The sequence below is a fragment of the Gopherus evgoodei genome, chromosome 12 (genome assembly GCF_007399415.2).
Source record: "Gopherus evgoodei ecotype Sinaloan lineage chromosome 12, rGopEvg1_v1.p, whole genome shotgun sequence".
Taxonomy (NCBI): domain Eukaryota; kingdom Metazoa; phylum Chordata; order Testudines; family Testudinidae; genus Gopherus; species Gopherus evgoodei.
The window spans coordinates 3,915,197-3,985,603 of record NC_044333.1 but is presented as its reverse complement, the minus strand read 5'-3'; the positions used below and the strand labels follow the sequence as shown (position 1 = coordinate 3,985,603).

Here is a 70,407-nt window from a genome sequence, read left to right as displayed (position 1 = left end):
ATGTGCCCTCTCTCCCCCACCATAGCAGCCCCCGAGTTGGGGCTGGGAAGAAGGGGTCTCTCTCTCTCCCCCCCATCGCAGTATCCCCCAAGTTGGGGCTGGGAAGGAGGGGGGTCTCTCCCTCTCTCCCCCGCTGCGGCAGCCCCCGAGCTGGGGCTAGGAAGGAGGGGGTCTCTCCCTCTCTCCCCCGCCATGGCAGCTCCCATGCTGGGGCTGGGAAGGAGGGGGAGGTCTCTCCCTCTCTCCCCCATCACAGTATCCTGTGAGCTGGGGCTGGGAAGGAGGGGAGTCTCTCCTCCATCGCAGTATCCCCCGAGCTGGGCTGGGAAGAGGGGGGGTCTCTCCCTCATCGCAGTATCACCTGAGCTGGAGCTGGGAAGGAGGGGGGTATCTCCCTCTTTCTCCCATTGCAGGATCCCCCGGGCTGGATCTGGGATGGAGGGGGGTCTCTCCCATCGCAGTATCCCCAAGCTGGGGCTGGGAAGGAGGGCCATTTCTCCCTGGCAGCCACAGCTCTGGAGCTGGGGAAAGTCACCGCTTTCTCTGGCCTCTGCAACCCTGCAGGTCCCAAATTCCCCCACCCCCTCTTCTCACCTCACTGCCCCTCCCACCTACCCCCTATTCCCCCCAAGGCCACCACCTCACCTTACATGTGCATCTTCTCCAGGGTCCAGGCACTTAAGTAGTGGAGCCAGGCCTGCGCACCTTAAAGAGAACTACCCGTGGACCAGCTGAATGCAGCCCGCAGCCCACTGGTGGTCTGTGGATCACAGTTTGAGATCCTCTGCACTAACCAGTACTGTACAACATCATGGTACAACATCATGACATTTTGATTATCCAGTAGAGTAAGCTGGCGGCCCTAAGCATTCAAATCAAAGCGTGCAGGGTCCCGGTACTGTGTGTTGACTGTATACAGCCAAGGGTGTGGCCAGTGTTATGCATAGAACTGACCATAGTAGCTTTGAGAATTGGGGAGGCTGGGCAACACATGGGCCTGGTCTACACTGTGCGTTTACACCGATTTTAGCAGCGTTAAGCCGATTTAACCCTGCACCTGTCCACACAACGAGGCCCTTTATATCAATATAAAGGGCTCTTTAAACCGGTTTCTGTACTCCTCCCCAACGAGGGGACTAGCGCTGAAATCGGTATTACCATATTGGATTAGGGTTAGTGTGGCTGCAAATCGATGGTATTGGCCTCCGGGCGGTATCCCACAGTGCACCACTGTGACCGCTCTGGAAAGCGATCTGAACTCAGATGCACTGGCCAGGTAGACAGGAAAAGCCCCGCGAACTTTTGAATTTCATTTCCTGTTTGCCCAGCGTGGAGCTCTGATCAGCACAGGTGACCATGCAGTCCCAAATCCAAAAAGAGCTCCAGCATGGACCGTACGGGACATACTGGATCTGATCGCTGTATGGGGAGACAAATCTGTTCTATCAGAGCTCCGTTACAGAAGACGAAATGCCAAAGCATTTGAAAAAAAATCTCCAGGCTATGATACAGAGTCCACAGCACAATGCTGTGTGACAAGCATAACGGAAAGCCAAAGTATCAAATGGATGCTCATGGAGGAAGGGAGGGGTGGACTGAGGACTCCAGCTATCCCACAGTCCCTGCAGTCTCCGAAAGGTATTTGCATTCTTGGCTGAGCTCCCAATGCCTGTAGGGTCAAACACATTGTCCGGGGTGGTTCCGGGTATATCTCGACAATTTACTCCCCCTCCCCACTCCCTGTGAAAGAAAAGGGAAAAAAAATCATTTCTTGACTTTTTTCAATGTCACCATATGTCTACTGCATGCTGCTGGTAGACACGGTGCTGGGGCACTAAACAGCAGCATCCTCTCCCCTCCCCTCCCGCAGATGGTACAGTGCAGTGGGACTGGTAGCTGTCCTTGTCATCAGCCTGTGAGTGCTCCTGGCTAGCCTCAGGTGAGGTCAGCTGGGGGCACCTGGATCAAAATAGGAATGATTCCTGGCAGATGGTACAGAACGGCTGGTAACCGTCCTCATCATAGCAACTAGGGGTTGAGCTCCATCAGCCCCCCCCTTTCATGTCTAAAGAAAAGATTCTGTACTGCCTGGACTATCATAGCAGCGGGATGCTGGGCTTCTCTCCCCCGCACCGTTTAATGTCCTGTCTGGACTATCATAGCAGCTGGAGGCTGCCTCCCCCTCATTTTATCTCACTAAAAGTCAGTGCTTCTTATTCCTGCATTCTTTATTACTTCATCACACAAATGGGGGGACCCTGCAACAGTAGCCCAGAAGGGTTGAGAGAGGAGGGCAGCAACGGATGGGGTTGTTGCAGGGGCACCCCCATGAATAGCATGCAGCTCATCATTTCTGCGGGATCTGACACAGAGCAGCTGTGCTCTCTGATACACTGGTTCTCTAGTACACTTGCCCCATATTCTAGGCAGGACTGACTCTATTTTTAGATACAACATAAAGGAGGGAATGACCTTTTTGTCTTTGTGCCCCTGGCTGACCTCACCAAAGGTCAGCCAGGAGCACCCATGACAGCAGCAGATGGTACAGAGCAACTGATAACCATCATCTCATTGCAAATTTACAATGGCACAGCTGACAGTACAGAATGACTAGTAACCATCTCTGCTACCTCACAAAGGCAAATGAAGGCTGCTGTGTAGCACTGCAGTACCACCTCTGTCAGCAGCATCCAGTACACATATGGTGACGGTGACAAAAGGCAAAACGGGCTCCATGGTTGCTGTGCTATGGCATCTGCCACTGCAATCCAGGGGAAAAGGGTGCAAAATGATTGTCTGTGATTGCTTTCACGGAGGAAGGATTGAGTGACGACGTTTACCCAGAATCACCTGCGACACTGTTTTTGCACCATCATGCATTGGGATCTCAACCCAGAATTCCAGTGGGCGGGGGCGACTGCGGGAACTATGGGATAGCTACAGGATAACTACCCACAGTGCAACGCTCCAGAAATCGACGCTAGCCTCAGTACATGGACGCACAACACCAAATTATTGTGCTTTGTGTATCCACGTGCACTCGACTTTATACAATCTGTTTTACAAAACCGGTTTATGTAAAATCGGAATAATCCTGTAGTGCAGATGTACCCATGGGTTAGAAAGCAGGGGGAGAGGAAGGAGTAATACAGAAGGCGGCTGACTCTTCACGAATTCTGTTCTGGACTGGTGTTATTCTGAAGTGCTCGTATCTGCCCTGAGTGCTGCGTGACAGAGGGATACCTCAGGAAGCATTACTGTTAACCGTGTAAGCAGAGCAGTGGAATTAATGAGCCACTGATCGGGTGTAGGCCCCAAGTTTGTTCTATTTCAAGATGATCTGCAAAGCAGAACTCTGTTGTTTGTGCCAGTGATGGAGCGCACCTGCCCTTGTGGTCCCGGGCTGGAGGGCTTGCAGTTCCACCATCCCATGCCCCTGGAAAGGAGCAGCAGAGGCAGGTCCTCCAGCCATGCATGGATGCAGCCAATCCGAGCTCAGCAGGCTCAGATAACGGACACTGCAGGGGCCTAGCAGGGTAGACCCTGGCTGGGACCGTAGGGGGAGGAAGGGAGTTCTGTGCAATGGGTTTAGTGGAACTGGGAGGGGGTGGACCTGAGAACTCAACCCTAAGGTAATGGGTGAAGATAAAGGAACCAGGTGGGAACAGGCCCGGGGAAAACAGCAGCAATTAATTAAACTAGGTGGTATGTGGGTGCTGTGTGTAGGGTCCCAGGGCTGGGACCCAGAGCAGGGGGTGGGCCTGGGTTCCCCCACCAGCCATGGGTAAAGTGGCCTAAGCTCCCAGAAGGGGATAAGGCTCCTTTAGAAGCCTGAGCTGGGCTTAAAGGCACTGAGAGAGGGCTGGAGAGCTGGCAGTTTGGTGAACTCTCTGCTACCCTTGAAGGGGACTGCTTTGAATGTGTGACTTGGCCAGAGGGCTGAACCACTGAAGACCTGCCTAGTGAGTTGGCAACCTACAGTGGATGCCAGAAATGGGGAAAAGGTTGCAGTACCACACCCAACCACTGGGAGGCACTCAGGAGGGGAGTGCCCCCCGTCATAGTGCCCTTTACTGGTTTCTGTGATGTACGAAAGCAATTTTTGGAGGGGATTACATTTGTTTTCTGCTTGGCTTTTACACTAGAAGTATCAGAGTTTGATTTAGTGTTGTATCCCAGAGATCTTTGGCAAACTGGGGAACCAGGAATGGGATTGTGATGGGATCTCAGAGTGCAGCCTGGGACTATGGGATTGCTGTGCCCTCTTAACTCTCCAGTCTGGGCTGTCTCTCACAATGCTTTGCTAGTGACAAGCAGCAAACCCCTCCAGGCGCTGTTATCTCTCAGAACAACAGCATTTGGAGCCCCACACCCAGATAGATTGCATGAATGCTCCCAGAGCCACTCATGAATCACACAGAATAAAGCACCAGCCAAATTCCCCCAGCTCCCCACACTGTACCCCAGGAATGTACCCGTCTTGCAATGCTCAAGATGAGCAGTACAAATTTATTAATTGGTTTCACAGTAGCAGCTGTGTTAGTCTGTATCCGCAAAAAGAACAGGAGTACTTGTGGCACCTTAGAGACTAACAAATGTTCCATTCTATGCATCAGATGAAGTGGACTGGAGCCCACAAAAGCTTATGCTCAAATAAATTTGTTAAGTCTCTAAGGTGCCACAAGTACTCCTCTTCAATTTATTAATTGGTTCACAACTTCATCAATGGAAAGTGGATATACACCAGCCTTTGCAAACCTGAGCAGATTTACCACACACTTCAGGCAAACTCACTGATAAAGATAATCAATACTCTTATTTTAATTTTTACAAAAGATGGATTTTAAGTGACTATAAATGATAGACAAAAAGTCAGAAGTTACCAAAATAAAATAAAATATAAGTACTCAGTCTAAACTCTCACCCCTGTTAGATTGGGCAATATTTAGATGAAGCAATTTTTCTAAACTCACTAGATGTTGCAGACCTTAATATACAGGTTTGTCCCTTAAACCTGGGCCAGTCTCCTCTGTTGGAGTCTTCAGTTTTCTTCTCTGAATGTCTTTGTTGTGTGCAAAGGTGGGGGCAGGAGAAAGGCAAAGCATGGGGCTCCTGTGTTCTGTTTTATACCCTCAGTCCCATGTGCTTGGAGAACACAAGTCCAGGCATGTCTGGTGGGCATTGCTGAGTCCCCAGGCAAGGGTGAGCAATTCCCCTGGCCCTGGTGTGGCTTCATGCAGGTGAGTCATTGAGTTGTAGCTCCCTTGCTGGACAATGGCTATTCATGGTTGTGACGGGTTCGGTCACAGAGATCCCTTTGGGACTGTCACCTGATGTGCTGAATTTACCTCTGAGCCTGTTTTCCCTGCCAATATGGGCCTCCAGAACCCTGTCTTGTTGAGCTAGACACACTAGCCTGCTGCAGCACAGATCCAGGGTCTGAACCATGCCCCCAAAGCTGCAGTCTTAACTGAAAACAGCTCAGCAAGTGTTCCTGTCTCCAGCACCTAGACAACTCCCAATGGGATCCAAACCCCAAATAAATCCATTTTACTCTGTATAAAGCTTATAAATTGTCCATCCTCGATAACACTGATAGAGATCTACACAGCTGTTTGCTCCTCCAGGTATTAATCACTTACTCTGGGTTAATTAATAAACACAAGTGAATTTATTAAGTATAAAAAGTAGGATTTAAGTGGTTCCAAGTAATAAAAGACAGAACAAAGTGAGTCACCAACAGGGGCGGCTCTAGATATTTCGCCGCCCCAAGCACGGCGGCATGCCGCAGGGGGCGCTCTGCTGGTCGCCGGTCCCACGGTTCCGTTGGACCTCCCTCAGGCGTGCCTGTGGAGGGTCCGCTGGTCCCGCGGCTTCGGTGGACCTCCCGCAGTCGTGCCTGCGGAGGGTCCGCTGTTTCACCGGAGCCGCGGGACCAGCGGACCCTCCGCAGGCATGCTGCCGAAGGCTGCCTGCCTGCCGCCCTCCCTGCAACTGGCAGAGTGCCCCCCGCGGCATGCCGCCCCAAGCACGCTCTTGGCGTGCCGGGGCCTGGAGCCGCCCCTGGTCACCAAGCAAAATAAAACAAAGCATGCAAGTCTAAGTCTAATACATTAAGAAACTGAATACAAGTAAAACTCACCCTCAGAGATCTTCCAATAAGCTTCTTTCACAGACTAGACTCCTTCCTAGTCTGGCCCAATCCTTTCCCTTAGTACAATCCTTGTTAATTCCAGCTCAAGTGGTAACTAGGGAATTTATCATGACTGGGAGCCCCTTTTGTTATGTTCCACCCCTTTTTATAGCTTTGGCACAAGCTGGGAATCCTTTGTCTCTCTGGGTTCCCATCCTTCCTTCTAAATGAAAAAGCACCAGGTTTAAGATGGATTCCAGTATCATGTGACACATTCACATGTCCTGTGAGACTTCCTTACCCACTCTGGAGCCATCATGCTTCTAAACCACCAGTAATGGCCCACAGTTTGCATAATTACAGTAGGACCTCAGAGTTATGCTACATATTCCTAGTTTCAGATACAAGAATGATACATTCATACAAATAGGATTAACACACTCAGTAGATTATAAGCTTTGCAATGACACCTTACAAGAGACCTTTTGCATAAAGCATATTCCAATTACATCATATTCACACATAAATATATTTCCATAAAACATACGGAGTGCAATGTCACAATGGTTGTTGGACATCCCACTTGAGTGTTGGTTACTTTCCTTGCTGTTGTCTCTGGGAGCTAATATTTGACTGATTCCCCAATTTACAGCATGTTTTAATGACAACCATACAACATAATCTCGTAACTTCATATGCATTAAAAATGTACATATTTAGATAGAACAGTGGGTTTCAGCAGCTCACAACCTTTCCGTTGATACCTCACATGTCATGCTTTATATGCAAGATCACAATGATATATAAATGAGGAATATGGGGGTTACAGGATGCTCTCCCCAAGATATAGAATGTCGCAGGGACATCACAGAAGAAACCTCAACTGCATTTGTCCAAGGTAAGGGAGGACACTGATCCGTTGGATTGTCTACACTACAGATACAACCATGCCAAGGGTTTGCTTCTATTTGTAAAGGCCATGAGCCTTCTTCAACGCCCGTTGGAGTCAACGGATGCTGTGTATTTTAGTGAGCACTTCTTTTCTTAGCGGGGCTGGAATTATCAGTCTCTCCTTGATGCACAAGTGGGCTCCTTATTAATGACATCCCTAGATAGCCAACCTGATTTCAATCTGTCATCTCACTCTGCTCTCTTCGTGGGCAAAACTGGACCTTTCCATTTAGGCAAACTGGGTCTCCATGTCTGTATGAATTTCTGCTAACTAGCCTTCAGATCCCTCTGCAAGACCCACCACTTTCACGAGGTCTACAAGAAATTAGCCAGATAATAAATAGCTGGAGGGGCAGGATACGAGATGTGATTTATTTAGTGATAGTATTTTTTAAAGCACTGTATATAAAAATTGTGTATTTTTGGCCAAATCGTGCAAACACTTACACACATGGCCTAACTTTATGCAGGTGAGCAATCCCAATAAAGTCAATGGCACTACACATCTGAGTAAACGTAAGCACCTGTGTGTTTGCAGCATTGGGCTGTATCTTTTCCCCCACCCATTGTACGGTGCTGTTTTCATAGGTACTGATCCTACAATGGACGAAGTGTGGGCAGACTGTTGTGTCACTGTGCTATCTGTTGTAGGATTGGTGCCTTAGGATGTAAGCTCTATGGATTGGGGAATGTCTCTTCCTCGGGGTGTCTGGCTGGTGTCTAGTACATTGTGGGTGCTGCCAGAATTTATTTGTTACCGTTATCAAGAAATGTCAGCTATGTCACTGTCACTTTGCTGTCATGTTGGTCTGACTGTCACGTCAAGGGCATTGTACTGTACCTACGTATTGAGATGTACTGGCTAAACAGCAAACTGCAGTTCCCATCCAACCCTCTCTCCGCTGTGCTCTAACCCTCCAGGATGGGTATGCTGGCACATCCCCCTTCCCTGACCAATAGGTGAAATGGGTAGAAATTCTATGGAGGACCCAGACTCAGACCCAGGTAATAACTTGGCACTTGGGGAAACCAGGAGCAGCAGAGGAAGCTGAATTCAGGGGAGAGTGTGGGGAGGAAATCTGTTCAGAGCTGGCAGGAGCTGGGGAAACTCATGAGAACAGGCTGTGACTGGGGGACACTGCAACCAGGCTGAAGTCTGGGCAGAATCTGCAGGGAAGCAGAAGAGACTGGGCGGGGAGCCAGTGCAGTGGGACCCAAAGGGGAGACAGCACAAGCCGAGTTTGGCCAAATTCCATTGTTAATCACGAAAAAGGCACTCTTATTCTGGACTAAGGGTTCACATTGAGTTACTCTGGTTATAACTTCACCAGCTTGTAACCCATTCCAGATCTGTGCATCTACTCTTTCAAACACCTCTGGGACAAAGCTAATGCCCAAAGGCCTTTACATCTCGAACAACCCAGTGGTGGTGGTGGTGGTGTAAAAGTCATCAGCTTAGTGCTTGACTCCTCTCATTTAACTTAGTGTCAAAATGCACTAATACCAAAAATGTTTTGCCTCTGAGGGCTGGTCTACACTGGGGGAGGATTGATCTAAGATACGCAACTTCAGCTACGTGAATAGCGTAGCTGAAGTTGAAGTATCTTAGATCGATTTACCTCTCGTCCTCATGGTGCGGGATCGACGGCCACGGCTCCCCCTGTCAACTCCGTTACCGCCATTCGCGCTGGTGGAGTTCCTGAGTCGATGGGAGCACTTTCGGGGATCGATATATCATGTCTAGATGAGATGCGAAATATCGATCTCCGAGAAATCAATGGCTACCCGCTGATATAGTGGGTAGTCTAGAGGTACCCAGAGAATTCAGCTGCCACTTCTAGATAAAGTTCCCATTTGATGGCTTTACTGAAATCACGTGGATCAATGACTATCTATCCTGTATTTGGCCCTTCGGTCACAATCACAGACCTGACCCATTCTACACTGTAGCTTGTTCTGCCCTTTCATTATCTCCGAGTTTTTTCATATTATCAACTCCAGTTTTTCTTTTATCTATTGAACAATAGCATTTTTCCATTAGTGCCTGGGTCACTGGCACTAACTGACACATATTGCTTAACAGGGGTGTTCTCACAGACGTTCAGGGCTTTGGGAATCATCTGAGTATTCTCCTATTCTGCCAGTGTTTCTGTATGTGATTTGTGGCATTCACAGCAAATATCTTGGAAACAAACTTCATGGCTAGAGAGACTTTTAATTCTAACCCAGGTGGTCCATTTCTCTTAGTTTTCACTCCCAGTCATGCTACAAGAGCTTTTCTTGCTGTCTCCTTGTCTTTCTGTTGTTTTCTCCCCTCCAATTTCTGGCTTATTCTGACTCACACAGACATACACAGACAGCTGCAACCAAATCAGTTCTCACCCTGCTTTAGCAGTCAGTCTAGTCTTTGCACAGTGGATTCCATTGTTTCAGCTATCAGTAAACAAAGACACATTTAATTGTTTCCTCTTTTAGCTTGAATGGAAGGTGATCATCACCCCCAACAGCTGCAATGAGTTTTGTGATTACTCACAGATCAAAGACAAGCTTGTTGGGAGCCAATAATCTCCAGCATATTATTAGTTATTATTTATTTATTTATTTATTTATTATTCTTGCAATAGCACCTTGAAACCTCTGCCCTAATGCACTAGGGGCTGTACAAACATAAAAATAATTTTTCTAGCTCAAGCATCAGACAGGTCTGCCAGCCTGGAGCAGTTGGCTCTGATACCATTGCCTGTTCTCCAAGCACATGGCCACTGTGACAGGATCCTGGGGTGCAGCCTGGGACTGTGGGACTGCTGTACCCCTGAACTCTCTCCAGCCTGGGCTGTCTCTCACAATGCCTTGCTAGTGACCAGCAGCAAACCCCTCCAGATGCTGTGATCACTCAGCACAACCACATGTGGAGACCAAATACCCAGCTACATTGCATGAATACTCCCAGATCCACTCATGAGCCACACAGAGAAAGGCATCAGAACCAAATCCCCCCAGCTCCCAGCACTGTACCCCAGGAATATACCATCTTGCATTACTCAAGATGAGCAATGCAAATTTAATAATTGGTTCACCACTTCATCAATGGAAAGTGGACACACACCAGCCTTTGCAAAACATGAGCAGATTTACCAAACACTTCATACAATCTCACTAGTAAAGATAAACAATAAAACCAATGTATTGACTACAAAAGATAGATTTTAAGTGACTATAAGCGATAAGCAAAAAGTTAGAGTTAGTTACCAACAGAAATAAAATATAAGCACTCAGTCTAAAATCTCAACTCTGTTAGACTGGGCAACAACTAGACTTGGCAGTTTTTCTCACCCCACTGGATATTGCAGTTCATAGTACACAGATTTCACCCTTGAGGCCAGTCCCCTCAATTCGGTTTTATATCTTCAGTCCATGTGCTTGGAAAACACAAATCCAGGCAAGTTTGGGGGGCATTGCTGAGTCTCCAGGCAAGGGTGAGCAATTCCCCTGGTGCTGCCTCCTGCAGGTGAGTCATTGAATAATAGCTCCCTTGCTGGATAATGGCTGTTGATGGTTGTTTCACACCACGCCCGGGTGTTGGTTACTTTCCTTGCTGTTGCCTCTGGGGAGCCAATATCTGACTGATCCCCCAGCTTACACCACGCAAAACAATTCTCATAACTTCATATGCATTAATGATACACATCTATGGATAGAGAAATGACTTTCGGCAGATCATAACCTTTCCCTGATAACTTACAAGGCATGATTTATATGTAAGATCATGATTATATGAAAATGAGGAATATGGGGGTTACAGTATGCTCCCTGAAGGTATAGAATGTCACACCTCCCCCCATAGTTTACTGCAAGAGAGTTAGTCACTGACTAACTCAAAGGCAGTCTGTGTAATAGTTCTCTTGGCATCCGGACATGAGGCAATATGCCTCAGTTTCCCCCTTCACACACAGCAAACCAGGTTTGTTATGGTTTCTTTGCTGCGATAAGCTTTAAATCTGGTTACATGTACTAACTGAGAAGTAGCATTATCATAAGGTGTAACATCAGTATCAAGATTCTTATCCCAAGACTTAACATTAATACCAATTTTTTTTCACAGATGGGTGTTTACAAGAATCTTTATGACACCACGCCTTCTGTTCAGATAGTCTAATTTATGGTAGTTTGTTCATTACCCATGGTGTCCTTTGACTCTCTCCCCTGTAATCAGTCACTGGCTTTTCTTTCCCTCCAGTGTTCCCCTCTGTGTGGGCTCTTAATTTAATCATGTTTCTGGGATTTTGGTACCTCAGCATCTGGCAAGATAGGGGTCCAGGGGAATCCTGCACATTGGCTGGTCCTTTGGGAAGCTGTCATCCCACCTCAGGACTGGAGATATGCAAAAAATCCAACTCCCTTTTTGAGGTTACCCTGTGTTTCCTCCTCCCAGCACTGAGTCCTTCCCTGCCTCCTAGAGGGCTGTGATCTGTGCTCTGGAGGCCAGGTGTGTTTACCCTTTGATCAGAGGCACCTTTTCCCAGGAGCTTTCCCATAATTGCTCTCTGTGTCTCACCAGCCTGGGGGAAGACACCCCCTTCTCTGTCAGCTGGGTAATTCACACTCTCACAAACTACCAGCTGGCAATTTTCTGGTCTCAACTCCTCTGCTGTCACAGGCGTTGGAGCTGCATCTTCATTTAAAGAGACACGGTTTCCAAAAACCCTATCAGAAATAGCATCCCAAAAAACTGGGACCTGGATTGGGGTACCCTCTGCCCCCCTTTCTCTGTCCCTGAGAAGTCAGCAGTGTGACTGCCCCCTTGGAGGTCAGGTACACAGATCCTTCTCAAAACCTGGGTCACAGACTGAGTGCCTGGGTGCACAGATGCGGACTCAGCCATTCTGTCCTGGGCACCCTGCTCCAAGTGACTTGTGAGGAGACATTCTGCACCCCCACTATTCCTTCCCCAGCTTCCTCCTCTGGGCCCCCTCCTGAGACACACTTCTCTGTGCTCCCTAGGAAGAGCTCTATCCCTTGCTCAGCTGCAGAGCTCTGCTAGCTAACAACTGGGACAATTTCCTTCATCATGGACAACCCCTCTCCTGCCCCTGCGCCTGAGGGCATGTTGCCTTCTGCGGGAAAATAGCTAGTCTCAGCTCCTCCCATGCTTGGAAGCACCCTGCTTCCCTGTGTGACACAGTCACAGGAATCCTCACCCACCTCAGTGGTTTCTGAGATCCCATCACCCTTCTCTGGGCTCCCCTGTGGGACACATTTCTCTCTGCTCCCTAGTGCCGGGTTTGTCTCTGGTTCGGCTGCGACCTGCTGGCAGCTAACAACCTGGACAGGTCTCTCCCTGGCAGGCATTACACCCCCATCCCTTCCTGATGTGGTGTTTCCTCCAGCTGCAGTGCAGGCGTTGGTCTCAACCACCCTCCTACCTGGAAGCATGTGGCTTCCCCCTGCTGCAGAAGAATCAAGGAGACTCTCACCTCTTCTCTCAGCAGTTCCTGAGACCTTATCCTTTCCCTCAGGGGTCCCAGCATAAAACTCCCTCCTGCCGCAGCAAATACTTTAACCTGAACTACACGGACAAAATCATTACCAAGAAGCAGGTCAGCTAGGAGGTGTTCCATTACCCCCTCAGTCAAAACATTTTCCAACCTTCCCACACCACATGGATCTTAGCTAGAGGTATGAGGAACCTGCTTTCTCCCACCCCCACAATCTCTGCCAGTTGGTCAGGTAACATACTGGCCTTTGGGACCACATGCTGCTTAACCAGAGAGATCTGGGCCCCTGTATCCCTCTGCCCCAAGCATTCCCTGCCATTAATTTTGACAACTTTAACATGTTCCATATCTGGTTCTGCAGAGGCTAATCTCACAAAACCAATATGATAGGTTGCTGGGGCGGGGGGGGGGGTCATTTCTATGCTGAGGACAGCAGAACTGATATGAACTATTGGTTGCCTGCATCCTCCTCGCACAGGGCATTTATTCCTCAGGTGATCAGTGGAATTACACCAATAACACCTTTAGGGCTTTTCTGTTTTTACAGAAGATTTGGGATGAGGGTTAGAGGAATGGTTTTGGAGAGGGGAGTACTTGGCCTCCCAGACGCCCTCCTTCCTGCGAGGGATAAAATGGGATCTTCCCTTCCCACCAGCTTTAAACCACTGTTTTGGCAGTTTGCTTTCAGCAGATGCCTGGGTCCGTTCAAAGGTATCAGCTAGAGACGCCAGCTCATCCCCAGACTTTATACCTTTATCCCATAGACACTGCTTTATGTCAGCCTTACACGTGCCTGGGAAATGCTCTTTACCAACAAGATCCAACGTTCCCTCAAAGCTTGTAACACCTCTGCCCTCACCCATTTTGCCATCAAATCTTTCATTTTGTTCACATATTCCCCATTACTCATATCAATATCCCTTTTAAGATTCCTAAATGTAACTCTATATGTTTCAGGGGTAATCTGAAACCTTTGTAAAACAGTGTTTTTGAATTTATAATAGTCTAAAGCATCCTCAATGGGCATTTCATTGAATACATTCAGAGCTTTACCAGTCAATTTTGCATCAGGGTAGGAACTCTCTTGGCAGCAACTCTTTCAATAGATCATGACCCTTCCCCTATACCTTACAAGGCCTGCTTTATACGTAAGATCACGACTATATGAAAATGAGGAATATGGGGGTTACAGTACGCTCCCTCAAGGTACATAACGTCACAGCCATTCTTGGCTGTAACTGGGCAATGCACCTTCTGCACTCGATCTTTTCTATTGTGTGTATGGCATATTTGACACAATGCTGGGCAATTCCTCATCTTGTGTCCTCAAGTACATTAGGGACTCAGGAGTCTTTGCCTCTCTTTTGTTTCCCCTCATTTCTAGTGTTCTGTCTTTTAAATGGTACCACATGGTCTGGTTGCTCATTCTGTCCTTGGTCACTTGGGGCCCAAATTGTCCTCTCACCAGTTGCACTGGCTCTGGCTCTGGCACGGGTAATGGTTTAAATCAGCTTCCTGCGGCAGGCTATTCCTGGCTTGGGCCCCAAATGATTCTGTTTAAGTTCTTATTCTGGGCACCATGGTAAGTGGGCACCTTCCAGGCGTGCATGAAGCAAACACCTGCCATATATGGTTCTCTCTTTTCTCCCATCCTCTCCCCAGAGGGAAGTTTACCTGATACATATTTTTATGATAGTGGCCACCAGGTGGTGCTGTCTTACAGTTCTTTTCTTTACCTGTGAGATATGAGCAAGTTTCAGTCTTGTAAGAAATGCTGCGCTATTGTTAGGTTGGTGATGGGGGGAGCTGTGGCAAGCAGCAGGGCAACTTGCTCTCTGCCTTAAGTTGACTAGAGCCAATTCTTGAGAAGGGTTGCTCCCTTCTAACTAAGCACGGGTGTTTGGCTTGAAATCCCTTTAAAAGGAGCTTGCCTGCATGCCTTTTGGGATGCCCTCTGTTCCAGAACTGGTGTCTATAATGTAAATAAACGAGATACACTACGAATATATCCAGACATCATGTCACTGATTTCACCTCCAGTGGGAAACTGACCGGTAAGGCCCTGAAATCTACCAGCACTCAGCAGAGAGGCAACATCATAGATCAATAATTTATTTATTGGATGGCTGCTATGCTCTGTTTAGCTCCTGAATCCTCCCCCTCTCACTGGGCTCGCTCAGAGGCTTAGCATGGTGTTAGCACAAGGACATTCAGGCCAGTACTGCATCATCTCATTTGCATAGCCTCTCCCATCCTGTTGGTATGACACCAATTCTTACAAGCAACAGGAGCCGTGGGGGCTATGAGCCATAGACCCGGGGTGGGGAACCCCTCCTGCTCTTGTTTTCCTGACTCAGTAATAAATGTTTCTTGTACAAGGAGCACGTTGATCCCCAGCTGTCTGCCCTGACCTTGGCTTGCTGATTCCCAGGGAACCTGGTGACCCTTACACAGAGAACTGCCTCCAAGTCAGTTGTGTAGAGCCAGGGGATTGGAAGGCAAATGAAACCGTGCTGGGGTGGGGGGGAGGGGGTTCACACTCTGTATAGAAGGCTCAACTGAGCAAGACACAAAAAAAGAAAATTGAAAAGGAAAAAGAAGAATAAATGAAAAGCTACTGGGGCTTTGCGAGGAGGAGGGGGACCATGCATCCATCTTCATCAGGCGCAGCCTGGGTTAATAATGCAGAGAGCTGTCAGCTGGCTTTTCAGGGCTAGCTTTCGGCAGCAGCATTCCTGGCTGGGCGGAAGGGGCAGGGAAGGAACAGAATACTAAATGCAGCCAGAGAACTCTTGCTCAGCTGGGGAACTCTCAGGATCCCTCCCCCCAGATTTTCCAAGTGAAAAGATTACCAAGATTAGAGAACCACAAGAAGAAGGGGGGGGGGCAGAAAGATCAGGGAGACTGTGGGCAGGGACAGGCTGCCATGAAACTGGCCTGGTTTTGTGATCAGAAAAAGAGTGGCTGTAACCCCTGGAAATCCAAAGCCATGAGACAAGCAGCCTGTCAGGGTGCATGAGCGTGTGAAATGCGGCCTGGGTAAGAGGCTGTGTCAGGAGATGGAAACTCCCTGTTCCAAGTCAGCCCACGCCAACCTCCCTGGAAACTACTGGTCATGTGATCACTGCTTAGTGACAAGAAATTGCTGGCCTCAGTGCCGTGTGAGACTGCAGGACAGCGTTGGGACCATGCCTTGTGTGAGTCACAGCTGAGAAAGCCAGATGCAGGAGAGCCTGATATGAAACTGGGCAGTGGCCCCCAAAATGGTGGTGATTCTAACGTTAGTGTTCACTGCGTCAGTAAAAGCAGTGAGTGCCTGTGGCACCACGCTGGTTAACGAGATGCTAAACCATGGTCCTCTGAGGCATTCCAGCCCCTAGCACCACCCGCACAGCTGGTCCTTAGGGTGAGAGGTTGCTGAAAGCCAGATGCATCATACACAAGGCTCTTCTAATCCCAAAGGACCAGCCACTCCCCTAGATCAATATATACTTTACATAAGCAGTTCTCAAACTGGGGGTCGGGACCATAGGTGCTGACTCTGTGGGTGCTCTGGGGATGGAGCACCCACATGGTAAAATTGGCAGCTCCCCTCCTGGCCCCAGTTCACCTCCGCCTCCTGCCCTGAGTGGCTGCTGTGTCCTGCTTCTTCCCCCCCCACTCCCAGTGCTTGCACCACGAAACAGCCATTTTGCACAGCAAGCTGAGGAAGGAGGAGGAATAACGCAGCGTGCTTGGGGAAGAGGTGGGGATTGATCCGGTGGAGTTGGGGGTGTGTGAGCACCCACTGGTTGGGACCTTGTTTTAATGGGGTTGCCAGGGCTGGCTTAGACATGCTGGGGCCAAAGCTGCAGTCCAAGGCTTAGGTTACAGGCTCCCTGTTTGTTTGTTGTTATAGAGAGATATACACCAATCTCCTAGAACTGGAAGGGACCCTGAAGGGTCATTGAGTCCAGCCCCATGCCTTCACTAGCAGGACCAGGTACTGATTTTGTCCCAGGTCCCTAAGTGGCCCCCTCAAGGATTGAACTCACAGCCCTAGGTTTAGCAGGCCAATGCTCAAACCACTGGGCTATCCCCCTGCCTGTGGCTGAAACCTTTGGGCTGTGGCTTTGACCCCCCCCCACACACCTGGGGCGTGGGACTCAGGCAAGCTTGGGTTGCGATCCCCTCTCCTGGGGTCATGCAGTAATTGTTGTGAGTAACAGTAGGGGAAAAATTGGCATATATAGATATATCTTCCTACTGGATTTTCCACTGCATGCATCTGATGAAGTGGGCTCTAGCCCATGAAAGCTTATGCCCAAATAAATTTGTTAGTCTCTAAGATATCACAAGGACTCCCGTTCTTTTTGCTGATACAGACTAACACGGCTGCTACTCTGAAACAAGATAACCAAGACACTCATGTTGCTGCTGTCCTGCGATAGAAACTTTCACTCTTCCTCCTCTTTAGACTCACTCCAAGATGGTTAGAAATCAAATTGCTTGATGATCTGTGACTTCTTCATTACAGCCTAGAGGGGGTTGTGTGGCCTGGGGTTCTGAGTGTGTCTTTCTCCCTGTCTCTGTATTCAGCGCCTCTGCCAGGGAAGTCACTGAGGTGTGCCAGCTCTGATTGCAGCAGATGGAAGCACCTTGTCTGCAGATGTCTCTTCTGCTGGCATGTGAAGCTTCCGAGAAGACAGTCAACTCCAGAAACAAGCTGCAGCCTCTCTCCGAGCTCAGCAATTCGTTATTCCACTCAGGGAAAGTTGCTCAGTCACCTCTGAGGCCAGAGAGAAAACGGAAGCAGAGCAGAATGGAAGCTGTGACTTGCATCACCGTTTTACACAAAAATCCGTTCTCCTAGGCAGCAGGATGCTCCTTCGCCCAAGTCACTGTCACAGGCACTCTGGTGTGTGTGGGTGTGTGTATGCGCGAAAGAGAAATTTGTCTCTATTCCCCTGATAAATAACACCCATATAGAGTGTCACCGGCTGTCCAGCATGTACTACCCCTTGACTGCCCATGGCTGATCTACAACGGGTATGGGTCTGCTAGATTTCCAAAGCACTGCACAACCACTGACTCCTTAGCCCTATCAACCATTCCAGTGAGGTTGGAAAGGATCATTCTCACCATTTTACAGAATGAGGAAACTAAGTCCCGGAGGTGAAATGACTTGCTCCAGGCAGCCAGGAGTGGAACCGGGAGTCCTTGCTGCCAGGCCATGCTGATCTTAGACTGAGGGGTGGGACAGGTCTCACCTTCACTCCAGCCCTACTTGGGGGTCATTAAACCTTCCTGAGTTCATGAAACCTTTCTCATTTTGACAGGGCATCCAAAGACGTGATGGTAAAAGCCACAGGGCCAAATCATGTGGTCTTTGCTCAGGCAGAACCCTCATTCCCTGCCTAGGGATGCCCCCTCCTTATGGAGGAGGGACTGACGGCCAAGGAATCCATCCCTGGTTTTACAGGGAGCCCGGTACCTGCTTGGGCAAGGCTCTGGGGGTCCAGACAGTGCTGTGTGTGGATACCCAGGCTGTGCAGAGATGCTGAAAGCCCACAGCTCGGTGCCCTGCTCCAGAGTCTCACTGCTTGGAATTAAGGAGCTCGCACTAAGTGGATCCCAACGCTGCGAGCTTCTCTCGCAGAGGGGCAGGTGTGTTACAGGGTGAGCCTGTAGCCAGGGGCTATGTCTAGACCAGGGCAGTTTCCCACATCAGTGGAGTTACCCAGCTGTAAATCCCTAATGTAGATGCTCTAAGTGGTCTCAAAGCTTTTTAAGCCCAAGATCACTTCTTGAATTTAAATGCAACCCAGAATCTACCTCAGAGAAAATATAGAAATAACAATTGCTCCACCCCTGCCCTGAGGTCTCACTCTGTCCCACCCCTTCTTCAAGGCCCCGCCCCACTCACTCCATCCCCCATCCCTCTGTCACTTGCTTTCCCCCACCCTCCCTCACTTTCACTGGGCTGGGCTGGGGGTGGGAGTGCTGGCTCTGGGCTGGGGCGAGGGATTTGGAGTGTGGGAGGGGCTCTGGGCTGAGCCTGGGACAGGGGGTTCGGTTGCAGGATGGGGTTCAGGTGAGGGCTCTGAGAGAGAGTTTGGGTGCAGAAGGGGATGTGGGATGCTGGCTCCGGGAGGGGGCTCAGGACTCTGACAACGGGTTGGGGTTTAGGGTGCAGGCGGGGCTGCAGGGTGCAGGAGGGGGCTCAGGACGGGGGCGGGGGTTAGGGTGCAGGAGGAGATGCAGGCTCTGGGAGGGAGTTTGGGTGCAGGCAGCAGAGAGTTGGGGTTCAGGAGGTGTTTGGGGTGTGGGCTCCAGCCAGGTTCCACTTATCTCTTGTGGCTCCCAGGTGGCAGCATAGCAGGGCTAAGGCAGGCTCCCTGCCTGGCCTGGCCCTGCCCCGCTCCCGGAAGCAGCTGGCATGTCCCTGTAGACAAGGGCAGCCCGGGGAGACCCCCTGCTCCCCCCAGGAGCCGCTGCCGGATATGCCCACCGCTTCCAGGAGCAGCACAGGGATATGGCAGGCAGGAAGCCTGCCTTAGCCCCGCTGTGCCACCGCGGACAGTTAGCGGCCGGCTGCAGGAGGGTTAGTAACCCTAGATCGCAATGAAATGGTTGATCGAGGAGCCTCTGACAGTCAGTCTCAGTGACTGAGACTGAGACCGACTGTCAAATGCTCCATGATCCACCAGTCAATCGCGATCTACCGGTTGGTGATCACTGCTCTAGACAAGAATGCTGGTAACTTCCTCCGGAGTTCTCCTGGCCATGTTACAGTGATGTCTGCCACCTTCACCCCAGAGTCAGGGGAGCCTGGCTTCTGGTTCACCTCCGATTTGCTGCAATTGTGCTTCCAAACAAGATCCACACAATGTCCAATCTCTTACTCTGCCTAACTGCTGCTGCTGCTAAGGTAGATCCTCTAAAAGCAATTCCTCCCCTCAGGGAACTGCTGTGGGCACAGGCACAGCTGCTCACAGCATTAGATAAACACTGCCTCTCCCTCCCATGGACTCTCCCCCAGGGGTGAAAGTAACTTACAGGACTTACCGGTACTGCTGGACTCCTGAGGGGGGCGTGGCCTCAAGTGGAAGAGGCGGGGCTCTCAAGTTTTAAAGGCCCTAGGGCACCGGCTGTGTCTGGGAGCCCCAGGGCTTTTAAATCAACCAGGGACTCCCAGCTGAAGAGGTGGCTGGGAGCCCCCTGGGGCTCAGGGGAAAATTAAAGGGCCTGGGGCTCCAGCTGCCATGGGGAACCCCAAGCTTTGCCAGGCTGGGGCCAGGATTTAAAGGGCTCTGGGCTGCCCACAGCCGCGGGGACCCCTGAGCCCTTTAAATCCCACCCCAGCCCAGCCTCCGGAGCCACGGGTGGGATTCAAAGGGCTCTGGGCTGCCCACAGTGGTGGGGAGCTCTGAGCCTTTTAAATCCCAGCCCCAGCCCGGCTGCCAGAGCTGCAGGTGGGATTTAAAGGGCTCTGGGCTGCCTGCAGCCGTGGGGACCCCTGAGCCCTTTAAATCCCACCCCAGCCCAGCCACCTGAGCCACGGGCGAGATTCAAAAGGCTCTGGGCTGCCCAGCGGCAGGGAGCGATGAGCCCTTTAAATCCCAGACCGGCGGCAGGGAGTTAAAGGGCTCTGGGCTGCCTGCAGCCTCAGGGAGCCCTGAGCCCTTTAAATCCAGCCCCAGCCCGGCTGCCGGAGCCATGGGTGGGATTCAAAGGGCTCTGGGCTGCCCGCAGTGGTGGGGACCTCTGAGCCCTTTAAATCCCAGCCCCAGCCCGGCTGTTGGAGCTGCAGCTGAGATTTAAAGGGCTCTGGGCTGCCCGCAGCTGCGGGCAGCCCAGAGCCCTTTAAATCTCTGCCGTGGAAGCTAGTGCGGTCTGGCATGGCGTACTGGCTCTTACCAGTATGCTGTACCAGACCGTACCAGCTTACTTTCACCTCTGCTCTCCCCTGTCACTGAAACTGCCCGGCCTGGTCGCTACTGATGTTACCCATGCACAGAGACAGGCTGGGAAGATAGGACTCACTTTACACTTCTCTCTCCAGCAGTAATTGTGCAGGCTCTTTTTGCCTTGTGCACTGCTATAGGGGATGTATAGAGAAGCAGACTCTGGGAACCTGCCTGCGGGCTCAGGGCTCCTCTGGTGATTCATCCTGTTATCAGGTGCTCAGATGCCATGCAGGTTCAGTATACTCATTGCTGAGACGGAGCAATGAGTATACTGCAAGCAAGCTCCATCCAAGATACAAGGCGGCCTGGAGCTTCCCTCAGGGGCAGAGGGAATGAGGGTCTTGGACAGAGAGGTCTTGTAGGAAAACTGTATGATCAGCCAAGTTTTGGGGCATTTCCCATGATGTTATTATGTTATGATTACAGAGACTCTGTGGATATGGGGAAAGCAGTGGACGTGATATACGTTGACTTTAGCAAAGCTTTTGGTACGATCTCCCACAGTATTCTTGCCAGCAAGTTAAAGAAGTATGGATTGGATAAATGGACTATAAGGTGGATAGAAAGCTGGCTAGATCGTCAGGTTCAACAGGTAGTGATCAATGGCCTGATATCTTGTTGGCAGGTAGTATGAAGCGAGCGCCCCAGGGGTCGGTCCTGGGGCCGGTTTTGTTCAACATCTTCATTAATGATCTGGATGATGGGATGGACTGCACCCTCAGCAAGTTTGTGGATGACACTAAGCTGGAGGGAGAGGTAGATACGCTGGTGGGTAGGGATAGGGTCCAGAGTGACCTAGACAAATTGGAAGATTGGGCCAAAAGAAATCTGATGAGGTTCAACAAGGACAAGTGCAGAGTCCTGCACTAAGGATGGAAGAATCCCATTCACTGCTACAGACTAGGGACCGAATGGCTAGGAAGCAGTTCTGCAGAAAAGGACCTAGGAGTTACAGTGGAGAAGAAGCTGGATATGAGTCAGTGGTGTGCATTTGTTGCCAAGAAGGTCAACGGTATATTGGGCTGCATTAGTAGGAGCATTGGCAGCAGATCGAGGGACGTGATCATTCCCCTCTATTCGGCACTGGTGAGGTCACATCTGGAGTATTGTGTCCAGTTTTGGGGTCCCCACTACAGAGGGGATGTGAACAAATTGGAGACAGTCCAACAGAGGACAACAAAAATGATTAGGGGGCTGGGGCACATGACTTACAAGGAGAGGCTGAGGGAACTGGGATTGTTTAGTCTGCAGAAGAGAAGAGTGAGGGGGATTTGATAGCAGCCTTCAACTACCTGAAGAAGGGTCTCAAAGAGGATGGAGCTCGGCTGTTCTCAGTGGTGGCAGATGACAGAACAAGGAATGGTCTCGCGGTGGGGGAGGTCTAGGTTGGCGTGACAGGTTTGGGAATCCCCACCGCAGCACCTCCTACTGGCACGTCTGGGAATTAGCTCTGTCCTCTGCGGGGCGCCCTCTGCCGGTGGTGTCTCGTCCATCATCTGCTCCCCTCTTGGTGTCTGGACCTGTGTTGCTCCCTACTCAGCAGTGCCCTCTTCAGGACACTGCCCTCCAGCAGTGCCTACTGCTCTGGTCTCACCACCTTCCGGGGGTCTGGTATTATCAGCAGTCCCCCATCTGCACCTGTTCTAGTGGCCGGCTGCAGCCTCAAAGTCTAGCCCCTTTGTCCCAGGAGCCAGCCACAGCCTGTATCAGGCCACACACCTCCTCAGCCAGGTGTAGTACAATGGGGAAGGGGGGACCCAGGCCCACCCAATACTCTGGGTCCTGACCCATGGACCCTCTAGCGGCAGCCTCCCTGCTCTCCTTCTCTCCCCTTATCAGACTTTGTCCCTGGGCCGCTTCTCTTTCTGCCCTGTGCACTCGCTCGGCCCTTTGTAGCCAGGCCTGTAGCCTAGGGTTTTCCTTGGCTGGAACTCCCCAGCACTGCTCTGTCCAAGGTGCTACCTTTCAGCCCAGGAGCCAGTCCTCCTCCTTAGCAGTCAGAGAGAGCTGCCTCTCTTCCTGCTAGGCAGCCTTTATATAGGGCCTAATCCGTCCCTGATTGACTTCCTCTGCCCTGCCCTGATTGGCTCCTAACAGGCCTCTGTTCCAGCCTTTTTCTCAGGGGGTGGGGCACTGCCCCACCACAGTTGGATATTAGGAAACACTTTTTCACTAGGAGGGTGGTGAAGCACTGGACTGGGTCACCTAGGGAGGTGGTGGAATCTCCTTCCTTACATGTTTTTAAGGTCAGGCTTGACAAAGCCCTGGCTGGGATGATTTAGTTGAGGATTGGTCCTGCTTTGAGCAGAGGGTGGGACTAGATACCTCCTGAGGTCCCTTCCAACCCTAATTGTCTATGATTCTATTATTCAAGCTACCAGTAAAGCCAAGCCTCAGGTATGGGGTAAATTTGGACTACACCCATTAGGCCTGAGTTTCTGTTCCCTGCACCATGTGCAACTATTCACATTGGTGCAAAAGAAGGGGAAAATGCTACTCACCCTATGCAGGTTTGTACTCACCCTGCACTGGTTTGCACGGTTGAACATGGTACAGGGCAGTGGAGGAGCTGCCTCGCTGTGTGCATTCTGTGATCAGCACTCCATGGGCTTACCAGGCCAGCGGCCCCCCTCGGGACTTCTCCCAATCCTGCTGTAGTCTCTCATTGGATACTAGATTGGGTCTGTCTTATAGCACCCTCCTGCCGTGGGACCAAGCTTTATCCTGCCAGGTCAGCTCGCTCCCTGGTAGTACTGGGCTGTGCTTTCTCAGGGAACCAGGGATGCTGTCTTCAGCTGGGGGAGTTCCTTTTACTGAGCCTTTGTAAGAAACCAATCCCACCCTATGCAGATGCTCACTTCAGAGTCTAGGCAAGCAGATCTGTCCCTCCCCAGCAGTGGGGCAAGTAGAAATAATTTCTTGCTAGTACTGCACTCATGGGAGGGATGCAAGGGAGGGGACCAAAGAGTCCTGTGGCACCGTATAGACTAACAGACATATTGGAGCATGAGCTTTCGTGGGTGAATACCCACTTTGTTGGATACATGAACCTCCCCACATGACCCTCCATGTGACTCTGCCCAGCCCCGCCCTCAGCCTGGGGCCCCCACGCTCTCCCCGTCCCCTCCGATACCCCCCTTACCTGTGCTGTTGTAAAATGATACTTTGAGCCCCTGATGCCACCTGTATTCCAGGTGTCGCTGAGGATCCAGCAGCACCCCACATTGCAAACTTCTTAAATGAAAGAAGGATAGGCTGGACAATCACCCTACTGTTCCTTAACACACTCTCAGTGCCTCTCTATGTCCAAACCAAGCTTCTGCCAGCTTGCCTCTATCTAAGGATCGCTCTTCGCCAGGCACCAGGAAAGCAAAGATGCGGTGCCACCCAGGTTTGATGGATAAGAGGCATAGAGCTGTGTGTGCCACGTACATCTTGCTAGAACTACAGCCAACATTGTTTTATTATTTTCCTCAGCATGACATGCAGGAGGGGCCATCGAAACCAGCCTGGCAGAACATGCATGAGAAGTGCGTCTGGGCAGATGAGCAACTGGTCAAAATCACATTCTCTGATCTCTTGAGGCCAAATCCTGTTCCCACTGAAATAAATATGGCAGGCGACCAGTTTGGCTTAACAGTGAAATCCTTGCTGATCTTAAATGCAAAAAAGAAATTTACAAGAAGTGGAAGACTGGACAAATGACCAGGGAGGAGTATAAAAATATTGCTCAGGCATGCAGGAGTGACATCAGGAAGGCCAAATCACACTTGGAGTTGCAGGTAGCAAGAGATGTTAAGAGTAAAAAGAAGGGTTTCTTCAGGTATGTTAGCAACAAAAAGAAAGTCAAGGAAAGTGTGGGCCCCTTACTGAATGAGGGTGGCAACCTAGTGACAGAGGATGTGGAAAAAGCTAATGCACTCAATGATTTTTTTGCCTCTGTCTTCGCAAACAAGTTCAGCTCCCAGACTGCTGCACTGGGCAAGCACAGTATGGGGAGAAGGTGACCATCCCTCTGTGGAGAAAGAAGGGGTTCAGGATTATTTAGAAAAACTGGATGAGCACAAGTCCATGGGGCCGGATGCGCTGCATCCAAGGGTGCTAAAGGAGTTGGTGGATGTGATTACAGAGCCATTGGCCATTATCTTTGAAAACTCATGGCTATCGGGTGAGGTCTCGGATGACAGGAAAAAGGCTAATGTAGTGCCCATCTTTAAAAAAGGTAAGAAGGAGGATCCGGGGAACTATGGGCCAGTCAGCCTCACCTGAGTCCCTGGAAAAATCATGGAGCAGGTCCTCAAGGAATCAATTCTGAAGCACTTAGAGGAGAGGAAAGTGATCAGAAACAGTCAGCATGGATTCACCAAGGGCAAGTCATGCCTGACTAAGCTAATTGCCTTCTAAGAGGAGATAACTGGCTCTGTGGATGAGGAGAAAGCAGTGGAGGTTTATTCCTTGACTTTAGCAAAGCTTTAGATACCATCTCCCACAATATTCTTGCCGGCAAGTTAAAGAAGTATGGGCTGGATGAATGGACTATAAGGTGGATAGAAAGCTGGCTAGATCGTCGGTCTCAACAGGTAGTGATCAACGGCTCCATGTCTAGTTGGCAGTCAGTTTCAATGGAGTACCCCAAGGTTGGTCCTGGTGCCAGTTTTGTTCAATATCTTCATTAATGATCTGGAGGATGGTGTGGATTGAACCCTCAGCAAGTTTGCAGATGACACTAAACTGAGAGGAGTGGTAGATATACTGGAGGGTAGGAATAGGATACAGAGGGACCTAGACAAATTAGAGGACTGGGACAAAAGAAACCTGATGAGGTTCAATCAGGGCAAGTACAGAGTCCTGCACTTAGGACAGAAGAATCCAATGCACTGCTACAGACTAGGGACCAACTGGGTAGGCAGCAGTTCTGCAGAAAAGGACCTAGGGGTTACAGTGGACAAGAAGCTGGATATGAGTCAACAGGGTGCCCTCGTTGCCAAGAAGGCTAATGGCATTTTGGGCTGTATAAGTAGGAGCATTGCCAGCAGATCAAGGGACTTGATCATCCCACTCTATTCGGCATTGGTGAGGCCACATCTGGAGTACTGTGTCCAGTTTTGGGCCCCACACTACAAGAAGGATGTGGAAAAATAGGAAAGAGTCAAGCAGAGGGCAACAAAAATGATTAGGGGGCTGGAGCACATGACTTATGAGGAGAGGCTGAGGGAACTGGGATTGTTTAGTCTGCAGAAGAGAAGAGTGAGTGGGGATTTGATAGCTGCTTTCAACTACCTGAAGGGGGCTCCAAAGAGGATGGATCTAGATTGTTCTCAGTGGTAGCAGATGACAGAACAAGGAGTAATGGTCTCAAGTTGCAGTGGGGAGGTCTAGGTTGGATATTAGGAAACACTATTTCACTAGAAGGGTGGTGAAGCCCTGGAATGGGTTCTCTAGGGAGGTGGTGGAATCTCCTTCCTTAGAGGTTTTTAAGGTCAGGCTCGACAAAGCCCTGGCTGGGATGATTTAGTTGGGATTGGTCCTGCTTTGAGCAGGGGGTTGGACTAGATACCTCCTGAGGTCCCTTCAAACCCTGAGATTCTAGGATTCTCTGGTAAGGGCAGATGCCTGCTCACACTGGCCCTTACCGGGTGTGGAAATCACTAGAGAAGTGCTAATCCACCAGGTCCTCTGCAAGGCGCCAGTGGGTGAAAGCAGAGGCCAGGCATGACCAGCGCAGCAAATCCTGCCCTGCCCATGCACAGGAGTTGCAAGGACACATAACGAGAAAGGAGTTCATCTTTGCTTTGGTCTGTCTCCAAGCCCAGGCGGCCAGTGTCTGAGCTGTCAGACACCCGCTGCTTGTTTCTACTGCATGTTCCTTCTGCTACCGCCACAGGATAACTGAGCCGCCCCATGGCTGACAGGGGCAGCAGCAGTCACCCGTCTAACCAGCTCCAGACTGAACTCATTGGGGTGGCGACAGGATCGCCCAGCATCAGAGCTCCCATGCGTCCTACCAACGGCAGGTCGCCTCGTGCCCCGCCGGCTATTTATTTCTGATTACAGAGCACCATGGCTGCTCAGGGATCCTTATGACAGAGAGTCAGACACATCCCCTGCCCTGGAGATTTTGTAGTCTCTGTGAAAATGGGAACAGCAGGAGTGGATAATAGTGCAGCAAGGCTGGAGGAGGATGGGGGGGTTGGGCAGTGGGATTATTGTGCAATTATTTGGGAGGCTAATTCACCTGTCAAGAGAATAACAAAGGTGGGGGTTGTTCATTGCACAAGTGTTTTAAATTATTTCGTGTGTGTATGTGTGTGTGTGTGTGCGCGCGCGCGTGTGTGTGCAGTTCCCTTGGTTTGCCTGTGTTGAATAGATTATTGCTCAAGCCACTTTTGAACTCAGATGGATAAATCTCCAAAACCCATGGCCTGAAAGCCGGGTGATCCAAACAGAATTCTCCTGGAGGAGGAAGTATGTTCTGAGGGTCAGGCAGAGACTTGGGAGACTTGACTTCTGCCACAAGCTCCCCAGTGACCCTGGCAAATCACTGAATCTTCCTCTGCCTCAGTTTCCCCTTTGTAAAATGGAAGTGATAGAGCCAATGTGCTTTGCAGGAGTGCTGGCAATGAATGCCCGTAAAGAAATGCTTCTGGGCCCCATTTATGCCTTGCTACCATAAGTAAGGTGCGCACATGAGATAGAATCTTCTCCCAAATTGAAAGTCAGGAACTACAAAAGGTTTCTAATGCCACACCCTGCAGAGGGATCATATGTTGCCCCTCACCATTCTGGAGACGCACACAATCTCATCTGCAAAGAGAATCTTATTTCCTTATCTTCTATCGTCAGATCTGGAGGAGCCTAGGCCCACGAGGCTTGGAAGATCCCTCTGACTTGCACAGCAGGATCTGGACATCTTGTTCCAGAGCCTGAAGCTGTGCCTATGAACAGCCTCAGGAGGGAAGAGAGACAGCACAGGAGGGAACACTTCACAACACGGCAGAACAAAGGACTGGAAAATAGTGACCTGCACAGAGCGTGAAGCAAGGAGGAGCCAGTAGAGGAAATGTAGACGGTAAATCTGGAGGTGGAGAATCAGGCCTGCTCCTGCAGGGCCCCAGCAGAGGTGTTTTCTCCAGACCTGAAGAGCAGCCATGTGCTTTCAGTCTGAATGACAGTTTTCACTGAGATAGAGAGCACAGTGTGTTCATCTCTGCTACCATGCTGCATTAACTCTGCCTCACTCCACGGCAGGGAGGCACAGCCCTACTACCCATAACAGATCAATGCAGTGAAAACAAAATCAGGCCAGTTACATGCGCTTCCATTAATGCTTTCACAGGCCCCAGCTTAGCCACTGTCCCACGCAGGGCCTTGCTAAGGCACCAGGGTATGTCACTGCAGTTGCCCGCTCTTCACTCCCACCCCTACCTCAGTCACCTCCAGTGACTCTGCTTCCCTTCCACCTTCTCCACCCACGTCCAGTTACTCCCTCTCTGGGGCTTCCTGTGCACAACCTCTTTCTCCTGCTGCCAGCCTGACCCTCCAGCGCTGAGCTGTGTCCTTGTGCCTGGCTAATAAACGTGCTCCTAAAAGGAAGGTTTGGTGCTCTGGCTCATCCTCATACTACTGCTCACGGCCCAACAGCCACTAGAAAAGTATACCGAGGAGGCTCACGCTGCAGCGGCTGTATTCTTAGCCCAGGGGTCGGCAACCTATGCTCAAATAAATTTGTTCCAGTCTATGCATCTGATGAAGTGGGCTGTAGCCCATGAAAGCTTATGCTCAAATAAATTTGTTAGTCTCTAAGGTGCCACAAGTACTCCTGTTCTTTTTGCAGAAGTGCTGTGCCGAGTCTTCATTTATTCATTCTAATTTAAGGTTTCGATTGCCAGTAATACATTTGAACATTTTAGAAGGTCTCTTTCTATGTTTATAATATATAACTAAACTATTGTTGTATGTAAAGTAAATAAGGTTTTTAAAATGTTTAAGGAGCTTCGTTTAAAATTAAATTAAAATGCAGAGCCCCCCGGACCGGTGGCCAGGACCCGGCCACTGTGGGTGCCACTGAAAATCAGTTTGCGTGCCACCTTTGGCATGCATGCCATAGGTTGCCTACCCCTGTCTTAGATTGACAAGACTCTAAAAGAAGTAGAGAGAGCTGAAAATTTCTCAGGTGACCAATCTGGCCACAAACACCTTTAATTCAGCTGCTGCTGCAAAAGGCAGAACAAAGCCATTCAGCCCCATACTTACTATGTATTGACTGAGACAATGTCCCATTAATAAAATGACCTGAGATTCATCAGCTACCTCCTCCAGCCTATAAAAATAACCTACAGACTCAATGAAACAGACTTTCCACTGCATGAAGCCTGTCTGACTCTCTGGAGCAATGATGAAAGAGATGTACCCGGGGCATCCCAGAGTGCAGTGACTCGGTTTCCCCGTCTGCAAACAGGAGATAATGAGATGTGCCCTCTCTAATAAAGTACTTAGGAATTTTCTGCTGCGAAGCCATTGGGAATTCTTGCTGCCATGGTAGCTCCTGTCCATGCGGGGCCATGTCAGGTGATGAGCTGCCAGCCACGCTCATTCCCGTAGCCTGCCCCCTGGGGAGCAGCCCCCGGGCTCTCACACATGCTGTGCAATGTGCTCCAGTCTCCTTGGAGATGGCCCTAATGTCATTGGCTTTGTGCCTCAGTAGACTGCACCCCTCCCCCTTGCCTCACCTTTCTCCCCCGTTTGCCTCCAAGTGAGATAGCTGAGATGTTGCCTCTTCCCATTAGAGTCTGGCTTAATTACCCAGGGTAGCCAGGGTGGGCAGGGCCCCAGGAATTCCAGGAAACCCATTGACTTCTGGGGATTTGGAGGGAGGAAAGTATCCCATCCTTCCCATCAAAGGGCAGAGGACTCCTGAAATGTACTGGCCTTGTGGCCAGCGCCCAGGTGGCTGACATGAACATCTGGGCTCTGCCATCAGCCCCCGGCCTGCAGGGACATGGGGTGTCAGTTTCTGTGAGTGTTAGATCAGGGAACACGCTCCATCCTCAGGGCCGTCCGCTCTACCATGGCACTGCCGCCTGTTATCTCAGAGGTGACACGGGTGGTATAGGGTTTGATTGTGTCTCCTGTCCATGGGGAGGGCAGCTCACCGTTGGGGTGTGGCGTGGGAAAGAGCCAAGCACACCTGTGACTGGCCAGTGGAGCCTGGCTGGGCTGAAGAAAGGGCACCTGGGCTAAGATGGGAGGAGGCTGGGTCAGCCTGGAGCCCTGAAAGGAGTCAGCCCAGGAGACTGGCAGGTGAGAGCTGCCCCGTCCAGCCGAGACAGAGACCGGCCTGAGAGGCACAACAAGAGGGAAGCAGCTGCAGAGAGCTGCCAGGGCTGCTTGGGAGAGCTGGATTCAGATGGGCTGGCACAGAACTGCTGGGGAGAACTGCCCCAAGCTGGGGTCTTGCTGAGTGGAAGCCCTGGGCAGTTGCCCCTCAGCAAAAGGGAGGATCCAGGTTGGTCAGGGGAAGCCCAGGCTGGGTGCAAGGGAATGGACATGTCCTGACCAGGGCTGGGACTCCCAGGCAGGGGAGCTCTCTTGGGGGACACCTGCCCCGGGGGCCAAGGTGGAGTCAGGAGCCTGGCCACTGTCCAGCAGGGGGGCCTGGATGGGGTCCAAGGCACTGGGAACGCAGTGCGGCTGTGAGTGGTGGGAAGCTGGAGGCGCTGGCCCTGAAGCGGGGAACGAGAAGAACTGTTGTACTTTATACGGTTCCTGGGGGGTTGCTGAGAATGGTTTTACTGCCTGGGTTTGGGGGGATTCCTGCACTGGCTCCTGTGAATAGATTATGCCCCGAGGTGGGCTTGTCTCTGGCACTGCGGACAGCCTGGCTGGCTGCACTGGGCCGCTCCATAGCACCGGGGTGTGATCAGCCGGGGCAGGGAGAGAGACAGAAGGCAGAGAGGGCCGTGTCTCAGGCCATGGGTGACCCTGCCCCAGCTGCGCCACCTCGGCAGCCTGTGGCATTTGGAGAGCCCAGGCGGAGCCGCTGGCAGGGGGCAGCCAGTGACGCTCAGTGTAGAAGGGGCACAAGCAAGCTGGGCTGTTCCTGTGACCCGGCGGCCCAGCTTCTCCTCAGGCAGCAGCTGAGCTCCTACCCCAAACACCCCCAGCTTGTCAGAGCAGCAGCTGGGCATCCCCCCTAGGGGCGCCCTGGGCATGGCCCCCAGGCCGTCTGTGTGTCGCGCTCACACCGGTCAGCCGCTCCCTGCCCACAGTGGGGAGCTGGAGCCGGTTGTTAAATTTAGAAGCCAGTGTAGAACCGGCTGTTAAAGGGGGGGGGGAGGGTGGGCAAACAGCTCCAGTCTGTGGGCCATATCCGGCTCGCAGGACTGTCCTGTCTCTGCCTTGCCTGAGCTCCCAGCTGGGGAGGCTCCCCCGGCTCCTCCCCCGCTCCCCCCCTCGCAGAGCCGCAGTGTGACGCGCTGCTGGCGCCAGTGCTCTGGGCAGCTCTGCAGCTCCTGCCGCTTTGAGTGGCACGGTAAGTGGGGACTGCGAGCTCCAGCGGCCGTGCAGTGACCATACACGCTGCCCTGAGCGGCATGGTAAGGGGGGGCATGCAAGCTTCAACGGCCGTGCAGTGACCATACATGGTGCCCTGAGCGGCATGGTAAGGGGGCCCTGCAAGCTCCAGTGGCAGCGCAGTGACCATACACGCTGCCCTGAGCGGCATGGTAAGGGGGCCTGCAAGCTCCAATGGCCGTGCAGTGGCCACACACATGCCCTGAGTGGCACAGTAAGGGGGGACTGCGAGCTCCAGCGGCCGTGCAGTGACCATACACAGTGCCCTGAGCGGCACAGTAAGGGGGGGGCTGCGAGCTCCAGCGGCCGTGCAGTGACCATACACAGTGCCCTGAGCGGCACAGTAAGGGCGGGGGCTGCGAGCTCCAGTGGTCGTGCAGTGATCATACACGCTGCCCTGAGCGGCATGGTAAGGGGGGGCATGCAAGCTTCAACGGCCGTGCAGTGACCATACATGCTGCCCTGAGCGGCACAGTAAGGGGAGACTGCGAGCTCCAGCGGCCGCGCAGTGACCATACACGCTGCCCTGAGCGGCATGGTAAGGGGGCCTGCAAGCTCCAACGGCCGTGCAGTGGCCACACACATGCCCTGAGTGGCACAGTAAGGGGGGACTGCGAGCTCCAGCGGCCGTGCATTGACCATACACAGTGCCCTGAGCGGCACAGTAAGGGGGGGGCTTCGAGCTCCAGTGGCTGTGCAGTGACCATACACGCTGCCCTGAGCAGCATGGTAAGAGGGGGCTGCGAGCTTCAGCGGCCGTGCAGTGACCAGACATGCTGCCCTGAGCGGCATGGTAAGGGGGGGCATGCGAGCTCCAACGGCAGCACAGTGACCAGACACGCTGCCCTGAGTGGCATGGTAAGGGGGGGCTGTGAGCTCCAGTGGCAGCGCAGTGACCATACGCGCTGCCCTGAGTGGCATGGTGAGGGGGCCTGCGAGCTCCAACAGCCGTGCAGTGGCCACACACGTGCCCTGAGCAGCACAGTAAGGGGGGGACTGCGAGCTCCAGCAGCCGTGCAGTGACCATACACAGTGCCCTGAGCGGCACAGTAAGGGGAGGGGCTGCGAGCTCCAGCAGCCGTGCAGTGACCATACACAGTGCCCTGAGCGGCACAGTAAGGGGAGGGGCTGCGAGCTCCTGTGGCCATGCAGTGACCATACACGCTGCCCTGAGCAGCATGGTAAGGGGGGGCTGCAAGCTCCAGCGGCCGTGCAGTGACCATACATGCTGCCCTGAGTGGCACAGTAAGGGGGGACTGCGAGCTCCAGCAGCCGTGCAGTGACCAGACACGCTGCCCTGAGTGGCATGGTAAGGGGGGGCTGCGAGCTCCAGCAGCCGCGCAGTGTCCATACACGCTGCCCTGAGTTGCATGGTAATGGGGGGCTGGGAGCTCCAGGGGCTGCGCAATGACCATACATGCTGCCCTGAGCGGCACGGTAAGGGGGGGCTGCGAGCTCCAGCGGCCGCGCAGTGACCATACACGCTGCCCTGAGCGGCATGGTAAGAGGGGGCTGGGAGCTCCAGTGGCAGCGCAGTGACTATACACGCTGCCCTGAGAGGCATGATAAGGGGGGGCTGCGAGCTCCAGTGGCAGCACAAGACCATACACGCTGCCCTGAGCGGCACGGTAAGGGGGGGCTGCGAGCTCCAGCAGCCGCACAGTGACCAGACACGCTGCCCTGAGCGGCACAGTAAGGGGGGCCTGCAAGCTCCAGTGGCAGCACAGTGACCATACACGGTGCTCTGAGTGGCATTGTAAGGGGGGGGGGCTGGGAGCTCGAGTGGCAGCGCAGTGACTATACACAGTGCCCTGAGCAGCACGGTAAGGGAGCTGTGCCGGGGCTGGGAGGAGGGGTTGGATAAGGAGCAGGGAGCAGTTGGAGGGGGCGTAGGTTCTGGGGGGGCAGTCAGGAGATGAGGAAAAGGGTGAGTTGGGTAAGGGGTGGGGCTCTAGGGGGCAATTAGGGTGGGGGGTGTCAGGAGGGAGTGGTCAGGGGAGAAGGAGCGGTGAGGGCTGATGGGTTGCAGGTTCCGAAGGGGACAGTCAGGGGCAGGATGTGGGTGGGGGTCGGATGGGGGGACAGGCTGTTTTGGGAGGCACAGCCTTCCCTACCTGGCCCCCGATACAATTTTGCAACCCCAATGTGCAGGGCCAGCTTTAGGAAGTGTGGGGCCCGATTTCGACAGGGTCCCAGCAGGGATGACTAAAAAAAAAAAGTTAAAAAAAAACCATGGGGCCTTTACTCACCGGAGGGCGCTCAAAGTCTTCAGCGGCACTTCGGCGGCGGGTCCTTCACTCGCTCTGGATCTTCAGCGCCACTGAAGGACCCATTGCTGAAGTGCCGCCGAAGACCCGGTAGGGACCTGGTTGTCAAGATTTTGGCAGCTCATCACTGCGTGCCCCTCCAGGTCCTTTACCCCAGCTGGGCAGGGCCGTGTCCCTGCCTAGAGAATCACTACAGGTCTCACCATGGGGGCCAGGGGAACAGACAGCAAGGGGCGAGCATGCCAGCCATTCCCCAGAGATCCAGTGGCTGGGCCCAGCACTGTCTAGCTCCGTGCCCAGATGATGCAGCATCATCGTGCCCCAGATCAGTGCCACCCCAGTCCTGCCTGAGGCTGTGACAGACACAGGGGCTGGGGTGGTTGCCATGCACCTGGGGGTGGAACAGCTGCTGATTTCAGGGGCGTTCCCCTGAGTGAGAGCAGAACTGGGCCCTTCCCAGGGAAGTTCTGCCCTAGCAAGCCAGTCCCGGCCTGGCCCACCCACCTGTTCCTTGGGTCCGTCCCTTTGTAATTGCTGCCTGGCTCTCATGGGCTTGCTGGGATGGAGGCTGGTTTCACAGGCCCATTGTTAGCTGCACTGGGGTTCTTACTAGGAAGCACTCTCAGCAGGGCAATGTAGGCCCTCGGGATGGCTAGTGCCACGTGCCACGGAGCGCTCTTCCCTTCTGGTGCACTGGTTCTAATCCTGGCCAAGGAATTAGTGACCAACAGCTGTCCCCTTCTGTGGACAGCGGGTGATCTCAGCTCTCAGTGCACTTGGCCTGAATGCCCCTTGTTGGCCATGTCAGCGGGCAACAGCAAGACCTGAGTGCAGGAGCCCATGTATTTCTTGCAGGAGTTAATGCCCTCCCAACTGGGCACCCCATCAGGGCATCTACACCAAACCCTGCACTTTGCAGGTAGCTATAGGAGAAACTAGAGTGAAAGGTGCAGCATGGCTGAGTGGCTAGAGCTCTGCACTAGGATTTGGGAGAGCAGGCTTTGGTTCCTGGCTCTGCTGATGCCTCAGTTTCCTCATGTGTAAAATGATAAGGCAGGGTAGGCAACCTATGGCATGCATGCCAAAGGCGGCACACAAGCTGATTTTTCAGTGGCACTCACAGTGGCCAGGTCCTAGCCACCAGTCGGGGGGGGGGGGGCTCTGCATTTTAATTTAATTTGAAATGAAGATTCTTAAACATTTTTAAAACCTTATTTACTTTACATACAATAGTGTAGTTATATATTATAGAGTTATAGAAAGAGACCTTCTAAAAACATTCAAATGTATTACTGGTACGCGAAACCTGAAATTAGAGTGACTAAATGAAGACTAGGCACAGCACTTCTGAAAGGTTGCCGACCCCTGTGATAAGGCTATTGCCCCCCCTCCCCCCGCCCTTTGTGAAGTACTTTGAGATCTGCTGATGAAAAGTGCTAGCCATGGGCTGGGTGTTGTTATCATCACCCTGTCTAATATGTGGCTCCTGTGGTATATGGAGCCAGGGCCCTACCATGCCTTAGCTTTCTGTGTCCTGCATCTGGCCGCTGCTGAGATCTGAGCCAGCAGCCATCTATTCTCACCACTGCTGTGGCCTGTTAAAGAGACTCACACACTGCGCTCTCAGACGCACTGACCAGCATGTCAGAAACCATTCTGGTGGCTACAGGGCCCAGTAGGAAACTCCCGTTCTCTGAATGGGGTGTTGGATCAGGCCCTCCAATCTGGATTGGCAGCCAGTAGGGTCAGCAGCTCCGATCTGCAGTCCACACACAGGTCATTTCCCTGCAGTATCACGCTTCGCAAGAGGGTGATATTAAAAATCCTGATGCCCCCTGTGCCAGGTCCTACTCCCCCATCCCTGTGAGCACTGGACTGTTCTGCTGCCTTAGGAGAACGTATCCCTTTAACCAGAATATTTTAAAGGCTGGCGGCAGTGCTGGATTCCTCACTCAGAAGCTGGGTTTGCACTGGACAGAGGTGGGAGGCTGTCCTAAGGGCTAGTGGGGCAGAGTGAACAATGGTCTAGGAGAAACAATTCACTGACATCTTCCTTTGTGTGTTGTGACATTCTATACCTTGGGGGAGCGGCCAGGAACTCCCATATTCCTCATCTGTACGAAATCATGATCTTACATAGAAAGCATGGCTTGTAAGCTATTGGGGAAAGGTTACGATCTGCCGAAAGTCATTTCTCTGGCCATAGATGTGTATCATTAATGCCTGGAAGTTATGAGAATTGTGCTTCATTTAGACATTACTGAATAGGGCTGAGTTTAGACTGTGTGCTTATATTTTATTTTATTTTGGTAACTAACTCTGACTTTTGCCTCTCACTTAATATCAATTAAAATCTACCTTTTATAGTTAATAAATTTGTTTAATTGTTTATCTTTACCAATGAGTTTGTATGAAGTGTGGGGCAAATCTGCTCAGGGTACAAAGGCTGGTGTATATCCACTTTCCATTGATGAAGTGGTGAACCAATTAATAAATTTGCATTGCTCATCTTGAGCAGTTCAAGATGGTATATTCCTGGGGTACAGTGCTGGGAGCTGGTGTGGGGATTTGGCTCTGATGCCTTTTTCTGTGTGACTCATGAGTGGCTCTGGGAGCATTCATGCAATGTAGCTGGGTATTTGGTTTCCACACGTGGTTGTGCTGAGTGATCACAGCACCTGGTGGGGTTTGCTGCTGGTCACTAGCAAGGTATTGTGAGAGACAGCCCAGGCTGGAGAGAGATCAGGGGCACAGTGGTCCCACAGTCCCAGACTGCACCCCAGAAGGATCCCATCACGTATATTTTTCTGCGTTTTTACTGATCAACAGGATCCCTGCTCCTTTGGGCGCGCTCCCCTGCTCCCATGTGGGTTTCCTCCACTGGCACCTTTGCACTCTCCTCTGTACCACCACCCCCCAATGGAAACGACAGAGAATGATTTGGTTAACGTTTGTGCGGCACGTTCTAAACGGTGAAGTGCTGGTGTTTGCACTGAATCCTTGCAGCGATGCAGGGGGCAGCCTGGCTGCAGAGGGGGGGCTGGATGGAGGGTGACCTAAAATGGAAAGGTTGGGGGGTTGTTTCAGACCAAACAAAATGTTTCATTTATTTTCTGAACCTTTTACAAGGTTTTTAATTTTCTGTAATAACATTGAAGGAAATTTCATCTAAAAATCATGTTGATGTAGGGGAAATGTTGTGACGTTTTTGGCAATCTTTGCCGAGGGTTTGGGGCTTTTTCCCTGACTGATTCGGCAAGTTCACCGTGAATTCACCAAACGGTTCAGTTGACCTGAAGCTGCATTTTTCAGAGAGGAAAAAATTTCAGATGAAAAAAATTTCCCCTGACTATTTACAACGTCTTCATATATGTGCCCCGCCCCGGGATCCCCAGGATCCTACCCCTGGCCAGGCGCTGGGCTGGACTAATGCTGATGTCACGGTTAGCTCCTTTCACGGGGCCTGTAGCAGACGTTCTAACCCAGGGCTGGTGGTCCGGCGGTGCCTTGTTAGGCTAGGGAATGGGCCAGCGGGTTTAGTTTGGGTTTCGGCCCTTTCCTGCTTTGAAATAGCTGGGTGACGGGGTTAGCTTGGCTGGAGTTGCTGCTGGCTATTCCTTGGGGATATGCTGTGTGCGCGTGGAATCTCTCCCAAAACAGCTTCTCCAAAATGTTCCCGAGGCAGTGAGTACTGCAGCTGGTGGCAAACACCAGTGGTTTTAAATCCTTCGGCCATGAGCTCCTGAGGGCTGAGGCTGTCTCTGTTGTGTGTATGTACAGCACCTTGCACCATGGCCTGATCCTAGACACCCCCACCCAGTGCTAAGAACTAAACCTTGTTTTTTCCTCCCTCATTTACACTAGCTCCCTAGTTGCCTGCAAGTCTGCCTGGCCAGACAGGCTCTGAATTTCCAGTATTAAACCCAAGCAGAGACCCTCCCCCCAGCAGAAAATGGCCCAAGCCCCCTTGCTTTTTCTTTGCAGGGCACTTCATGATCTCCCATGTGGGCTGAGATCTGCAACCCTCCCATTCCCTGGGGACCTAGCCACATACAGCTCTTGGCAGAACAGTTCCTTCATAGGATCACAGGAGGCATCTAGTCCAACCCCCTGCCCAAAGCAGGACCCATCCCCAGACAGATTTTTGCCCCAGATCCCTAAATGGCCCCCTAAAGGACTGAGCTCACAACCCTGGATTTAGCAGGCTAATACTCAAACCCCTAAGCTATCCCTCCTTGCCCATCTAGGCCAGCCACAGTGCAGGACAGCAGCTGAGGGGGAAGGCGAGCCGAGCCCTGGGGTGCCAGGCAGGAGGGGGAGCCCTAGCCCAGTGTAAGATGCCAGTGGGAAGTGGCAGGAGAGATGATTGCAGCAGGGAGCAGGTGACAGGCTGAGGAGGGCCCCTGGCTTTTGCTTTCACCACTCCCCATTTTTCTCTTCCTTTTGCCCCATGCCAAGGCAGGTGGCTCCCAGCCGCTCACCTGGGCCAGCCCCGCAGCTGGAGACAGGGACCAGCTTTATTAGAACAGCCACAGGTCTTGTGTTCGTGTCGCTTAGGCAGTGCCCTGGCCAGAGACCTGCTGCACAGCGCGAAAGAACAGGCCTGAACAGAGAAGCCTCTAGGCCCTCGGGAGCTGAGAGTGGGTTGGTACTGGAGCCACCCAGCTTCGTTAGCACTGAGCCATGGCAGGGCCGACTGGCAGAGCGAAGGGGCGTGGGGCTGAGAGCGTGGCCACGCTGCACCTGCCTGCCCGGGGAAGGCTGCCTCCTGCAGCTACAGCGGGAGGTGGGATGGCCCTGGCTAGTGACTGGACACCGAGTCCTAGACCCAGCAGCCACATCTGCCTTCTCTGCAGGGCGCGTCTCGGCTGTGATTTGGGGGGACCCACTGTCCTGCCTAGAGCTGGCGGTGCTCTGCCAGGGCTGACTCTGCGCCACTCAGCTCCCCAGCCCGCTTCCACCAGCGACTCCCGCAGAGTCCGCTAAGCTGGCCCTATTCTGTCTCAGGGCCGCAGAGCGATGGACTGGGGGAACCACCGGGGGGCGCCCTGCTCCCTCTGGCACAGCCGGGAGAAGCGAGGGGCTCCCCGTGCAGACGTGCCATCATGCCCCAGAGGAAGGGGGTGGGGACACGAAGCAGCTGCCTCTGCCCCAGCGGCCATGTGTGAGGGAGGGGCTGTTTTACAGGAGCTCAGGGCTGTTCCATGGGCAAGGGGCTGGGATGCACCCCAGAGACCCCCACCTGGCTTGACTGCGATGGCTCTGGTGGAGTCAGGGCCCCCGGAGCAGCTGTGCAGGTTGATCTGGGGCCCCCCACGCCTCCGCTCCAGTCTGGAAGGGCAGCCCTGGAAGCGCTGTCTCCAGAGCACTCGGCAGGTCCTGGTGCCACCCCCGGCCCTCAGGGGGGTGTCAGCGTGGCTGGGATGGGCCAAGTGCCCAGGAGGGCGGTAGAGGGCCTGGCAGAACAGCAGCAGCGGGTTCTTTCTCTCAAGCCGCGTGTGGGCTGGAGGCGACGTCGTGCCCACCGCTGAGCAGCCGGAAGTTGTGAGGGCTCAGGGCTCGGGCTGCCACAGGAAGATGTGCTCCTGAGCTGCAAAGGATCCCAGCCAGCATTAGCGCTACCCTGCTAGGTCGGCCGTCGCAGTCCACTGCCAGCCAGCCAGGCCCCATAGTGACAAAATCCCCACATCCACCCAGCATGTCAGCAGCACCAAAACACAGATCCTTACTAGGTGAGCCAGAGGGCTAACCCCATGAGCTATCAGCAATAGTAGGCTGTTATCCTTTATGTGTACTAACCCCTAGAGGAGGCACAATGTACACATTACCCCTAGGTCCGGGGGTCTCAAACTTCATTGCACCACAACCCCCCTCTGAAAACAAAAATTACTGCATGACCCCAGGAGGGGGGACCGAAGCCTGAGCTTGCCTGAGCCCCACCGCGTCGCCTTGGGGGCCAAAGCCCGAGCCCCAGTGCCCCGTGAGGTGGGGGCAAATCCGAAGCTCAAGGGCTCCAGCCCCAGGTGGGGGGGCTATAACCTGAGCCCCACTGCCCAGGGCGGGAGCCCTCAGGCTTTGGCCCCAGCTCCAGCAAGCCTGAGCAAGCCCTAGTACCCCATGAAAATGGGGCCATGACCCACAGTTTGAGAACCGCTGCCCTAGATAAAATGGTAATTGGGCACTATGTAGCTAGCTTAGCTAGCACACAGACCGGGTAGTGGGGACAGACTGGCAGGTGCGTGCCAGCTGGCACCCGGCCGTGCTCACCCTCCTGCCAACCAGTCCAGACCTGGGCAATGGGGATCGGTTCCCATGGCACCGTTCGGACCCAGAGAAGGGCTGGTTTAAAACTTGGAAATGAATTGTTGATGGCTAAGGCCAGGGCCTGTTAACCAGACTGGGCACAGGAAGGGCAGCAGCTGGGCAAACTACTTCCATGGTGACCGGCCACCAGGCCTCTTGCAGGGACCAATTCCATGGGTAGGAGGTGGCTCATTCTCTGCCCAGACCACTAATTAGAGTTACCCAGGCCTGGGTTACCTGGGGGCTGCAAGTCAGGGATGAGGGACAGATCTGTGAGGCTGGGAGCCCAGGACAGGGGCTGCATGTTGGGATGGGGGGCACCAGTGGGGCTGTGTGTGGGGAGTCCACAACTGGCAGAAGGGCCTTGGCAGAGCCGTCTGTGCAAGGAGCCCAGGACAGGGCTGCATGTTGGGGGGCATCGGCGGAGCTATGTGCGGGGAGCCCACGGCTGGTGGAAGGGCCTTGGCAGAGCCGTCTGTGTAGGGAGCCCAGGACAGGGGCTGCACGTTGGGATGGGGGGCACCGGTGGGGCTGTGTATGGGGAGTCCACGGCTGGCACTTTGGGCAGAAGGGCCTCGGCAGAGCCGTCTCTGTAGGGAGCCCAGCAGGGGCTGAATGTGGGGACCGAGGGGCATCGGCAGAGCTGTCCGGAATGCTGCAGGTCAGGGCTAAGATGCACTAGCACAGCGCACAGGGCCTGCCCAAGCACTAGGCAGCAGCTGGCTCAGTGCCTGCATGCCCCTCTCCATGCAGAGCGGGTTACAGGCGAGCAGAGAGGAGAGAAGCTGGGCCACTCACCAAACTGGCAGATGTAGCGGTTTCGGGTCTTGCAGCGCTGGTCGTTCCAGTTGAAGGCGGCCGATGCCTGGAGCTCAACGCAGTTCCCAAACCTGAGACACAGAGCAGAGGAAAGTGGTCTCAGGCCTGGGAGGGGAGCATGGGAGCAGGACATGCAGGAGTCCCAGAGCAGAGGAGAGCAGTCCAAGGCCTGGGAGGGGTGCACACTGTGCAGGAATCCCAGAGCAGAGGAGAACAGTTCCTGGCCCAGAATGGGAGCACAGGGTGCAGGAGTCCCAGAGAAGAGGAGAGCAGTTCCTAGCCCAGAACAGGAGCACGGGGTGCAGGAGTCCCAGAGAAGAGGAGAGCAGTTCCTGGCCCAGAACGGGAGCACGGGGTGCAGGAGTCCTAGAGAAGAGGAGAGCAGTCCTAGGCCTGGAAGGGACTATGGGAGCACGTGGTGCAGGAGTCCCCAAGCATAGAGGAGAGCAGGTCCTGGCCCAGAATAGGAGGAGGGGGTGCAGGAATCCCAGAGCAGAGGAGAGCTGTCCCAAGCCTGGGAGGGGAGCAGGGGGTGCAGGAGCCTAGGGCACAGAGAAGTGTGGTCTGAGGTCCAGGAGGAGAGCACGGGGTGCAGGAGACCCAGAGAAGAGAGGACAGTGGTCCCACACCTGGGAGGGGAGCAAGAGGTGCAGGGGTCCCAGAGAAGAGAGGATAGTGGTCCCTTGCCCAGGAGGAGAGCAGGAGGTGCAGGGGTCCCAGAGAAGAGAGGACAGAGATCCCACGCCTGGGAGGGGAGCAGGAGGTGCAGGGGTCCCAGAGAAGAGAGGACAGAGGTCCCACACCCGGGAGGGGAGCAGGAGGTGCAGGGGTCCCAGAGAAGAGAGGACAGAGGTCCCATGCCTGGGAGGGGAGCAGGAGATGCAGGGGTCCCAGAGAAGAGAGGACAGTGGTCCTATGCCCCGGAGGGGAGCAGGAGGTGCAGGGGTCCCAGAGAAGAGAGGACAGTGGTCCCATGCCCAGGAGGAGAGCAGGAGGTGCAGGGGTCCCAGAGAAGAGAGGACAGAGGTCCCACGCCTGGGAGGAGAGCAGGAGGTGCAGGGGTCCCAGAGAAGAGAGGACAGAGGTCCCACGCCCCGGAGGGGAGCAGGAGGTACAGGGGTCCCAGAGAAGAGAGGACAGAGGTCCCACGCCCGGGAGGAGAGCAGGAGGTGCAGGGGTCCCAGAGAAGAGAGGGCAGAGGTCCCACGCCCGGGAGGGGAGCAGGAGGTGCAGGGGTCCCAGAGAAGAGAGGACAGAGGTCCCACGCCCCGGAGGGGAGCAGGAGGTGCAGGGGTCCCAGAGAAGAGAGGACAGAGGTCCCACGCCCGGGAGGAGAGCAGGAGGTGCAGGGGTCCCAGAGAAGAGAGGACAGAGGTCCCACGCCCCGGAGGGGAGCAGGAGGTGCAGGGGTCCCAGAGAAGAGAGGACAGAGGTCCCACGCCCGGGAGGGGAGCAGGAGGTGCAGGGGTCCCAGAGAAGAGAGGACAGAGGTCCCACGCCCCGGAGGGGAGCAGGAGGTGCAGGGGTCCCAGAGAAGAGAGGGCAGAGGTCCCACGCCCGGGAGGGGAGCAGGAGGTGCAGGAGACCCTATACAAGGATTGTAAATCTGGGGCAGGGACCAGCTATTCTGTGTTTGTACAGAGCTTGATACACTGGAGTCTTGGGCCATGACTGGTGTTTCTAGGTTCTCCTGCACTACAGCAAATAAATATTGACAGGTGCAGCTGGCGGGCTCCATGTCCCTGGGCCTCAGGACCAAGCGGGAGCAGCAGAAGCATGGCCATGGGTCTCCGTGCCCCTGCCCTGGTTACTTACCGCTGGCTGTCTGGCTGGCCGAACGCAAAGCTGGTGAAGGAGTACTGGGCGCCCGTGTCCCAGCGGAACAAATCCTTGGACGTTTTATAGGTCAGACCTAAATGAGAGAGCACAGGGGATGTCCTGGGGCTCCAGTCGACACGGGCACAGCGGCAGCCGTGCACCACCACAGCGCTGGGTCTGAGTCTTATCACACAGGTTCCCACTGGCTGTATTTCTGCCAAGAAGCTGTCCAAGTGAGTCAGCAGCCCCAGCAGCACAGCAACCGCAGAGCCATGAACCGCGAGGGATCCGTGCGTCTGCTGCTGAGCTGTGTGTCATGAGCCCCACGCTGCTAGCAGCGATTCTCCATTAGCTCAAGTGACTTTGGAGCAGTGGAATCAGTTCTGTCCCTGCTGCCATCAGGAAGTTAAGATTGTATCACACTCCCAGTTCTGAATTTGCCTGCACTGCACAGCCGCACGTGGGCTCTGCTGACTCAAACAGCCAGGGCTGCACGCTCAATGCCTCTTGGCAAGCTGCGTGGCAGCCTCTGGGCTAGGTACCAGTGCCCTGTGTCCGGCCCCTAGAGCGATGGGGTCCATCCCCATTTCAACCTCCCTCACCCTCAGAGGGCATTGCATTGCGAATGCCCCACAGGCCAGCCCCATGGAGGGCACAGTGTGGCAGCTGTAGTTGGGTGTGGGCTCCCGGCCTCCCACCCGAGTCAGACTCCTGCAGCTGTCTCTGCTGCTCACACACCCTTTCCGCTCCACGCCCCCTCTCCCGCTGAGCCACCATCTCCCAGACTGTCAGCGAGTAACTTCGACCCAGTCCCAACAGCGAGGGCAGGTGCCTACAAGCTGAGGTGGCAAGATGTCCTAAGTTCTCATCCCAATTCCTGGGGTGAACTCTGGCAAGTCGGAGCCCTGCAATGCCTTGGTTTCCCCAGTTGTGAAACACAGATGCCTCCCTCCTGGGGGGCTGGGGAGGGTTAATGCTCTGCCAAAGAACTAAGGATGATCAGACAGCAGCACTTCCATCCTGAGGGAGAACAGCCCCATGAGGGAGAACAGCCCCATGAGCACCCTGCCCCTAGGAAACAACAGCAACCGAGTTCGTTAATTAGCTCCCGTCTGCAGAGCCCTTTGACGATGACACACTCTATGGAAATGCCAGGACTTAGGGCATGTGATCCGGAAAGCGGGGCTGGATCTTACTGTATCCTACGTGCTGCCCTACAATCGGAGCGAGGACTTTTCAAAGCTGGAAAGACGGTACTCCAGCCTTTGGACACAGCACAGAGCTCTGCGCCTGCCTCGGGATCCTGCCAGGATCACCTTACACTCTCTGCCAGCAGAGCTAGGACAGACTGCATCATCCTTCCTCCGGGCCGGGACCCAGCCTGCAAGGTCTCTAGGGCCGCGCTCACCTCCTCCTTGCCTCTGGAAAGTCCTGTCCCAGCCATGGGGCGCCAGCTGTCCTTCGGCAGCAAAAACTGCCGTCACTCACCGATCCAGAAGTTCCGGGTCTCAAAATCCGGCTCTGTCACCTCATTGGTGGGTTCCAAACGCCCCAGGTAAAAGGCCAGAATATCCTGCACTTTCTGATTTGTGATCTGGGCCAGCACGGCTCCTTTCTCCTGCCGGGGATCAGACCCAGACAGCTCAAATCAATCCAGCCAGCACAACAGGCTAATCCTGCCCTTCAGCCACAGTTTAGACCCTGCAACCCAGATGGGCCAGTCCCCCATCTGCGCACTTCTCCCATGTAACCCGAATCCATTCCAGGCGGGCAGAGGAGTCCAGTTCCCCAGCATCTTCTCTTCCACAGGGAACAAGGGACTGAAAGCTCTAGGGTGACCAGACAGCAAATGTGAAAAATCTGGTCACCCTAGAAAGCTCCCACCAGCACTGAGTCTGCTGCACCGGCGTGAACACGGCCCATGGGAGCCCAGAAGCTAGCTTGCTTTGTTCTCATGGAACAGCCACTCCATGAGACTTGCTCTCCCAGCTGATTGTCACCTCTGTGGGCAGATTAACTCCCCGGGGCTCCGAGCTGGTGCTCTCTGTCTATCGCCTGCACCAGGTGCGCACGAAGTGCTCGGGACACTGGCCTGAGGGATCAAAGCCAAGACCCTGCCTGCAAATGGAGAGGAAATTTCTAGCCACCTACGAGGTGGCTTTCAGCTTCCAGCGCTGTGGCAGGAGCTGGCCTGGGCTGTTCGCTCCCAAACGCCTGCTATGGAAGAGGGCTCAGGCTGCGACATGCGGCAGCCAAACCAGACTGGACGCTCCCCCTGGGGCCACTCAGGAGTGAAATCAATGGAATGGCCAGCGGGGGCAAGAGCCTGGGTGTGGGTGAAGGGCTGGCCTGATGCATCTTGCTGTGTGCTGCACCCAGCTGCTTTTGCAGATCTTCAATCCTGCGCCCTGTCCCCGCAGCTCGCCAGGGTCAATGATCAGCTCGGAAATGCCGCCGCAGGCCAGGGTGGCTCGTGACACCCAGCCCCACTCCCAGGATGTGCTGTCTCCCCACAGAAAGCCATTAACAAGCCGGCTCGAGGAGGGCTCTTTTAGCTACACTGCAGAGGCTGTTGGAGCCAGAGGCCTCAGGTTCAAGCCTTTCTGCCAGGATCTATGGGACTAGCACCGGTGGCTACAGAACGTGGGCTGGCTGCCACTCCCACACCACCGCCAGGCCAGCCAGAGCCACAGCCCCAGAGCACTGCAGAGAGCAGGCGCCGCGGGAAGTACCGCCCTGATTGGCCCATGCTCCCTATGTGACCTGGGAGGGTGGCCAGCAGGCTGTCTGGCCCACTGTGACTCCAGACCCCATCCTGCTGCTTGTTCTCTAGCCTCCGAGCCAGCTTCGCTCTGACCCTCGCTCTTACTGACCTCGGCGATTGCTCCCATCCCCATGCCTGGTGGCTGTCCTTAGCGTGTGGACACAGCCCAGCTGTGACCAGCAGGCCATGCTGCCTGCACCCTGGTCTCTTTCATCCGCCCAGGGGCATCGGGTAACATTTGCTCACAATCCGGCAATTCAGAAACCACCACAGTTCGTATGGTGCCCACCACGCGCTCGGCCCGTGCCATGCAGTGGTTCCGAGGAGCCGCTGGAGACTGCCTGGGGTCCCGAGTGAATCCAGATCCCTGCCTTTCTTATAAAACGTGGGGCCTTGGGGACTGAAGAGACTGCAGAACTGGTGGGAAAGAGGGAAGCCCCCTCCCCAAAGTGTGTTAGCACAAGCTCCAGTGCTGTGCAGGTGAATCCCAGCCTGGATTTCATTCCCCTGTCCCCAGACTGAAATATTATTGAATGTGGCTTCCTAAGCAACGCTTTAGCTCTGTGTGCATGAGTGAGTGAGGCTGCCCTCTACTGGACACCCCACAGAAAAGGTAAGAGACCTACTACTCCTAGCAGCTCAGGAGCTCTCCTTTAGTTCAAGCAGTTGTGGCTTGTGTTTTGGGACTGGAAGGAGCAAGGTCTAGCCCTGGTTTCTGGCTCTCTCTAGGAACTGGGTCTTGCCTGCAGCACATGGGTTACCTGGCATTTTATTTTGGCTCCATAGTACGTGTCTGCCTCAGAGGAAACCATGAAGCAGTCCCCGTCTATCCTCAGGTCGCAGGTGTGGAAAGGGAACTGAACCTTCACTGTGAGAGGAGAGAGAGGGAAGGATCAGTCCCTGTTTTAACCCCCAGGGACTCTGCCTTCAGGAGAGAAAGCAGAGCCCTCTACACGTGCCAGTCCGGTCACTCAGTAGGCAGGCTCTCACCTGTAACTAGGGTTGCCAACCCTCCAGAACTGGCCTGCAGCCTCTAGCAATTACAGATTAAACTTTAATGAAAGATTATGTCATGTGATGAAACCTACAGGAACATGTGACCCTCCCGGTTACTCTCCTCAGCCCAGCAAGCCAGGGGTGCAGGAAATGGAACCAGAAGGCTTAGGATCATGCACTGCTTAGGTCTCCCCACAGGGCGTCACTCTTACACCAGGCATTATTCCGGCCCAGCAGCCTTTGCATCAGGCAGGTCAGCACCTCTTAAAGGAGCCCGCACTGGTAGTCAGATGTTTGGGGGAAGTTTGTTCATACTCCCCATAAGTGTGGCACCATTCAGCCCCTGCCCTTGGGCAGCCAGGGGGGTTCATTTAACAGCAGCACGTATCCCCTGGACTATGTTGTTCAGCTCTGCCCTCACCCCCAACGCCACCTGCACAGAGACCTGGGGTTCCCCCAGGGCACTGCCCCAGTCTCGCTGGTCCCAAACATGCACTGAATGGCATCAAGATCTTCCGCCTCTGACCCGGCCAGCAATGGGCCAACTAGCCCAAGGAGGTCCAGCCCCAGCTGGGGAGCATCACATCTGCAACTTGGTCTCATTGCTAGCCAGCAGTTGGGACCGGGAGGGAGACAGGAGGTGAGACTATGCAGCCATCTCCAGAACTGGGAGGGACGGGCAGATGAGCAACAAATTACAACCAACCAGCCCCCTTGCTGCACAGCTGGGGCACCCCCTCCCTCGGAGTCATTTACTCCTTTGCAAAGTGCAGGGCGAACCGGGGGCATTTAACACTCACCCATGCAGCCAGGCAAACTGCGACACAAGGTGCTGGCCTGGGTGATCGGGCCCAGGGAGGGGCCCAAGTCTGGCAGTGCATTGATGCCAACAAGACAAGAGCAGCATGCAGCAAGGACCCCATTCCTGGAGTAATTCTGTGCTCACCTGGCCACGCACTGGAGTGCACACGGCACAATCCTGGGCTATTCCCCCTGCCAGCACCATCCGGCCCCATTCTAGGATCTGCTACCCTTGTAACCCTAGCCACGTAGGGAACCCATTGGAACCCCTCTGCCTGGGCCAGGGGGACGTCTGCCAGGATCCACGTCTGGCCCTGGCCACTCTTGGCGCGGGGGCTGATTATAAACAGCCACTGAAAATGAGTTTGAACTCAGGGGCAAAGTCATGGCTACAGCCGTATGTACCCGATGCTGAATATGGGCAGGCCCCCCACACCCCACCAGTCCCGGACTCTGCCCGACACGGGGCGCAATGGATGTCATTTGCTCAGCCTGGGGTTGAAGACATCTAAAGAACCACAAAGGGGCACAACTGATGCCACGACCTAGCTGTCTGGAGTCCTGGGCCCCCAGGGAGCTCAGGACCCCCAGCAAAGGGGCCGAGTGCTGAAAACAGAGGCTGGGCTGAAATGCAGCCTCCTTTAGCGACCAGCTTGTGAAATGGTCAGCAGCCAGCTTGGCAGCGCCATGTGCTGCCGGTGCCCAGCCTGGAATGGCCTCTGGGCGCAGCCTGGGAGGGGACAGAGAGTGTGGGGGCTGCACCGGGCTGGGACTGCAGCTGTCCCTTTCCAGAGGACGCAGGGGAACTGCCCACCCCCGCAGCAGCTGGGGCACACGTGACTGAGCCGGACTCACTGCCACACTCCGCTCCGCCGTAGCCGATGTCACAGAGGCAGGAACATTCCTCCTCCCTGAACCTCCCGTGGAGACACTGGATGCTGCACTTCACTGGAAGAAAAATGGGCAGTTAGTCTGCAGCCTGGCCTGGTGCTGGCTCCCCAGGCCCCCCGGCAGCGTCCCAGTGGAGCCAGCACAAACTCTTATACACCTCGGCAAGCACCACAGACACAACTGCAGGCTCTGCAACGCACACGGGTGCATGACAGTGACACTGCATGGGGACACAGCCTGCATGGGTCACGCATGTCTGCACACATACACTGTTTGGGACACACAAACACACACTGCTTGTGGGGGACGGAACACACATCCTGCATGAGTCATGTGCGCACACACATATTTCATGGGACATACACACTGTATGAGCCATGTGCACTCTCATGCCTACAAACATGCACACACACTGCATGGGCCATGCACACGCACCCACCGCATAGGACACCCACCCACCGCTGCATGGGACACACACACACACACCCCGCATAGGGCACCCACCCACCGCTGCATGGGGGACACACACACACCCCGCATAGGGCACCCACCCAACGCTGCATGGGACACACACACACACCCCGCATGGGACACACACACACACATACATACACACCCCACATGGGACACAGACACCCCCCAGCATTGGCGCGCACACCCACACACTGCATGGGCGCACACACACACATACACACACAAATCCTGCAAAGGACACGCATGCACACAGCAAGGGACACACACCCCACATGAGTGTGCGCACACCCGCACACACACCCCTCCCCGCAAAGGACACGCATGCACACAACATGATGGAGGCAGTGGTAGCCACTCCATAGTCAAAGCTGAGCCTGGATTTCCATCCCAAGCCATATTTCCATCCTTTGCGCCCACTGTGGATGGGAAATGAGCCGACGGGTCTGCAGATTGGGAAGCTTCGAACAGGGCCCAGGGAATTTGGGATCTGCTGGGATCTAGGTGTGTATTTGCTCTGCATTCCCATGTGCCCCACAGGCCGCATTCTTTTCCTCAGTGTCGGATCCTACATTGGCCCTCATGTGGCCAGCAGTGATGGGTCCCTGGGACCCAGTCCTCATACTCAGATGCAGCCACCAGCAGGGGCAGTATCTGTCCTGAGCCATTCCAGGGGAGGGTTATTTAGGAATTGTCACCTACATGCTGGGAGCCACAGAGGGTACCTCTACCCTGCAAGGCAAGACCCACAGCTGCGAGTCCCAGACCTGGGGTCAACTGACTCAGGTTTGCGGGGCTCAGACTGTAGGGCTTATAGCAGTGTAGACATGAATAGTGTGTGCTTGTGCCTCAGTTTCCCTGTGTGCTGCATGTTTAAGAAGGTGGTGGGAGAGGGGTTGTTACAGAGGACGGAGAAGAGAGGGCCCCAGTGACCTGTTTACCTGGGACAGAAGACAGAGGACAAAGGAGCTGTTGGGGGATGATATAGGATGATTGGTGGCTGGACAGGACAGAGAGATCAGCCGGAGCCCACCTGGATGCAGGAGAGACCTAGATGTACTGTGCTGAGGGCTGCTAGGCCCAAGGGCCTGGAGAGTTTCCTATGCTGTGTTCAGACATTCAATAAACCCTCCTGTTTTACGCTGCCTGAGAGTCGCTCTGGTCTAGATATCAGGGTTGCACTATTCCCTCTGGGAGTGGAGGCCCTACGGGTCCAGAGAGAGTGGAAGCCCTGAAAGGTCCCATGGTGAGAAACACCTGTGCAGGCCTGAAGGCTCAACCCCCCCGAGAAGGACTGTCACACTGAAAGGGATTCCTCTCAGGGACCATACAGAGCCGTGAGTGCGAGCCCTGTGAGTCCGTGACAACGTGGTAGCAGAGGATGGTTGGCGGATGCACCCTGGAAACAGTTGGCTGCGAGCACAGGCACTTTGCAGTGAGTGGCTGCCAGCGATAAAACAAGGGAATTGAAGGAACCAGCGCAGAAATGGCCTACAACCCTCCTCACATCTGTGCAGGGAAAGAGGGCAGAGCGTTGTGAGGCTCACCTGGGAGCAGCTGATTGCCCGGCTGGTAGAGAGTGACCAGTTCACGGAACAAGTTCCAGATCCCAGAGGGGCTTCCGGGATGCCCAGAGAGCCTGGGAGTAGCAGGAGGGTACGGTTCCCCAGCCTGGATTCCCCCCAGTGGAGGTGAAGAGATGGAAACCAGAGCTGAGAGTGAAGGAGCTGGAGCCGGAGGAGCGGAGGCTAGCAACTTGCTCAGGGCAGCAAAAACATGAATTGGAGCTGGAGGAGAGGGAGGTCAAGAGGACTTGTGGTGGGGTAAGTGGGGAAGGACCCTAAGATGCCTGTTTGGCAGGAAGCCCAGATTCCAAAGTGTGCCCGGTGTAACGGGGAGGGCTATCGGTCCCGACCTTCCGGCCTGGGAGAAGGCTGGTGATTTGAACCAGACTGACCCTGCGGACAGGCACAGCTGTCTTACCCCCCTGCTTGGTCCCAAGGCCACAGGGGTATTCAGCCAAATGGACAGTGCAGAAACTGGAGACTATGAAGGTTCAAACAGGCTTTGCCGCTTTCATTTGAATGGACTCCTGAGACAGATAGGAAAAGATTCCAGGGTGTACGAGAAACCTGGGCACCACGTACAAGGAAATCACCACCCTGTTGGGAAAATCTCTCAGCAAGGGGGGAAAGGGTGCGGGGCCACTTCTGCAGAGAACGTGTATAATCTGGTTGGATTGGGGCAGCTGTAGGACATCTGCCCTCAGAAGCCCAAAGCCCTGCAAAGTGCAGGTACGTTAGCAGACTTGAGGTTAAGGACAGCAGACGGGGTGTGGGAGAGAGACCCACGTCGGGGACTTGGAGGGGGAGTCTCCCAGAGACCTCTCAGAGGTGAGACTCCAGGAAGCCCAGAAATGCCGGAGAAGACAGACCCCTTCCATGGGACCTGTGGGACCTGAGATGTCGTTATTGCGGGCAAAAGGATGCAAGGTGGTGTCATGCTCAAAGACACAGGAAATTTTTGCCCAAGAGACCCCTTGAAGGGTTAATAGGTGACGGGAAGACAGCTGGTAATGCAGGCTCGGAGAGGGAGCTGTGTGTCTGTCCCTTCAGAGGAAGCGGTCACCCAGCCAGCTCCTGGGGCAAAGCTGGCCAGGAAGGAGTGGCAGACGGGCTTCCCTCCAAGCCCAGCAGATATGTCTGCTTGTACCCCCTGGGATCAGGCCCCTGTGATCCCCAGGGAGAGTAGCAGGTGGGGGTCAATGGGGAGACATTCACGGAGTGAAGAGATTCTGGGACAGAGACTCTTGTGGGTGTGGCAACCTCACCAGCTGCTGAGAGGCCGCGTAACTTGGGGAAAGCTTCCCAATGGCAGCCATTCAGCTCCTGTGCAGACAGAGACACAGGAAGGATGGGGGGGCTGGTAGCCAGGGTCCTTCAGCACATCGGCTTTGACATACTCTTGGGAAGCGACTGTGTCTGTTTAAGACAGGATCCAGACCCCGTGCCAGTAACAGCCAAAGATCCGAACCCAGAGACTGGAAGGAGCCAGTGAGCCTGTGAATGGCCCCGGCGGGGAGGAGGGGAAGTCCCCCTTGGCTAGTAGCACAAGGGAAGATCTCTGAGCCAGGCCCCTGGAGCTGAGTGGGACATCAGCCCCGCACTAGGAGAGGTGGATCAAGGTGGCTCTGATGCGTCAGCCAAAGCAGTGGGCTCGCTCCCTGCCCTCACTGGGACACGGGTGCTGGGGGTGGCCGAACCCCCAGTTAAGATCTTGTAGTGAGGATACATCTGAATGGGGGCCCCAAAGAGGTTGGTGCAGGATCAGCTCCTTGCAGAGGTGCTGATGGAGGATGGACTGAAGAACTAGCCAGATGGTGCCCTGGTCTTTGCCTGTGGCTGAGGTCAGGGAGGGGCACCGGCAATCCACCCAATAGGGGGGTGTGGAACCTCCAGTGTAGGGAAGGGAGTTGCCAGGGACAAGGCTTAACAGGGCTGAGACCAAGGGGGAAACTAAGGCACAGCAGCTAAATTCCAGACCTAGCTGCAGAAAGATCCCGCCTGGAAGAAGCAGGTGTTGCAAGATCCTGGGGAAGGATCACAGGGAAGGATCCAGGTGAGAGAAAGGACCCGGTACCAGGAAAGGGCTGTCCAGGGGAGAACTGACCCTTGGGGGATCAGAAGGCTGGTGGTCCCCCAGAAGTACCACTGGGGCGGTCACCCCTTCTTCTAAATATCAGGGAGTTCAGCGCACCCGGTGAGAGCTGCTGCAGAACATTTACTGCCACGGAAATTCCCAGGGGTCCACCCTTCTGAGCTGGTGCATGGAAGGAGAGGGAGGGGACCCCTGGAGCTGATGAGAAACAAATGGGGAATCGGTGGTGGATTCTGAACTATCGTTCTGGGGAAAGCTCCCTGAGGTCATGGGTTTGGCCAGGAAGAACCTAGCTGGGGCCCAGGAACTGCGAAAGGGCTGGTATGACAACATGCCTGATCAGGGACTGGAAGAGGGATCTCAGCTCAGTGTGAAGAGCCTGGGGAGAACCCTGGGAAATCAGCAACCAGCTGAAGGAGGTAAGTCATGTGCTGGAGCTGCCCAATTGGGTGACTGTACCACCTGGACATACTGGAGCTGTACTTTGGGGGTGTGTGGGGGCAGAGGAAGGAGAAGGGGAAAGGGAATCTCTTTCCTAAGCCAGGAGCCAACGCTCTGCTGGAATAACTTCCCCTCTCTGACCAGCTAACCCCTGCCTGCCAGCAGAGATCAGAGGGACTGCGTTCGTACCCGCAGCCAGGCCTGGACTCACTAATCTAGCTGTCCATGAGGGGAGAGGAGGTGTCTCCCGTTCACAGTCACCAGGGGAAAAGCCTGGGATCCAGAAAGAGAGATCAGTGACAAGCTGGCGTTAGGGGTGGCCTCATCCAGCCTGGGGCCTCCCCGTGGGATTTTTGTAGTGTTTTACATGAATGGTGTGTGCGTGCCTCAGTTTCCCTGCGTGCTGCATGTTTAACAAGGTGGAGGGAAAGGGTTTGTTGTTGCAGAGGACCAGGTGTGACCTCGCCTGGCAGCCGGGACCCCCGGACAACAGCATGGAGATGGGGGTACCCCAGTGACAGGTGACCGAGAGGCTCAGCTCAGCTTGGAAGACAGCTGGTTCTGGCCAGTGGGAGGACAAAGGGCTGAGGAGAGAGGACTCCGATGACCTGACCAACCAGTTCTAGCCAGAGGGGGAACAAAGGATGGAGGAGAGAGAGCCCCAGTGACCTGTTTACCTGGGACAGAAGACAAAGGACAAGAGGAGCTGTTGGGGGAGATGATATCGGATGATCCGCTGGAAGGAGGGGGCTGCTGGACTAGGGAGAGAGAGCAGCCAAGGTCCCCTTGGATCCGGGATAGACTTAGATGTACTGTGGTGAAGGAGGCCAGGCCTGAGGCCCTGAGAGTTTCCTGTGCTGGGTTCAGACACTGAATAAACCCTCCTGTTTTACACTGGCTGAGAGTCACTCTGGTGTCCTCTGAGTAAGGAGGCCCCAGGGGTCCAGAGCGAGTGGACTCCAGTTCCTGAGGGGGCCCATGGCGAGAGAAAGGCTGATGAAGGCTCAGAGAGCTGCAGTTCCAGGACATGGAGGGGCCTATTGCTAAACCCCCGAGAGTGGACCCCCGAGAAGGGCTGTCGCACTGAAGGGGTTCCCCCCAGGGACCGTACGGAGCTGAGAGAGAGCACGAGTCCTGTGAGTCCGTGACAGGACGTGCCTGTCTGGGCTGGAGCCCGGATTCATGGGTGTGTGTGGGGGTGTCTCGGAGCCCAGGCTCCAGCCCGAGTGGGAACGGCTACACTGATCTGGGCTCAGACTCGCTGCCGTGGGTTTTGTATTGTGGCAGAGATGTACCCAGGGAGCAGGAAGGGGCTGGGCGAGATAAGCCAGTTCCATGATTCCTGGGACACCTCAGGACTGATTTCTGCTGTTCTCAAGGGTCCCTGCAGGAATCCTCAGGATCAGAGAACCTGGGGGATGTCCCAGGGTGACCGGCCCCTTTAAGAGGGAGCTGGTAAACCTGTGACTGGTCAGCTGCCTCCCAACTGAGCTAGAGAGAGGGTACCTGGGCCACAGCAAGGAGAAACTGAGGCAGCTGGCTGGCCGGGAAGGGCAGGAGGGAGCTGCCTGACCACAGAAGCAGCAGAGAGATGGCGGAGGGAGGAAGCTGCAGGAGAGCAGTAACGGAGCTGCTGGCGGTGAGTGCTGGGAAGGCTCATGAGGTCTGGCCCAGTTGCAGGAAAGCTTGTGCAGTGGCCCCTACGAACAAGTAAGCTGGGCCCACAAGTCAGGGGCTCCCTCTGCAGAGAAGTGCCCAGGAGCAGGGGCAGGGCTCACCGGCAGGGAGGCCTGGGCAGTAGGATGCTGTGGGGAGCCCTCTGGCAGAAGAGCGAGTGGGGGCTTGTCATAAACAGATAGCTAAGGGTTAATGTCTCTTTCACCTGAAACACCTGACCAGAGAACCAATCAGGAAACCGGATTTTTTCAACTTTGGGTGGAGGGAATTGTGTGTCTGGGGTCTTTGTTTTCTGGCTGCCTGCTTTCTCTGAGCTTTGGAGAAGTAGTTCTGTTTTCTAATCTTCTGTTTCTAAGTGTAAGGACAAAGAGATCAGATAGTAAGTTATATGGTTTCTTTTCTTTGGTATTTGCATGAATATAAGTGCTGGAGTGCTTTGATTTGTATTCTTTTTGAATAAGGCTGTTTATTCAATATTCTTTTAAGCAATCGACCCTGTGCTGTATCATCTTAATACAGAGAGATCATTTGTTTGTATTTTTTCTTTCTTTTCTTTTAGCTCCAGTTGTCGCCTATGTTCAGCTTCTTTGAATTGGTCTTCGGCCTCAATTTTTGCCTTAGTAGACATGGTTCCTGTTTTCTTGTGTTGGGGTGCCCTCCGGTGTTTCTCTTCTGAACTGCAGGCTCTCTGTTGCCTCCTGAAGTCTGCCTAGCAACAGTGCCTTTAGCTAATCTTCAATGTTAAGTAAACCTGAAAAACCATTTTATTTGCATTTATATAGTGCTGGTATGACTCTCAATGGGAGTGCTATTGTGTGACAAAAGACTCGTGACAGCACCTTAACGACTCTTGCTTAACATGCAAGCCACAAACTGCCAAAGAGAGCAGAAAAAAAAAATTCTCTCTGGTTGCCTTTTAAAACCAACTGTTTCTCTCTGCTAAAAAGCCCTTAGCAGAGAAAAGAAAAATATAATATTCCTACTGGCTTCTGGATTCTGTCTATATCCCAACCACTGCCACTCATGTTATAACCTTAGTCCCAGATTTGGACCTTAGCGTCCAAAATATGGGGGTTAGCATGAAAACCTCCAAGCTTAGTTACCAGCTTGGACCTGGTACTTGCTGCCACCACCCAAAAAATTAGAGTGTTTTGGGGCACTCTGGTCCCACTGAAAAACCTTCCCTGGGGACCCCAAGACCCAAATCCCTTGAGTCTCACAACAAAGGGAAATAATCCTTTTTCCCTCCCCCCCTCCAGGTGCTCCTGGAGAGATACACAGACACAAGCTCTGTGAATCCAAACAGAGTGACTCCCCCTCTCCGTTCCCGGTCCTGGAACAAAAGGGACTTTCCTATTCCCCCAGAGGGAATGCAAAATCAGGCTAGCCAATTCAACACACACCGATCTCCCCTGATTTCTTCCTCCCACCAATTCCCTGGTGAGTACAGACTCAATTTCCCTGAAGTAAAGAAAAACTCCAACAGGTCTTAAAAAGAAAGCTTTATATAAAAAAAAGAAAGAAAAAATACAAACAAATGATCTCTCGGTATTAAGGTGATACAACACAGGGTCGATTGCTTAAAAGAATATTGAATAAACAGCCTTATTCAAAAAGAATACAAATCAAAGCACTCCAGCACTTATATTCATGCAAATACCAAAGAAAAGAAACCATATAACTTACTATCTGATCTCTTTGTCCTTACACTTAGAAACAGAAGATTAGAAAACAGAACTACTTCTCCAAAGCTCAGAGAAAGCAGGCAGCCAGAAAACAAAGACCCCAGACACACAATTCCCTCCACCCAAAGTTGAAAAAATCCGGTTTCCTGATTGGTTCTCTGGTCAGGTGTTTCAGGTGAAAGAGACATTAACCCTTAGCTATCTGTTTATGACAGGGCTGCAGGAGGCACTCAGGAGCACAGGGCTGGTCTGGGAGGGAGGTTCCCTGGGCAGGGGTAGGACTGACAGGCAGGGAGGCCTGGAGGAGGAGTGGCATGCTGCAGGGAGCCTCTCCCAGGGACACTGTCATGGGGCTGCAGGAGAGATGTGGGGCTTGGAGCTCTTGGTTGGGGCCCTGAAATGAGAGCCAAGGAACTGCGGCAAGGGGTTAGTGACTGTCGGGTGGGTGACCTTGGACAGCGACCCCTGAACGGGAGTGAAGGCTGCTGCACGGTAACGGTGGCTGGCGCTGGGGTTGGGAAGGGCCTGTCTGTACCACGAGGGATATGTGGACTGGCTCCGTGTATGAATTAAAGGGGCTCAGTTTGCTGCTGAGACACAATATTTCTTTGCATGGCTGGATGAAGGGTAAACTGAGGCAAGACTACAGTGGGTTCTTGGGCTAGCAAAGGGTGAGGAGGCTAATTCGGCGTTCGGGTGCACGTGAGTGTGGCAGGAGTGTCTCCCTTCACCACATCAGGCTGCTGCACTGGCCCCATGCAGGGGTTCCCTGCCCCACTCTCCCCTGCAACACGGAAATAAGCCCTACAAGGATGTTGTTGCAGTTCTCAAAGCAAAGCCAATGTTAGTTACCTCCAGGCAACCCTCAGGGGATCGTAAGCTTAGAAGAAACAAAAACAGTAGGAAGGAGCAAAATGCACAGATAGGGCAGGCAAATGCCTGTAACTGCCCCTGGAGAGACTCCAGCCTCTGATCTCCAGTGCTGCTCACTCCATCCCTGCCACTTCATCCTGAAAATGCTTCTGCTGCGCAGCCCCACGCAGCCCCTGGGCACCAGCCCCACAGCACTCCACACACAAGACTGTAATGCAACACAACAACCATGCAATGCAGGCATCTCACCCGCGGCGCTGATGGCAAGAGGCATCCCTGTGCACCCTGCACATACCCATGCCAGCCGGCTCTCTCACCTTGGCAGTACCGGCCCGTGTACCCTGGCAGGCAGTCGCAGTGGCAGGTGCTCATGTTCAACCGCCCGTCGTTCCTGCAGCTCATCCGACAGGGGTTCCTGGGGACCTCTGATCAAAAAAAAAGCACAAGACGGCTGTAAGATGGCAGGGCAGGGGGATTAGCATAATCTAAGTTCAAGTGAAGGTAGTGGGCTGAGGGGAGCAGGGCACAGGGGAGCTGGCACTCACCACACAGCCCCCCACTGTGATCCCATGACTTGAAGCATCCGGAGCATCCTGAGGTGCAGAGTGAACACCAGGCTCCTTTCTTGTAAGGGATGATCGTCTTCCCGTTCATCTCCCAGTTCCCCCTGGGGGTGGAACAGACAGACATGGAGCTGCAGGGCCAGGGGCCCCTTTCCAGCCCAGCCCAGGGGCCACGTGGGTTGTTCCCAGGCAGCTGGCCCTATTGCAGTTGGAGGCTTGGCCACAGCTCCCCACCTCCTGTGCTCCACCGCTGGAGCTGGGCAACCAGCCTGTGAGCTGCACAGGCTGCAGTCGGCCCCTAATGCTTAATGGAAAGGAGTGCAGCATCTTCTGCCCAGGCAAGGCGGCTAGCTGATTAGCCCCACCCACTTTCTGCTTCCAACCCCACCTACTTTAATAATAAGCCACACCCACCATCCTCTCCCCTGGGGCCAAGTCTTACCTTCTTTCATTGTAAGCCCCACCCATCTTTTACTTCCTGTAGGCCAAGCCCCACCTATTATCTTAAGCCCCACCCATTTTCTACTTCTATTGACAGACCTGTCTGCCTACCTTCTACTTCTGTAGGGCCAAGCTCAGCCTACTAACATAAGCTCCACCCACTCTCTGCTTTCATTGACAGATCCACCCACCTCTTTCATTGTAAATCCCACCCCTGGGGCTAAGGTCCTCCCACTTCCTAGTGCGAAGGTTGCAGATCTCTCGAGACATCCAGACAGACTTATGTGTAGTGCTGGGGAGGAGCTGGTGGTCATAGTACATGTAGGTACCAATGACATAGGGAAGGACAGGAGAGAGGTCCTGGAGGCCAAATTTAGGCTGCTAGGTGTCACGGAGTCCCCGGGCGATGCTCTGGAACTGCTCCCCACCAAGCCAGTCAGGACTTTGGGGAGCCTTCTCTCCCTTGGAGCAGACTTGTTCAGGGCAAGAAGCTCACGCGTCTTCACCTCCTGGGTCTCTCCTTGGAGCATTCAGCATCCTCTGCTCCTTCGTGCGCTTCCCACAGCAAGCCCACCCCAGCGGGGTCCTGGGGAAGCCACAGGGTCCTGCACCCCCACTTCGCAGTCAGATATGACTCTCAGCCAGCCAGTAAAACAGAGGTTTATTCAATGACAGAAACAGGGTCTAAAACAGAGTTTGTAGATACAGCGAACCAGACTCCTCGGCCGAGTCCATTCTGGGGGGCACTGAGCCACAGCCCCACATCTGCACTTCACTTAGTCCCCAGCCAGCTCCAGAATAACAACCCCTCCAGCCCCTCCTCCTCTGCTCAGTTCCTTTCCTGGGCCAGGAGGTCATCTGACCCCTTTGTCTCCAACACCTTTAGCTGGCACCTTTGCAGGGGAGGTGCCCAGGCCATCAGTTGCTAGAAGACAGAGTGCCAGGCATTTAGGTGCACTGACCCTTTGCTCTGCAGCAATCACACACCCTTATTCCACCACCTAGATACTTCAGAACTGCATAGGGGACACTGAGGCACCAACACAGTATTCAGAGAAAACATTAAGAACATTTCCAGTTCGTCACACTAGGTAAGAGATTAAAGACCAGGACCTGGTAGGCTCTGAAATGGATAGGCTCCACTTAATCCAAAATGGAACCAGACTGCTGGCACTTAACATTAAAAAGGTCGCAGGGCAATTTTTAAACTTAGGGCTGGGGGAAAGCCAACAGCTGTGGAGGAGCACATGGTTTGGTCAGAGACATCCTGTAGGGGAGGATCTACTAATGGAGATTCTCTATGTCCTAGTAAGGAGGAGAGGATGGAAGATGATAAAATAGGGGTAGGATCTGATGAGAAAGTCAAATGAAAAAAATTCCCATTCAACTACATCATGTAATGGCAGACAGCTAAAAACGGACACGTTTTGAAAGTGCTTATATTCCATGCTAGGAGTCTAAGAAACAAGACGGGTGAACTAAAGTGCCTCGTATTAAACGAGGATATGGCTATAATAGGCACCACAGAACCTGGTGGAATGAGGATAATCAATGGGACACAGTAATATCAGGGTACAAAATATATCAGAAGGACAGAACAGGTCGTGCTGGTGGGGGAATGGCACTAGATGTCAAAGAAAGCACAGACTCAAATGAAGTAAAAATCTTAAATGAACCAAACTGTACCATAGAATCTCTATGGATAGTAATTTCATGCTCTGATAATGAGAATATAGCAGTAGGGATATACTACTGACCACCTGACATGGTCCTGCTATATCACAATATTCATAAATGATTTGGGAAAAAGGGTAAACAGTGAGGTGGCAAAATCTGCAGATGATACAAAACTGCTCACAATCCTTAAGTCCCAGATAGAGTGCAAAGAGCTACAAAAGGATTTCACGAAACTGGGTGACTGGGCAACAAAATGGCAGATGAAATTCAATGTTGATACATGCAAAGTGATGCACACTGGAGAACATAATCCCAACTATACATATAAAATGACGGGGTCTAAATTAGCTGTTACTAGTCAAGAAAGATCTTGAGTCATTGTGGACAGTTCTCTGAAAACATCCACTCAATGTGCAGCGGCAGCCAAAAAAGTGAACAGAATGTTGGGAATCATTAGGAAAAGGATAGATAATAAGGTAGAAAATATCATTTTGCGGCTACATAAATCCATGGTACGCCCACATCTTGAATACTGCGTGCAGATGTGGTCACCCCACCTCAAAAAAGATACACTGGAATTGGAAAAGATGCAGAAAAGAGCAACAAAAATGATTAGGGGTATGGAACAGATTCTGTATGAAGAGAGATTAATAAGACTGGGATTTTTCAGCTTGGAAAAGAGATGACTAAGGGGGGATATGATAGACGGCTATAAAATCATGACTGGTGTGGAGAAAGTAATTAAGGAAGTGTTAGCTTTCAGAGTGGCAGCCGTGTTAGTCTGTGTCAGCAAAAACAACGAGGAGTTCTTGTGGCACCTTAGAGACTAACAAATTTATTTGGGCATAGCCCATGAAAGCTTATTTCCAAATAAATTTGTTAGTCTCTAAGGTGCCACAAGGACTCCTCGTTGTTTTTAAGGAATTGTTATTTATTCCTTCTCGTAACACAAGAACTAGGGGTCATCAAATGAAATTAACAGGCAGTAGGTATAAAACAAACAAAAGGAAGTATTTTTTCACCTAATGCACAGTCAGTCTGTGGAACTCTTTGCCAGAGGATGTTGTGAAGGCCAAGACTATAACAGGATTTAAAAAAACCCTAGATAAAATCATGGAGGATGGATCCATCAATGGCTATTAGGCAGGATGGAAAGAGATGGTGTCCCTAGTCTGTGTTTGCCAGAAGCTGGGAATGAGCAACAGGATGGATCACTTGATGATTCCCTTTCTGTTCACTCCCTCTGGGGCACCTGGCATTGGCCACTGTCAGAAGACAGGATACTGGGCTAGATGGACCTTTGGTCTGACCCAGTATAGCCGCTCTTATGTTCCATTATAAGCCCCACCCACCAAGTTTCTCTGGCATTGACAGACCCGTTCACCCATGCCTGCAGCCTGGGCTGGGGAGTGGGAGGGATTGTGCTGTGGGCTCACTGGGCTGACAAGGGAGATGAAGGGGGTGAGCACGTGGCCTAGGTGCCAGCCAGGTGGGAAGGGTGGTAGGCCCCGGCCAGGATGCCCATGCGCACGCCAAGAGGCCTTACCCTGGGGAGTAGGCGCAGACGAAAGCCTCTCTCCTCTCCTGGCCCTCGATGCAGGCATGCTTCCCGCAGCCCAGCCTGCTGGAGGTGGCCCAGACCAGCTGCAAGAGAGACACGGTGCAGGCCTCAGCGCATCTGCCCAGCCTATGCCCGCCACAATGGGGGTAGCCCCTTGTCACGGCTGCAGGCACAGTGCCAACTGTGGAGGGATTGCCAGTTGTTGCAGGGTGGTTGGAGGGCTGGCGATTGCTGCAGACTGGGTCACACAGCGAAGGGCTGGGAAAGGCCCCCCCCCACACCATTAAACTGGCAGGCCAAAGAGTCTCAGCCCAACGCTCTGCAGGGAGCCCAGATAACCAGTGTGAACAATCGCCTCGGGATGGGGTGGGGGATAATTGGTGCCTGTATAAGATGAAGCCCTGAATATCGGGCCCTCTGGTCACACTACCTGCATCCCATGGCCTGGTTGGATCCAGCCCTGCCACAGCGCGTTCCACAGAGCACTGAGCTCCCTCCCTTTAGGGTTGCCAACCCTCTGGGATTGTCTTGGAGTCTCCAGGAATTAAAGAATAATCTTAAATTAAAGATTATGTTATGTGACAAAATCTCCAGGAATTTGTCCAACCAAAGTTGGCAACCCTACCTCCTTTCCCTCCCCTGGCCTGGGAAAGCCCGGCCTGTGCCCTGGCTGAGGAGGGGTGGGGCATTCTCAGGTATGGCCCAGCCTCTCCCCAGGCCCTGCAGGGGCAGGGTATGGGGGGGCTGGCTCAGCTCTGGGCCCAGCCGTCCCACACGAGCAGTCCCAGCCCCAGCTGCTTGCCAGATGGTCGTTCCCCACCCCGCCCTCAGGGATGATGTCGGCATACGCGGGGTCCAGGCCTCCCGCTAGGCCTCACTCGCATGGGCAGGGCTGGAGCCCTTTGTCAGGCCCAGCATTCAGGGCCGGCTCTAGCATTTTTGCCACCCCAAGCCGGAAAAAAAAGAAAGCTGCGTTCGCGATCGGTGGCAGCTCTACCGCCGCTTCTTCTACAGCAGCAATTTGGCAGCAGGTCCTTCGCTCCGAGAGGGAGTGATGGTCCCGCCGCCGAATTGCCACCGAGCAGCCACACGTGCCGCCCCTCTCTTCATTGGCCACCCCAGGCACCTGCTTGCTATGCTCGTGCCTGGAGCTGGCCCTGCCAGCATTGCCAGCACTACACCCTGTCCCTGGCCACCTGACTGAGCAGCCAGGCCCTTCCGGCGCTGCTGGCTTTCCCTGTGACGGAAGACAGCAGGCGGCGATGGTTACTAGGAAATGACAAACAGGCTTAGGTGCATTTTCATGGCCCTGACAGCCCCGGGCCGGATCCTGGGCAGGGATGAACCCCTGGGGCCAGCAGTGGCTCGCCACACACAGCTCTGCCAGTGTGCCTTCATCCTGACCTGCAGGCCACCTGCTCTTCCAGCCCTGGGCTACCTGGAGCGGCCCCGTGGCACCTAGTCACGTGGTGGAGGGTCTATGATACACAGGGAACCGTTCTCACTGTACCAAACTCTGCTCTCCTGTGGGGCATTAATGGCACCCCCGGGGAGGAGACAGCGCTGGGTCCCTCGCTGGCTTACCTGGGTGTAGTGGTTGCAGGTGGCATTCTCCAGGCACTGTGCTGCATGATAGTCGTAGCTCCGTCCCTCGCTGAACCACAGCTCCACCACGGCGGCAAAGCTGGCCGCCCCGGCGGGGAGCAGCTGGGTATTCCAGCCCACATGCTTGGTGTGGTGTGGAGGGTGGGGCAGGGCCCCCGCCAGGCAGTTGGCTGCTTGCTCCTGGGCCAGCTGCGCCAGCTTCTCACTCCAGTCCTGTCAGCGCGGAAAGTGAGCGTTAGCATGCAGAGCCTCCGGGGTGCCTGGCCAGCACGGCCTCCGCAGGGGCCTCGGGCGCTGGGTCCATTGTAATAACGAAAGGGGCAGTGGGCTGCAGCCCTTCCCCATCCCCTTGGGGACAACCCCCAGGCAGCTGGTGAAAGCAGATGGCCCAGATCTCTGCCCACCTCCCGCCACCACCTGGGCCTCGGATCTGCTGCGCTGAGGCTGGGCATCAGTTCTGTTCCAGCCACGAGCTGCTCCCCACAGCTGGCAGGAGAGCCCAGGCCCTCCCTGCTCAGACCCGGGGGAAGGCAAACCCAGACCAGTGTGGCCATGTTTACGGAAGTGGGCACTGGTATGTGCGGCCCAGCTTGAAACACCTGCAGCTCCCACTGGCTGTGTGGGGAAGCCCCCGGCTGGCTGCGAGGGGAAGCCCCTGGCTGGCTGGAAAAGGGGAGTGCCCCCGAGCTGCCTGCAAGAGGGAGCTGCAGGTTCATATCCCCTCTGCAGAGCAGGCCCTCAGTGGCTCAGGTCACATCCCTTTCCAAACTGGTTGCCTCAGTCCATGCCACGAAGGGCTGCAGCAAGAGGCACACAGCGGCGTGGCTCTTCAACACCAAGGCCGGGCCCTCGCCCACGGTAGCCACAGAGCAGCAGGTTCTCACCAACCTCGTGCTCATCAGCCTCGCTGTGCCCCTGAGATTGCCGATGGCTCTGAGCACTGGGGACAGGTAGGAGCTTTGGGCCAGAGCTCAGCAGGTGCCAAGCAGCTGAGCTCCAACTGAGGCCTGCTGAGGATCTGACCCTCTGTGCCCACTCGATGGGCAGGGGGACACAGCAGGGCCAGGACGTGCATTGCATGAGGCAGCTTTCCTGGGGCAGGGACGGCGTCTAGCCCTGGCGTCGTTAGTTCAGTGTCCAACCCCTCAAAGCAGTTGGACCCAGCGGCCCCTGCCTGCGTGGGAGGAGGAGGATGGCACGCAGGGGTGGGAAGAAGACCAGGCAGTTGTTTGTTCCCAGGCAGAAAAACATCTTGTTCCAGACAGTTAAAATTGCAATTTCCATGGCTCTCAGGGCAGCCGAAGGGAGGAGGAAATGACAGAGCCTCTCACAGGCCAGGAGCCAAGCGCCACACGTGGGAGCTGTGCTGAGTCACCCTCCCTCACCGCTGCCAGCAGAGATGCCAGGCTGGGGACGGGGACTGGCACATGGGGAGCCCATGGGGTCCTTCCACCTGACTCCCGGGGGTGGGGAGTGGGGTAAAAGGCCCTGCTGGGAAGCTTTCCCCCTCCTCAGCCCCAGAGATGGGCGTGGGTGGGGGGCTTGGTGGAACACCCTCGAGGACAAGGGCAGGGGAGTTCTTCAGGGACAGAGGGCAGGGCAGCCCTAGTGCACTGGGGAGACACAGCACCGGGAGTTAACTGTACAGCTCTGGACCTTTGAACCCTCCGCGGGCACAGTGCTAGTCAGCGGAGGTTGCCATGCAGAGCCGCAGGGGTTTTAAAGGGCCAGCCATAGACTAAATCCTGAGGAACCGCCACGTTCCTCGCCCCTCTCCTCGGCGCTGGGAAGGCACGGCTCCTCAATGCTTTTGCTCATCCCTAGGGGCTGGCAATGCTAAGAACCACACAGCTGTGCGTTAGCTTCCTGGTTCGTGCATCTTAGATGATGGCAGATTTGGGCTCAGCATCTGCCTGGGCACAGCCAGAAGGGGAAGCGGCCCAGATGCTTGTTTTGGTAGGCCCCACAAAAATGGAGGCAATTTTCGTTTCTTAGCAACAGCTCGGTTAAATGACCATTAGCAACCAGCCAAGCTATTCACTGACTTGCTCCTGCCAGCATTGAGAGTAATGGCAAAACTCCCAGTGATTGCCATGCAAATAAGATCAGGCTGAACAAAGCCACCTATTACACCTGCCTGGCTCCTGCTAGCTTGTCACCGCACCATGAGATGCCACCGTGCATCCTTAAAGGGACAGCACTCCTGCCTGGGGCCTCTTGCCGTCCTGTTTCTACATGGAAGCTGGACCCACCTGTGACCCACGTGCACAGACTGAGCAGAGTGGCCTGTTCAACATTTGAAACAGCTCATGGTCACCTCTGGATGTCCTGTGAATTTATCCTGAGCCATTCAGGATGACAAGGCCGTTTCCTCCCCAGACCCATGTGGAGAGCTGGAGGAGTTTATTATCTTTGAAGAAACCAGCCGTAAAGCACTCCCCCCACTCACCACTCAAACTTCCCCTCCTGCTGCCTGAGTTAAACCAACTCCGTTAATTATTGCTAATGAGGTGCCAGGCTGGGAGGACAAGGAGATTAATGGCCTTTTGTTCCAGAGCGCTGTCCTGGCCTGCCCAGCCGAGCCAGACCCAGTGACTGCAGCCCCCACGCACTCCCTGCCCATTACCCACTCAATCCTGGCTGCCCCAAGCAGCACCCTGGCTGAGGAGCAGGGAAAAGCCAGGAATAGGGGGCTGGAGCCAGATTTCAGCCTCCCCAGAGGTCGGGTGTTCAGAGCCGGGGACATCATATTTGACCCATCATAGACCTAGGCCAGATTCACAAGCACTCAACACCCAGCGTGCTGGGCTTGTGAAAATCTCTCCCTTAGTGACCAGTGGCACCATTCAGATGCAGCCCTGCCGGGTCTCTGAGCCCCCTCCAGATAAAACCACAGGTCTGGGCTTGGGCTCCTCTGCTCTCGGAAGTGGCTCAGTGCCTCTGGGCAAAGGGCAGTGCTGGGATGCCGGCGAGGGGCCAAAACACCCTGCAGCTGCTGCTGCTGGACCTGCAACACCCTGGCACAGGGGGATGGAATATTTGCTTTTCAGTACGGACAGATCAGCTGCCAGGTGGGTGCTATCTTACCCTTGTCAGCCAGTGCCCCAGGCACCCAGCTCCCTGCCCCAGGGCTTGCAAATGACATACTCAGTCTGTACAGCAGCTAAGCCGGCCAAGGGGAAGTGACTGATGTACCATGGGTCGTTTCCCTCCTGCTGGTAGGGCCTTACCTCCCACTGAGTCAGCCCAGGGGTCCACCTGGGCCCGCCTCCTGCCCCATGGGACCAGTCTGAGAGGCCCCTAGTCCCATATCCCACCCAGAGGGGGGATGGGCCTGGCACTGCAGAGGAAGAAGGGAAAAGCGAGATGGATCAGGACAGTTCCCGTCTGCAGGGTCCCGTGGAGGCTGAAGTTAGACACTCCACTGCACCAGGCTCAGCGTTCTGACCCCAGATGAACTGGTAAACAGGGACCATCCTGGGGACTAGATGCAGGCCAGTGCCCGAACTTCCCTCGGGCAGACCTCTGGGCCAGACTGTCCCCAGCCAGGGCTCTCTCTGCTTCCGGGCAGGGCTTTGTCCCCACTGGCTGGAAAAAAGTCATCCCCACAGTGGATGGCTCCCCGCATGGCTCCCTGGGAGACCATGGCTAGCTGCAGCCCTGCCCTGGTACCCTGCTTCACTGGAGCTGCTCAAGCAGTGACAGCATCGGTAAGCTCCTGTGCTGTCGGGGAGGTAGGAGGGGAAGACACACAATGCTGCACACAGTTTGGTGCTGCTGCCTGGACCAGGGCAATGAGCTTCCCCCTCACCCCAGCTCCAGCCTCTCCGCTGTGCAGTGAGCCCCCCGCAGAAGCAGAGAGAGCAGCCTCAGCCCCAGCCATGGGGAGGGCAGCAGGAGAGGGCCCGACACTTGACATCTTGCCCCTGAGAAATGCCGGCTACATCTGCGTGGTTCTAGTCTGGCCAGTGCCTGCAGATGTGGCCCCTTCTGATGCAGTGACCTGCTCCCCGGGACCCAGAGTGAGAGCCCCCAACTGAGTGACTGAGACGGGTTCGGGGCCGGGCCAGCCACGGGAGGGAGCTGAGGCCATGGTCCATGGGGCTGTCTGCGACATTCAACGTATTCAGCCTGGCTTGAGTCTGCAGGGCTGCAGGTGGAGAAAACGACCTTGCTAGCTGCTATCTGAGTGCTTGTTTGTGCTGAAGTCACTGTTAGACACTGTGTGTGTCTCTCTGTCTATGTGTGTGCGAGTGTGTCTGTGTGTGTCTGTCTGTCGGGCTCTGCGTTTGTCTGTCGGTTTGTGGGTGTCTCTGTGTGTGTGTGTGTCTGTGTGTCTGTGGGCGTGTCTGTGTCTCTCTGTATGTCTGTCTGACTCTCTGGGTCTGTGAGTGTGTGTCTCTCCGTGTGTGTGTCCTGGTACCACTTTGAGCAAGGTCATCCCTCCAGGCTGTGCGTGAATGCACCTGTGGTATCTGGCTGATCAACAGGCTGGTCTGAAATGTGCATATTTCTGATTGCACTGCCAGGAGCCTTGTGGGCCGGTAGCATGAGCTGGAGGTGACCGTGGGCAGGGAATCAGTTCAGAGAGCTTGTGCTGGCAAGAGGCTGTAGAGGTCAAGGCTGCGTGGGGCCTCCTAGGGAAGGTCACTCATCCCGGCCAAGGGGCTAGACCCTCTGGAGGGGGGGGGGTCTGTGGGAGCAGGGGGGACACCTTGCAGCACAGAGACCCTCCCTCTTTCAGCTGTTGGCCCTGGCTCTCTGCTGCCCTGCCTGGCCCGGAGCTGTGGGTTCAATGGGGGAGGAGGGAGGTGAGCAGGCTGGGTAAGCATGTCTCCGTGGAGTCTCATGCAGGCTGGCACATAGTGGCTGAGGGGGAGAGGTTTTGATTCCTGTCCGTGCCCACACCAGGGCTCAGCCATGCCCTGCGCACCCCCACCCAGGCCCCAGACTGGCAGGTCCCTGAGCACCACGGGAGTCCCAGGTCCACTGTGCAGTTCTGTCTTGTGCTCCGCGCTGTCATGTGGCCTGGGCGGAGCAGAGCCCGACAGGGAATGGAGAGAGAGCAGTTGGGCATGGACAGCCCCGCCCTGGACTCTGGGCGTGAGCACTAGCCAGAAGGGCTCAGCTGTCACCCAGTGCCAGGGGCTGATCTGGCCCCTGCATTCTCCAGAGGATCCCCCAAAGTGCAGTCGCACCCTCCCCTCCCCTGAGGAGATCGACGGGGTCCCCTGTTCAACCTCAGTGCGTCTCCATCATTAGCAGCCCGTCCCCAGACTCAGCTGGGCCCCTGCTGCGTCTGAGCAGGCAGGCAGAGGGGGACTCACCATCCTCTGCATGTTGGCAGCGGGCGGCTGGACTTTACTCCGCAGTTTGTTGTGCAGTGAAAGCAGCAGGAAACGTTCCTTCAAGCCTGGAGCTGGGCAGGGAGAGCAAAGCAGGGAGTCAGGGAACACGAGTTCGAGATGAGCGAAGGCCCAGATCCCAACCCCCGGCCCCAAGCAGAGCATGGCTGAGCTGGGGTCCTCCAGTCAACTCCAGGAGTTGCAGCCTCCCTGCCCTGGCCACCTCCAGCAGCAGCAGCTCAGGAATCCAAGCCAAGCCCGGCCCCAGCCCCTGGGTGGACAGTAATCCTGCAAAGAGCCAAGGAAGGATACGGGTCTCCATGGTGACGGGGAGAGAAGAAAGCCTGGCTTTTAGTGGAATACAAAGCGGGCCAGGCCTGTGAGCCACTGACACACACCAGCTCCAGAGCCAGCCCGGCCGTCTCGCTGCTCGGGTACGAATAGGGCTCTGGCCCCCTGAGAGCCCCCAAGGAAAGGTGCGGGGGCGGGGCAGAATAGCTAGAGAAAAGGGAGGACTAGTGGTGTCCTTAGGTACTCCTGGAGCATGTTTGTTGGGGCTTTTCTGGGATCACCGACAAGTACATGGGGGGCTGACGGGAAAGGCAGGGGAGCCCTGTATCCCTGCTGTATCTCAGGCACGAAGCAGAGTCCTGGCAGGACGGCTCCAACTGGTTAGCAGCAGCCTTCAGAAAATCATTCCCCATTTCTTGGCACCTGCTGGGTAGAAAATCTGGCCCCAGCTGTGGTCCCCTCGACTGGGCCTGGCCATGTGGCTAACTGCCCTGCAATGTGGCAATCAGACCCCGGGAGCAAAGAGATTGCAAAATGAAAATAGTATTTGATGCTAATGATTGAAACCCATGATCTGTTTGGGGAGAGACAGGCTGGGGACTCTCGTCCAGCCTGGATAAACCCTGGCTGTGCCCCAACTCCCCCCATGAGGGAATGGATTTCCCCTGCCTCTCTGCCGGCCTGAGGTTTGGACTCTCGTCAGCTACAGATGTTACAATGTGCTGCTTCCCTCATTCAGCAGCTCCGAGACCTTCCCTCCCTCCCACCAACAAACCATCTGTTAACCTCTGTGTGCAGACCCTTTGCTGGGGTAAACAGGGGCCACCAGATTCACAGCACCTGACCCAGCAGGGTGAGGGTCTGATGCTGGAGAGTGCTGAGTGCCTTCAGCTCCCCTCGGCTTCCGTAGAGGTGGAGGGTGCACCAGGAGGTGTAGTGAGCACGGGGTCAGCCCCTGCGGCAAGGATATATATTGGTGGGCTCCCCCAGCCCCAGGTCCGAGATCAGATATGTGCCCCCCACAACCAGCTTAGCTGGTGCTGGAAAATCTTGACCAGCCCCGTAGTCAGTTATTTCAGTGGAATTGGTCAGTTACCTTGCTGCAGCGGCACCAGGGGGGGCAGCTTCTTCGGGTGCCGGTGTACCGGGAACTCCCCCAAAGCAGAGCCCAGCAAGCTGCAAGCCAGTGCCAAGAGCTGGCACGCTGGCATCCCTTTATCCTTCATTCAGATGGCTCTGTGCTCTCTTCTCCCAGGTTAAGGGGTGGTTCCCCATGAAGTAGGAGTGTTGTGCCACGCAGTTTTCCTGGGCTCCTGCAGCCGGGGGTCGGGGATGTGTCTCTCTCTGGCTGCTTCCAAGTTTTGCTCCTATTCAAAACTTCAGACAAGCACTGCTGGGCGGTTAAACAAAAGCGAGACTGGTGAGTAATGGCTCTGTCCAGACTCTTCCGCCAGCTGCTCACTGGCATGAAAGGAGAGAAAGCTCCTGTGCAATCCTCCCGCACAGGCCCCCCCCCCAGCCCAAACCTGGCACTGTGCAGGCCGCGGTGCTCACTGGAGTGTTATTCTCCGTGTAGATCCGCACGGGGGCAGGCTGACTGGGCTGGGGAACATTCCAAGGGGGTGGATTAATGAATGGGAATCTCAGCTGGCTTTATGCTGCGCTGTTCTCAGCTCACGCAGCTTCGTTTACCACCAACCCACCCTCCAGGGTGTAGGAGCCTCCCCCCTCCCTCACCCTCCTGTGCTCTAGGCAGGGATTAGTTGGGAGACTCCAGGGGCTGGGGCTTAGCATGGTCCTGCTGGGGGCTGAGGGCCCGTGTCAGACCTGTCCATGCTGGAGATGGCCTGGGTGGTTTCCTGGGCGCCTCACCCCGCCCCTATGCTGCACCATCAGTGAAACCTGCTGGAGCTGTAATACACACCGCTGGGAAAGAGACCCATGGCCAGGAGCCGTGGCGACACAGGGGAGTTACTAGGGAAAAGACTGGTTGCAGGCCAAGGGGCGGCTCTGCTGGGAGGAGGGAAGAATCTGTTAAAATAACATGCAGACGCCCCAGGGACACGTTGCAGGGTGGCAGGTGGCTGCCAACCAGCAATTGGTTCGCACTCTACACGCAGCGGGGAATTCAGCCCATCCTTGGGAGTCACATCCTGTGTGGCTCAGCGTAGCCGGGGTGCTATAACACACACCACCCACTGGAGTTACACTTACAAGCAAAATAAATAAGACAAAGGATGGGAGGGGAAACTGAGCCATGGGGCAGGGAAGGGGCACGCCAGCAGGTCGGCTGAGCTGGCATAGCATGCAGATCTCCTGAGCCCTAGCCCAGGCCACCGGCCCACAGCACTGGCTCTTTGG

At 54.4% G+C, this 70,407-nt stretch overlaps 1 protein-coding gene across 1 annotated transcript; it reads right to left on the bottom strand.

Moving 5' to 3' along the window:
• Nucleotides 1–35,854: 35,854 nt before the first annotated feature.
• Nucleotides 35,855–69,611, bottom strand: CLEC18C (C-type lectin domain family 18 member C). Its single transcript, XM_030582063.1, has 12 exons — nucleotides 69,143–69,611; nucleotides 67,738–67,829; nucleotides 62,390–62,623; nucleotides 60,791–60,888; nucleotides 57,109–57,230; nucleotides 56,881–56,988; nucleotides 47,724–47,816; nucleotides 45,833–45,939; nucleotides 43,796–43,925; nucleotides 42,305–42,401; nucleotides 40,469–40,560; nucleotides 35,855–38,957 (listed from the first exon to the last, which is right to left on the bottom strand). The coding sequence occupies exons 1-12, from the start codon at nucleotides 69,270–69,272 to the stop codon at nucleotides 38,920–38,922; spliced, it is 1,341 nt and encodes a 446-aa protein (XP_030437923.1). The 5' UTR covers nucleotides 69,273–69,611; the 3' UTR covers nucleotides 35,855–38,919.
• Nucleotides 69,612–70,407: the final 796 nt, after the last annotated feature.

Bases quoted from the DNA above. Each gene is read 5' to 3' on its own strand.
- CLEC18C (XM_030582063.1), bottom strand. From the start codon at position 69,272: ATGAAGGATAAAGGGATGCCAGCGTGCCAGCTCTTGGCACTGGCTTGC. The intron at 62,624-67,737 runs GTGAGTCCCCCT...CCGCGCTGACAG, and splicing joins CTGCCAACATGCAGAGGATG to GACTGGAGTGAGAAGCTGGC. The intron at 56,989-57,108 runs GTGAGTGCCAGC...TTTTTTGATCAG, and splicing joins TCACAGTGGGGGGCTGTGTG to AGGTCCCCAGGAACCCCTGT.